The sequence below is a fragment of the Solanum tuberosum genome, unplaced genomic scaffold (assembly GCF_000226075.1).
Source record: "Solanum tuberosum cultivar DM 1-3 516 R44 unplaced genomic scaffold, SolTub_3.0 scf00201, whole genome shotgun sequence".
Classification (NCBI taxonomy): domain Eukaryota; kingdom Viridiplantae; phylum Streptophyta; class Magnoliopsida; order Solanales; family Solanaceae; genus Solanum; species Solanum tuberosum.
In genome coordinates, this window is record NW_006239126.1 from 764845 (window position 1) to 819883 (window position 55039).

The 55039-nt window shown below is 30.2% G+C and overlaps 2 protein-coding genes across 4 annotated transcripts; one reads left to right on the forward strand and one right to left on the reverse strand.

The window, feature by feature from the left end:
• Window positions 1-12660: 12660 nt before the first annotated feature.
• Window positions 12661-17212, forward strand: LOC102606337 (protein NRT1/ PTR FAMILY 6.3-like). Its single transcript, XM_006355418.2, has 5 exons — window positions 12661-12879; window positions 12957-13134; window positions 13212-13251; window positions 14004-14572; window positions 16100-17212. The coding sequence occupies exons 1-5, from the start codon at window positions 12762-12764 to the stop codon at window positions 16965-16967; spliced, it is 1773 nt and encodes a 590-aa protein (XP_006355480.1). The 5' UTR covers window positions 12661-12761; the 3' UTR covers window positions 16968-17212.
• A 4111-nt stretch (window positions 17213-21323) lies between these two features.
• Window positions 21324-31724, reverse strand: LOC102578345 (oxysterol-binding protein-related protein 2A). Of its 3 annotated transcripts, none has more exons than XM_015312394.1 (11): window positions 30818-31724; window positions 28885-29244; window positions 26972-27065; window positions 26100-26488; window positions 24456-24611; window positions 23555-23722; window positions 23311-23451; window positions 22967-23188; window positions 22743-22853; window positions 22233-22432; window positions 21324-21870 (listed from the first exon to the last, which is right to left on the reverse strand). In XM_015312394.1, the coding sequence occupies exons 1-10, from the start codon at window positions 31175-31177 to the stop codon at window positions 22253-22255; spliced, it is 2181 nt and encodes a 726-aa protein (XP_015167880.1). In that variant the 5' UTR covers window positions 31178-31724; the 3' UTR covers window positions 21324-21870; window positions 22233-22252. The 3 variants fall into 3 exon arrangements, with proteins under 3 accessions (XP_015167880.1, XP_006355481.1, XP_015167881.1); XM_006355419.2 differs by having other exon boundaries at window positions 22743-22856; window positions 30818-31721; XM_015312395.1 differs by lacking the exon at window positions 30818-31724 and adding an exon at window positions 29421-30114 and having other exon boundaries at window positions 22743-22856.
• Between the last annotated feature and the right edge of the window lie 23315 nt (window positions 31725-55039).

A 55039-nucleotide genomic window follows, 5' to 3' on the forward strand; every position in this document is an offset into this window, starting at 1 on the left:
TATATATATATATATATATATAATTATATTTGACTAGCAAACATTTTTTTGTACGATGAATTAAATTAGTTTGACTTACGCTTTTTTCATTTGTTTTCAAAAATTTGCATTTATTTTTTAACATTTTCATTTCAACTTTTATATTTTGCTTTGAATGCTACCATTGACTTTACGAAAGAAGTGTTTATTTGTTGTTGAATTATTTGATATGCAATAATGCATAATTATTTTATAAAGTTAGTACAAAAAATATCTTAATAAGTATGTTTGGGATGAGGAGTCATGCTTCAGATGGCCCATCATGAGTGTAGGCCCACTCCATTTAGGGCCCATGAACAGAAATTTGGTGCAACTTGGGCTTACACTAGGCTGGCTATCATTATACTGTAAAAATTGTGCAAGTTGCCACTTGTTAAATTGAAAAAGTTTCACGGGACATGAATCTGTTTTGATATCGTCATTTAACTCATACCTAAATTTTAAATATTTTTTACATATGATTGAATTCTTTTGCCTGATTCAGTCATTTGTGTCTGAAGTTCAAGTATATGAAACTTTAGGCATAATATCTGAAGTTGGAATTTGCTAAAACTAACTTCAAACACCATATATCGTCTGAAGTTATCACAAAATGAGTAGACATGCAAGGAAATAATCAATAAGCAAGCACAAGTTAAATGACAACGGTAAAATCGATATACATGGACTTTCCTCAATTAAATTTGAAATTTCAAGATTGACGTTATTTTTTAGTTATAAGAACTGAAAATTGGTTATTTGTGAATTTTTCCCATCACCAAGGTCTAACACATTTATTCAACAAAAAGTAACAAATACATATATGCTATCTTTTCATTCATTTAATTTTGACATAATTTAAACAAGGAAATATGCAAGATTCAACTATGTAGCAAGTAACCAATTAAGAGGGCATTGAAAAAAAAAAATGTGAAATCGCAGTTCGATTTTAATCTATTTTGTCACTTGGTTGTTTCCATTGGCCTTTTGGGACAAAATACAAATTTCTATTTATTGTTAATTTTGACAATAATTCCATTTGGCTGTTACAATAGATAGCTTAGCTATAGCTACTATAGTCGATAGGGATATATAAAGTGTGAACTAGTTGTTGATATCAAAAAGTCATGAGAATGACATCAAAATTTAAATATAAATAAACATGAAATTGAAACAAAGATCTCGAGGCACCACCATTATGGTGGAATGGATAGAATTTCTTCACTAGTCGGGGGACCTAGTGCATTAGCTATCATCATGAGTTCGTCCCAACATAATAATTATGACTATTAAATGAATACAAAAAATAGATTTCAAACTCAGTAAATCAAATGAATTGTGGTTGAATATCTTAGTGTATTTTCAAGCGAAAGAATTTGATTTTTGATAAGCCTAGAAATGGAGTAACCTCTAATAATAAACTCTATGGAATAGCGCCATACTGTAAAGATACAGAACCTGAGCCTAACTCAACCGCAAAAGTGAGCTCATGAGGTGAAGATTGTCCTAGTCCATATAAGAAGATCGACAGTCCATTTCCAGCCAATGTGGGACTTTGACCCACTCTAACACCCTCCTTCACGTCCAGGCCTAATTGGAGCGTGGACCCAAACATGAATGAACCCGACTCTGATACCATGTAAAAGATATGGCACAGAGGCCTAACTCAACCCCAAACCTAGCTCATGAGGAGAGGATTGCTCAAGTCCATATAAGCAAGCCATCAATTCATTCCCTAAACAATATAGAACTTTTACCCACTCTGTTAAATTAGGTCTTAGGCCTAACTCACACCCCAAAAGCTAGCTCAGAGGGAGGAGGATTGCCCAAGCCTTATAAGGAGCCTACCTATCTCATTAACCACCAATGTGAGACTTTTTGCTTTAACACCCCACCTCACGCCCAGTGCGTAGCATCTGGTGGGTGACCAATTTTGGGTAATTTTTTATTTTTTTTTGGGCCCCAACATTGGGTGAGATGGGCCCTGCTCTGATACCATGTTAAATTAGGTCTTAGGCCTAACTCACACCCCAAAAGCTAGCTTAAGGGGAGGAGGATTACCCAAGCCTTATAAGAAGTCCACTCATCTCATTAACCACCAGTGTGAGACTTTTTGCTTTAACACCCCACCTCACGCCCAGTGCGTAGCATCTGGTGGGTGACCAATTTTGGGTTAATTTTTTATTTTTTTTTGGGTCCCCAACATGGGTGAGATGGGCCCTGCTCTGATACCATGTTAAATTAGGTCTTAGGCCTAACTCACACCCCAGAAGCTAGCTCAGACGGAGGAGGATTGCCCAAGCCTTATAAGGAGCCTACCTATCTCATTAACCACCAATGTGAGACTTTTTGCTTTAACACACTCTAATACCTAGACAATGTGAATTTGCATTAGTCAAGTCAGTAAATTCAGAATAACACATGTATAGTTACAAGAAAAGAAAGGCCTCCATGCTTCTTCTTCTTTTTGTGAAGTTGAAAGAAAGTTGTCTTGTCATAGATCCACAGTGAGTAGAAGTAAACGTTGTAAGAAGCAAATTGACATAAATTGACAAATTTAGCATACGACATATTGTCTCGTGGCACAAAGTCTTTAAGAGTAAACACAAAGAGGTGGATGAAGAAATTATAGTTACAATGCAAGTTGTATACAATGAAGACGACTATGTCAATTTTGGAATCTGATTCTTTTAAAGTCACAATAATTCAAGCCAACCCAAAGGGCCACATTAGATTTTTTGCTATTAACTTATACAACGTCATCTTCCTAAGTAGGGGACTATTGTGATCGATCAGTATACTTGTTGTATACCAAAATTTCTGACATGTATATTTTTGGCATTACTGTTTAAAGAATAAAACTTTTCATGTGTATATGCTAGCTTCATATATCCAGAGACAAAATTAGTTCATAAAAATATGACTCTAACTAATTTACTTAAGTTTGAGCGGGTTAATGGTTAGTGCATTTATTAGCTCTATCCATTTTTTGACATGTTTAATTGAGCACATCTAAACATTGGGCTTATTTGGACAAAAAAGTTGAGATGTTATATATGTTATCTAACTTGTTTTATTTTGATAATTAAATAATATATAAGAAAATAAATAAAGGAAGTTAAAATTTTGGTAAGAGTCGGATCAGTTGGGATTATGATTCATTATTTTGTTCATCTTGATTCTATCCATTTCGACCGAAGTGATATATATTTGAATGAGTTAATGATTTGCCGACCATTTGTTAACTTAATCTATTTTAACCTGCTCAAATTCTATATATCCTATCCATTTCACATTGCTAGCTTACTCCAACACCCCATTACATTGTTGAATGAAATTTGTTTTTACTACTTAACTAAAATTTAATTACTTTGATGTTCCATAATATATAGCCGGACAAAAAGAATCCTAGAAAAGTAAGTATTTGCAACTCTTTTTTTTTTTAAAAAAAAATGATTCTTCTTTTACTCAGAATACTAATCTTACCACATTAATTAATTAAACTGATAATCAAAATTTTGCTATCTTTTATATAATTTATTATGTAAACACATAATTAAGTACGTAGTGTTGTAGCTAATTATATTTTTACGAAGAGCAAAAATTAACAATTGCCACTAATTAAGAAGAAAAAACTCGAACATGATCATCAATGACTATAAAAGGAAAGCAACAATTTTATTCTATTTTAAAAAAAAGGGAAGTAGACCTTTGGATCAAAATATTGAAATTAAAATTGAAAAGTGTGAAGAGGAAATTCGAACATGTTTCAATGAGGCATACATTGAATTACATTATAGATCATGATGAAAAAAAAAACACATTTTCGATTCTTTGATTACCTAAATAAACATAAAAAAGACTAATCATACATACAAAACTCTCAATCAGAAATGGTCAAAATAATAATTCATAACAGCAAGCTGTTAATTATTAGATTAAATAATGTTGCAAAAAAATTAATTAAATAAATGGAGAGACAAATTACAATATTTATGTGTTGCAGAATGAGATTAGAGGGAGACAAGATGCGTAGTGCAAGCCAATTATTCTACTAATGACCTGCCTAAGATGATACTTTCATATATACAGCAAAACATTTGCACTTACAAATCCAAAATTAATTAATACTTCATTATTATTTTTAATCAATTCTACACTTATTATTAAATAATACTCCAAAACATAATTAATAAAGTTAATTTAGTATGTAAATATCTAATAAATATTTTCGTAAGAGGTGTGCCTTTTCTATTTCTATCTGTTGTTTTTTTGTATTCCCATTATTTCTCGAGGGTCTATTAGAAACAATCTCTCTATGCATCTGTAAAGTAAACACATTTTATCCTGTTCCTCAAACCCTATTTTGTGAGACTATATTGAGTATATTGTTGTTGTGTGTCGAGTCAATATGAATCAAGTAAAATAAAACCTAGAGAGTATTAAAATATAATATTATGGTTGCCCTTTCAGCTTCTCAAATGGATAGAGTCTATTAATAATTGTTGGAGTTGATAATTAATTAATTACTTGTCATTTAATTAAGGTTAATGAATTATTCTCTATAATATAATTACCATCGAGCTAACTCACGTGAAAACAACTCTTCTCTCGAAATCTCACGTGCATTAGTTTGATAAACCAAAATCTTGATTATTGTGATATACATATAGTTAAATGGTGATTAAAACGTCCCAAAACCGACCATCAAGATCAACATTTATAATTAACGAGTTTAATCTTTAAAGTTCTTATAACCAAATATAAATATTCAGATTCGTGCAAAAAATACTGAATGTAGCTGAACCTGTATTTTATATGTCTAACTTTGACCATAAAATTAAATATAATAGTAACCTATTGTCATGGAGGTTAGAAAAAAAATGTGAATTATTTTGCCAACTCAACTAATATTATGACTTAGTTAACAACCAGGACACATATTAACAGTGACTTGAAGAATTTTGAACCAAAAAAAAAACAGTGACTTGAAGAGTAAGGTCGTCAGCAATTGACTTAAAGTAATCTAATATGACTTTATAACCACAAGATTTGGCTTCTTATTGGTCCTACAGAAACAAAACAAAAAATAGAGAAAATAAAATTTACTAACTAAAATTATAAATTAAAGTTCTTTTGTATGTTATTGACTTACGTGTGGTGAAATGCAAAGCGGCCTTAATTTAATTAAATATGATAAGCAACTCACTAATGATGACATCTTTAATATTTATCTTAACCAAATTTCATGATGGTGTCCTAATATACAATGTCGATTTTAAAATCCTGATAATTAAGCATTCTTTCATATTTAATCAAAAGTCTTGAGTTTGAATCGTAAAAATTGAATAATTTTTTATAGGAAAAACTGATTTTTTCTATATAAATCTGGACTAATTGAACCCAAAACAGTATCAAACGTTAGATGAAAAATATAACAAATATTGAGATTGTGATAACTCCAAAAGAGAAATGGTGTAACTAACATAACGACCCTTCACCAAGATAACTTGATTAAATAAACAATTTTCTTGAAAATGAAATATAGCTTACGCAATTTGGAAGCATTATGTATAGGCTATCAAATAAATAGAATTAATGAGATCATCCTTGAAAAAATTAACACATAAAACAAGTTTTGGCTCCTTATTTTTCTTTGTGCCTAACTCTGTTGATGTCATCAATGAACTAAGAGACATGCATGTATAATTACTAGTGGATAAAACATGAAAATATAAATAACAACAAGAAAATCTCAAAATAATAGTAATACTAATATATATATAACTATAGTCAGCTGGTCCATTGGGGAAAGTTCTCTACTCTCTCTTCTATAATACATTTAAATACTATTTATTTCTTTAATTAGTCTCCTATTACTCAGAGTGTTTGATGCATGTATTGGAGTCAGACTAATTTGAATTTGTGCCACATAAGTTTTATTCGAAAGAAACGTTCTTTACCAAAGACTTTTTTATATCTAAAAACTCAAAAAACTTAGCTATGTAATTAAGAAAGGAACAGTCTCATGGATTACACCATATCGTTGGAATATATGAAAATTAAGAAACTAGAATTATTGGTGTGGACGTCTATGATCAAGAATTTAATTTCAATTAATTGTTATGATTCGCCCATTTGGCACTTCCTGTCTGCAGGCTGGCTCTTGGAGCTCGTGAAAGAATATGCAAAGAATAATTTATTTTATTTCTCTATCTTTGATTCCCCTTTGAATCTATCTGCAATTAATTATTTTTATAATTCAATTTAGTTTAAATAAATAAATAAATATGACTTGTGGTGTTGATTCAGAGGAATTCCGAAATATGCACGTAATTCTCACTTATTATGATTCTTTTATGGGAATCGAGAAGAAGACAATGCTCATATAGTAAAATATGAATTTATGTTGATAGATGTAATGATTTCATTTAAAGTTTTGAGATAATATATTTAAAATATTTAATGATGTTTATACCATGATATTCATTTTCAAAAGCAAGCACATAAATGCTTCTTTTTTTAAAAAAATAAAAAATCATAATAAGTGATCGTAACTCGTAAGGTCCATCACAAAATCTAACTTTGTTTGTTCTAAAATCATATTATGTTTTTACATTTTTGATAAAAATAGAGTCATGCATAAGTATTTTGTAAGTGATATATTGAGAAAATAATTAACTAAAGTGTGTTTTCTATAAGAACTTAAATTTTTAGATACACTCTTCAACATGGTATCAGAACAGACGGATGTCTATGATCAAATCTCACTGTCATTCATATCAAAAAGAATTTCCACATACTTAGTCCATGAAAAATGATCAGGTTTACATATAAGGGGGTGTATTAAGGATGATTACATAGTTTAACATGATATAATTATATAAATATATATTTTTTGGTTTAAAAGGGCTTTTTATTATATAAATATTTTTTAATATTATGATCAAGAATTTACTAATTTATTTGGTTCTGATGATAGGTTTGATTGGTAAGAAAGAATATACTACTAGCAAAAAGGGTCGATGAATTCAAACATCGAAATGGGCCCACTTAAAACCGACCAATAAGGTCCTTTTTAGAACCTAATTTTATTTGTTTGTTTCTAAAATAATTTATACATTTATCGAAAACTTCATTAGTCAACTCCTAATATTTAAATCGATTATGAGTCAGATTTATGTGGATGTAAACTTGTAATATATCCCTACAATTTATGATGATCAAATCTTCACAATTACCGACATGGATGGTAGCAAATAGTTGAGATTCTTTCATTCTTAACTAGAAATTTTTTATTCAAGTCTCTGGAAATGAAAATAATGTTGCTAAAAGTGTTGCTTTATATCGCACTCAATACGAGTATCAAATACCGGATGAGAAATCAAAAAATAAAATATCTTCACAAAATATCGACGATTTATATTCAGCGAAAATAAATATAGAGTTATTTTTTATTACAAAGCTAATTTGTTGTGTTTTGTGTAGTGTAAAAATTCCAAATTTAAATTGGCTTTTCATTTATCATTTTTAATTGTTTTACTACTAATATCTATGAGTAGTATTTTTCTTAGTTAGATTAGATGTGTATATGAAAATTAAAGGACAATCAAAGCTTATAAACCCCACAAATAAATGCTAGAAAACATTTTAATTAAAAACTGGCCTAAATGTGGTGAATGTTAGTTCAATCCCTACCAAATGTTTCTACTAAAAAAAAAATTGACATAAAAGAGGAGTGGGGGGTTTAAGTCAAACCCATACAAAATGTTTCTTTTCCAATAAAAATAATAATTAATTGCACATCAGTTTGTCTATTTTGACTTTCTAGAGAATAAGTAACCTACTAAAATTCAGAAAATAATTTGTGCCATAAGTATTGATGATGAACCTTTTTTATTATTATTGGAAAGTGTCTCACTTAATTGAGTTGAATTATGTTCAAAGTTGGTATTTTTATATAATTAGTATCAAACTCATTTTACAAATTTTTAACACATCCCAAAACAAGTTTATCGTAAAACGAACAGGTTCAACAAAAAGTCAATAATTTCAGTTCATACACTATTTATTTATTACAAATAAAACACATTAAATAGGTATTAGCTAATATGTCTAATATCCAGAAAATCGAATAAACTGTGAATTCAATTTTTCTTTTCTTTTTTTAAAACAACGTTTAATTTGTTTATTACGCTATATTGTTCACGCTTCATATGTTTAATCATGATGCGTGAGATTCTTATGAGTTGGCTTTTGAAGATAATAGTGGAAATAAATAAACACGTGTTTTTTTAGTATGTACTGAACCAAAAATAGTAACGTCACTACAGAGTTGAAGGAATAAAGTTTGTCTAAGCGCCAGTTGTTGTTTCCCATTTATGTTTATATTTTTTACTTCTTATTATTGTTTTACCATAAGACAATTTTTCCATATGATAGGTCATAGGTGTACATGCCATAGGTTTGGGCTTTGACAAATATATTATTTGAGTAAATACTCTTTTTATATATTGTGATGGAAAAAAATTACGTTTAATCGGAACGGTAAATTTTGAAATAGTTAGTGTTGTTTTGGAAGTACAAGAGAGAATGAATAATTAAAATGAGGACAAGTTTGATGTGTAACGAGTTGTGTCACATGTCATGATGAATAGAGTGGTGCGATGGCTATCACGACCAAAGTTAATGTCAATGACTATCGCAACCATAGACATGATCATGGTGCATTCGATGTTTTGTTCGGTCTTATTTGTTAATATTTGAAAAAATACCCCGTTGAAAAAGGTTGAATTTGTTCTAAACAAAACCTCTAAAGGAACTATAAATATTGTACTTCTCCAAAAAAAAAATGACATATATATTTTTTTTACTTAGAAAGAAAGGATTTTTTTTTCTTAGAAATGAAATTAATACATACTGAACATTAATTTCTTCCCTTCATCTCAAAATACTCATCATATAAAACAATTTCGTTCTTGTAAAAAGTTTAAGTTATCGCTGAAACTTGAATATCTTAGACTTTGTAAAATTCTAGAGGAATTTTGTCATCATACCTATAACAATTATAGGGAGGCCTTACTACTCTATCAAAGTCAGATAATTCAATTTCTTATTTTCAAACCCTGTATTTCAGCATCACTAATAAGCCTATGAGCATATCACAAAGAAGGACTAATAGACTTTTAAATTGGTACGTGACAAACTTTTAACTAAAAGGTGTAAATGATATTCTTAGCTTGAAAACTGAAGAGCTATATAAGTCGTAGCAATTTATATACCTTATTCAATAGGGGGTGCTATGTCTCTAAGATTTTATTAAACTCCACGTCTTCGTTTTGACATTTTAAAAAAAATATCTAAAACACTACTTCTTGAGATCTTATCAAGAGCTGCCTAATATACAAGTTAGAATCAATATTAGACAGCTATAGCCTATATATCACTCACTTTTTTATTCGACTTACTCATAAACTAATTATTAATTTAACAGATGACACAGACTTGATTATGCTATTTCTTAATTATAATAATTAGTAGTTAATCTGCTCTTGAGAGCATTTAATCAATCATGCATTAAGGAGGTTAATTCATCGATAGTAATTAAATTAATTAGTTAAATTGCAAGCTTGATGGATACAAATTAAACAGAAGAAAAATAAGTTCCCATTTTATAATCTTGAGTATTTGTGAACCACAGATTTTAAACATTGAATTAATGATTTGTAATTTAGTCAACAAATTAAAGTTAAAGTCGCAAAACAAGAAAATTCTTAATAAAACTTTGCGTAGCCACCTTTGCTTGAAAGTATCCAAGTTAAACATTAATTCTATAATTAATCTTTGATTAAACCTTTGTGAAAATAATAATTAACATCCAGAAAAAGCAAGATTTAAGGATATTCTATCGAGAAATTAAAATTACTGTTCCTTTAATTATGCAATCCTAATAATTGATGCGTAGGATATAAAGACACAACATTATTTTGTTTGCATGAGTTGTTCTACACGTATGAAAAATTGTGTCCCTTTAAGTTTGCTTATCCTAAAATTGGCTACTTTTTTTTAATCAATTTTTAAGTAACAGTAATGAAAGAGATCGAACATGAAAAGTCATGTTATTTTGTATCCATATATATTATACTGTAACTTTGGACCTCGAAGGACATGGACATGGACCTCGTTACAATGAAAGGACGAGAACTTTTTTCTTATATCTACTGATGACAGAACGTGCAAATAATTTAATTTCTAATAGTATAATTACCCCGACAATAAACAAATTATTGGAGTAAAATTAGAAAGAACAATATGTGTGACATGCTAATTATTACATAATTTGCTAATGCAACTTTTTTTATAAGGTCAAAGCACTCAAAAAAGTACCCTCTTTTTGTATATTCTTCTTTTTTTTCTTGAGCTGTCCAAATCTGGAAATTTCACATTTTTCAATTTGTAAATTTTTCTTTAGTCCCTATTCAGTTCCTAAAGTTTGGCAAAGAGCTTTATAGTGATTATTTTCTATTTGCCAATGTGCCTTTTCTCCATTGGTAAACCGTAAATTATAGAAGTGGTGGTGGGTGGACATTTGAAAAATACTAATCAAAGAATGGTGGAGAAAAAAACGTGAGAATATCGGTCGGCTCTAATTTTTTGTGAATTTATATCTTGTCTAACCGTCTTTTATTAATAATAAAATAAAAATTCTCAATAAAAATTTAGTATAAGTAAGAGAGATTATACTTTATCTTACCATCCCTAATGAGGATGAACCTCAACTAGTTAACAAAGATTAGTAAAATAAAACTACGGAGAATTATGTATTATATTCTATGACCATCAAATCACTTATAATAAAGTATATGATGATATTACATATGAGAATACTTGAGTAATACAAAATTATAAAAGTCAAGAAGAAAGTTGAGTTATGAACCAAAAAACTTTCTTTTATATTTAGATGAGCTGAAAAAGATAGATTGTTCTTCACATTTGTCTAATAACTCGTAATAGATCATCACTTCTTCTTGAATACATTGAATCTTGTTAAAGTTATTAACACTGTAATATGATTTCTTTTTTACCAGTCGCATCGATAAAAAATTATCTATTTGTAAAAAAATAAATACAAAAGTTTTATATACACATGTTTTTTTCTTTTCAGATCGATAAATAAAAATCTCTTATTAATATATATTGTTTTAAATCAATTGATCAGAAAAAGAAAAAAAAAACTAGGTATACTTAGTATTAATATATTATTTAAATTTTAAAATGATTACTTTTCATTAGAAAAAGTAGAAACGTGATTTTCCATATTGTTTGGGTGCATTCTACCACTTTCCCTATGACCTCTCTTCACTTTTTGAATGTATGGCCACCACATAAAAGTTCTTAGGAGTTGAATTATCTTTTGACGTGCAATATTTATTTGAACACCAACAACTATAGACTTTTGAGTGAGTTTTTTTTTCAATTTTTGCCAATTATTAGCTGCTAAGAAACGAAATACCAAAAAAAGTTGTAAAATTCCTGGGCCAGACAAATGATTTGTTTGCTCTTTAGGTTAAATGTTATGGATACTGGAAATCCTTAAATTTTCATGTCAATCACCCATTTTGGTAAAGCTATATTTTACTCACAAGATACCCGGGAACTATACAACATCTTGTGATTATTGCACCAAATTGCATTGCCACTTTTATATTTACAAGAATCTAGAATTTTTACTATGCCATACTCAAGGTTAAAATTATTATGCTAAATTGAAGTGTGTACGTATTCATTCAAATAATTTAAACTTTTAAATAAAATGATCACATACTTCGATATTATATAAAATCATTCAAAGGTTGTCAATTTGAATTTCAGTGCCACTCACAGTAGTTGGTACGAGCCATAGATTTGTCAAAACTTAATAATTTTGGCTCAAATTCCATATTTATTTAACATTCATAAATAATCGATTCAAAACCCTACATTAAACAAGCGAATCCTAATTCAGAACCTATAAACTAAAAATTCTAATTCCGACTTCATCTTATCACAACTCATACTCTAATCACTTTCTTTATTGTCAATATCTAATACTCAAAAGGTTATCATCAAACACTACATTCTTACTCTATTCTTCACCAAGTACAATTATCATATATCGCTTACTTCGATACGGACAAAACTCACGTAAATGATCTTAGATTTGACCCAAGGTAAAACATTTTGTCATATATTTATTGGCTAATTTTAATTTAAGCGATATGAAGTACTCTTTTTAGTTTAATACGTATAAAAGGATATTTAAATGGTTAATTTAATTTCTTAAACTAAAGATGTAATCCTTTACTAGTTAGACACTTTTTTTATTTTTGCTTTTATGTTCATGGGTTCAAACATTTAACATTTCTTTTTTTTGCTGAAAAATATTTAACATTTCACTATCAATCATTTGAAACTAGCTAGGGACCACGAAATTTCCTCCCAAAAGAAATAAAAATAAAATAAAAAACAATCATGTGGACTTTACCATTCCCACTTATAATGGACCTCTAAGTAAAATAAACAAAATAAATTAAACTAAGGTATTAAAATAATAAAAAAGCAATATGAATTGCCTCAAATCCACGGCTATAAAAGGGTTATAGAATCAATTGAATCTTACCATAGTCTTGGATACCTTTCTATCTATCTCTTATAATCTTAATATCTCCAATTTCTTTAAACCTTTTGACACACACAAAAAAAAAATGTCACTTCCTGAGACACAACATGACACAAAAACTCTCCCAGATGCCTGGGATTACAAAGGTCGACCAGCTCTTCGTTCCTCCTCCGGCGGTTGGTCTAGCGCCGCCATGATATTAGGTAACTAACAGTTCAACTAAACTTATTATAATCATTTATTTGATATCGACTGACTCTTGATTCTGACGATTATGTAGGGATTGAGGCAGTGGAGAGGCTAACAACACTAGGTATAGCGGTAAACCTTGTGACATATTTGACTGGAACAATGCATTTAGGAAATGCAAACTCAGCCAACAACGTTACAAATTTTCTTGGGACTTCATTTATGTTAACTTTACTTGGTGGATTTGTAGCCGACACTTTTCTTGGACGGTTCGTAAATTTCTATAATTAAAATTTATAATATAATAATTATGTCATGACTAGCTAACATATTTTTTTTTTATCAGGTACCTTACAATTGGTATCTTTACTACTATTCAAGCTATGGTACGTATTTTCTTGAATCTTGATTGGTTGATAACTTAAATAGATAAATAGAAAAATCTTTCTTGTTATGAAGTGACTTTATTTACTTTTTAAGTGCCATCATGTTGGAATTGGACTTAACTTGGTCATCATCATCATCAAATCAACTTTTTTATTTTCTTCTTGCGTGAGATTGATGCATGGAAATTTATAAACTTTTTTAAGAATTTGTGATGAGGAGAATGGAAAGAGTAAGAATGACAAACATGAAGAAATTAAAGAATCAATAAATAAATTATGAAGTTTAGATTGCATATTGTAGATGTTGTGAAGAGGAAAATCGAATGAAAAAGGGAATTAAGATAAGGAAAAATTTAGTGACACTTGGTTTAAATTAACTTATTTTATAAAGAATGAAATGGAGCAAGTATGGATGTTGAATATGGTTGATTATGAAATAAGAAAGTGGAAAGAGAGAAGAAAGAAGAGGAGGAGGAAGAAAAATATAGAGTATATATTAACTCCCCTAGTTGAATCTTTCAAAAAGAAAAAAAAAGATTCTTTTTCATTTCTCTTTCTTCAAAAAGAGTTCAAGTATTAAAAAATAAATACATATATTGCATAGTTAACTTCAATAATATATATTTTATCATGAGAGTCTAATATGGTAACTTAATAGGAGGTTGGGGGCGGGGTATTAATTTTTTCTTTTATTTTCATATATCAGTAGATGTTGAATCTTCTGACTCTTTCATGTGTTTATTTCTTTATAGGGTGTTACTATCTTGACCATATCCACCATAATCCCGAGCCTCCGACCACCAAAGTGTGAGCCGGGTAGTTCAACATGCATCCCCGCAAGTGGCAAACAACTCATGGTCCTATACATCGCCCTATACATGACCGCACTCGGGACCGGGGGATTAAAATCCAGCGTGTCCGGGTTCGGGTCGGACCAATTTGATGAAACGGACAAAAAAGAAAGAGGGCAAATGATAAAATTCTTCAATTGGTTCTTTTTCTTTATCAACGTGGGATCACTAGGTGCAGTGACAATATTAGTGTATATTCAAGATAATTTGGGAAGAGAATGGGGTTATGGAATTTGTGCTTGTGCTATCGTTATCGGTTTGGTGATTTTTCTATCGGGAACTAGAAAATATCGGTTTAAGAAACTTGTAGGGAGTCCATTGACACAAATTGCTTCGGTTTTTGTGGCTGCTTTGAGGAAAAAACATTTGGAATTGCCTTCTGATCCTTCACTTCTTTTTAATATCGATGATATTCCTGGTGATGGAAATAAAAAAGCTAAACAAAGGTTGCCACACAGCAAAGAGTACCGGTGAGTTTTCGTCTCTTTTTTTTCCACGTAATATTGTTAGTATATATAACTTAATTTTTTTTGCCATTGTTATCATATTACTTTGTTGAATTAACCACCTATCTATAATAACTCTCCGTAAAAAATATCATTTTTAGTGATCAGTATACGTTTGACCCCTATTTAAATTAATCAGGCTCTAAAATTTATATCGAACGAGAAGTAGGAAATGATGAGTTCTATACATTTTTAGAAAGAAAAATGATGATTTTTAAAGTTTAAACCATGTGCAATGTCCTGACAATTCTCTAGATCAAGGGGAAAAAATATGCCAACAATTGGAATGAACTTGTTATGTGCAAGTTATCTTAATTTCTGATTGGCTTGCAATATTTGCATTAAAAAAAAATTCAAGTTCTTTGAACTTATCCCAATGGTAGGCCAAATCTTTGATAGGTAACCACCACCATCAAACAATAAATCAAAATATCTACAATCAAATCAACTCAAAAATTTCATTTTGTCGAAATGTTTTAGCATATATGGGCAAGATATTCAACATTTTAATAATATTTTTGCAAGTTGACTTATAGTATATGATTGAATATAAAGTAGCCTATCCCCCACCACCCCAAGGAATTTGGAGTGTACGAATTACTTACTTTTTTCTCTTTTTTCATATGTGTGGAAATTAAAGTATAGCCTTCCTCACTTATTGCCTATAGATTTGTGGTTGTTAGTATTAATTACTATTACTTTATATACTAACACGAGCGCACTTTTAATGACCAATATACTCCCTTTTTACTTTCTTTTTATGATATAATTTTTTTTCTTACAATTCAATTAAAAGGTAGTAATCATACACCTTTTAAATGATTAAAAACCAAAAAAAGGTGAATAGTTCTATCACTAACTTTTCCTTGATAGTGATTTGTCCTTGAAGCAAATTTTGAAACTTCTTCCTATAAATCATTTTTTTTCTTATATAGTTTTTACTTATCATAAGATTCCTTTAAGTTTGGGTATACTCTATCTTTTTAAAATTTACATTGAATATATTATTATAATTATTGTTCGGAGACGGTAGGGGTGGGGATGGGGGATAGATCAAGACAAACGGATAAACTTCGGAACTTAAAGGTTGTTTAAATATAGTATAGTTCTCGTACAAATACAACGTCATATGTCAGATAAAATTATACATAAATATAATATTTTCTCATCTGAAATAGAAAGAAATATTTTATTATTTTAATTTAGAGATTCCGTGAATACTTTGTCTTTAAGAACTAAAGAAAACCAATATCACGAGATACTCTCAGCCAGTCTGTCACCCAGACAACTTGTCAAGTTTTAAATCTAGCAACAAAACATAAATATATATATTTTTTATTTAAACAAAAAGAAGTGGACTACAATAATAATAAAAATATTAATTTTCTCCCTTTTTTTTTCTTATTTTAAACAATAATGTCCTCATTAAATTACAATTATATTGTGGACCAAGATTTTGACCATGAATTTTGTTTTTATTATTCTCTACAGTTTCTTGGACAAGGCTGCTATTAAGGTAAATGACCTTGAATCTGCTGGATTTACCGTGGTAAATAAATGGAATTTATCTACTTTAACTGATGTTGAAGAGGTAAAATTAGTAGTTCGAATGTTACCAACATGGGCTACGACAATTATGTTTTGGACTGTCTATGCCCAAATGACAACATTTTCCGTGTCACAAGCTACAACGATGGATCGTCACATCGGAAAATTTGAAATCCCTCCGGCGTCGTTAACGCTCTTTTTCGTTGGAAGCATCCTCGTAACATGTGTATTCTACGACCGTGTAGTTGTACCAATTGCTAAACGTGTCCTCAACAACCCTCAAGGGCTAAGCCCACTGCAACGTATTGCAGTAGGCTTAGTCCTATCGATTATAGCTATGATTGCGGCCGCTTTAACCGAGGTGAAAAGATTGAACGTGGCACATTTGCATGGATTGACTAATGATGCAAATGCTATGATACCTTTGAGTGTTTTTTGGTTAGTGCCACAATTTTTGCTAGTAGGGGCAGGTGAAGCATTTACATATATTGGACAACTTGATTTCTTCTTAAGGGAATGTCCAAAAGGGATGAAAACAATGAGTACAGGGTTGTTTTTGAGTACACTTTCACTTGGATTTTTCTTTAGTTCAATTTTGGTGACAATTGTGCACAAAGTAACGGGGAAAAAACCATGGTTAGCTGATAATTTGAACCAAGGAAAGTTATATGATTTCTATTGGCTATTGGCAATATTGAGTGTGTTCAATTTGATGATTTTCTTGTTTTTCTCGAGACGATACGTGTACAAGGAGAAGAGGCTAGCTGAGGTTGGAATTGAAATGGAGGATTCAGAACCAGCTTGTCACTAAGATCTTCATAAAAGTACATTAGTTTTTTTTTTTTATAACTTTTTTTTTTTTTTGCTTCTTTTAACTTTAATGGAAGGGTTACGTGTGTATGGTAACCTAGTTATAATATATGTACAAAGAATGGAAAAGAGCAATGAAAAGTTGTAGCTCATTCCAATCTTCTTTTTTTCTCTCATGCATGTATTTGTACAATAACCAAAATAATATAAATGAAATGCAATCGAAAGAGCAACTTCCCAAAGAAAGTACTATCTTTTTTTTTGTTTGTTTGTTAATAAAGAGCCTGTTATCATTGTCCTTTAGGTGTGATCACGTTTAAAACTCATCCTAAAATGGATAGATGATCGATGAAATATAATTCGATTTTTAAGTTTGGTGTCAAATTTCATAGTGCACTATAACTATTTAATGTCACTAAGAAAATAAGTTTGAACAATTATTTAGTTTTAAAGATCAAGATTTTTATTTTAAACTATTTAACTATAAATAATAAATCAGTAAAAACTATCAACTTAAGAGAATGGGTAATTGACTTCAAAATTAAAGAGGGCTAGAGTTATGATTTCTCCTGTTGTCGGATTTCTTCTCACTATGTTAGCTATAATCTTCCGAATTAATAATCTCTATCGATCATGAATCTTTTCTTACCACAAATATCTTTTGACAAAGTGTTATAATTTCCTAGAGTTATTCTCTCAAATGAACTCTAGTAAACCAAGTAATTTATTTCCTTAGCTAGCGTCAAAACTTTGTTACCTCTAACCTCCGCTTTTAAATCTCAGTCACTAATCTCTTAATGCTTCAAAGTGTCGTTGCTCAACTACAACATGTACACTCTTGCTCATTCTCGAATAATCCATGTCACCACCATAATTGATACAAACACTTGGGCCACTAACAACTCACATTCTTTTTATCATAATGCAAGGTATACATATCATTTATCAAAACCAAACAATAAACTTCAAACCAACTAATTAACTTTAGAGACGGATTCTAATTCATCAAATTTAAACTCGCTCACCTAACTACTCCATTAAAATTCAATATCATCACATATCTATCATGAAACAAGTATCCTCATAAGAAGAACTAGTCCGTACACTCAAATAAAAAAAAATATAATTTACGAACTTAATATCAAAATACAACTCATATTCAAATGAGTACAAAAACCCTAGTCATGTCCATGACGCGGACCTCATAGTGTGGTCACGCCACAGACGGCCAATTTTTCAGCGACTTAAGTCTCGTTTCTTTTCATTATATACAGTGTCCTTTTTTGTCTCCTCTGTCTCTTTTTAAATAATTTTTCATGTCATATAAAAAGTTTAAATTAAATAATTGTTCAAAAAAGAAACAAAGAAAAAAAAAGTAAGATAAATTAAATGAATTGATTATATTTTATCTCTTTGTTTTGTTATATGAATTTGAACATAACCACCTATCGCTTAAATCATTCAGAAGTAATAATAAGTAAATACGAAAAAATAAAAACAAGTACTAGTAATATGCAGGTATTATTCCAAATAGTGAAATAGTATACTTCAAATAAAAAATGTCCAATCAAAATAACTATCTTCACTAAAATAGTAAACTTTATATGTAGTGAGTTACATCAAACCTTGGCGTTTTTTAGGACATGCGTATGATAATTTTCTCTTTAAAAAAAAGGTGGACCAACGTCCTATCCATTTTGAACAATTAAATTAGGACCTTATACTAAAATAATTTTCTCTAAACTAAAAATCCAGATATTATGACAACACGATCACATGTTTAAAACTCATATTTGTCTTACAATCAGTAGCTGGCTGTTAACTGTTGTAATGGATCAGAAACTTCAATCAAACCACACAAAAAAAAAGGATTTTTTTTATAAAAGAAAGTCGGGTTGAAAATATCAGATTTGAGCCTTAAGAATGAAAAACTTGTAGCTAGAAGTATTATATATATATTTTGTTACTACACTCACCTAACACAAAGTCTTAAATTAATTATGATCGGTATAAATTCTGAACACCAAATACTTTCTTGTAAAAAAAAAGAACTAGATTGCAGAAAGTCTTGATGATCCCATCTAAGGTTATGGTGGATGATGAAATAAAACTTTTTCCATTCTTAATTAGCTAGAAAAGTCTCAAGTTTGAGTTCAAAAAAAGGAAAAGGTACAAGTACCCCCTAGACTATGACCCAAATCTCAGAGACACACCTTAACTAAACTAAGGTTCTATTATCTCCTTGAACTCATTTTTTTTGTAATTTTGTACACCTTTTTGGCTTACGTGGCATCCAAGTATCTCCCATGCGTCTCAATTCTGTGGAGTCACGGAGTGTGCCACATAGGCCAAAAGGTGCACAAAATTATATATAAAATGAGTTCAGGGGGTAATATGACCTTAATTTAGTTAAGATTTGTCTCTGTTATTTCGGTCATAGTCTGGAGGGTACTTATGCCTTCTCCCTTCAAAAAATTGAAAAGATACTAATAAAAAACACTTGTCTTTTTAATAAGTCTTATACATTATAAACTTAAATGAATCGAGACTTCAAAATAAATATCGATATGAATTAAAAATTCACTATGTACAGCAAAAATACAGCCAGGAACATGTTGTCGTGTTTGTAAAATTGCCAAAACTGTTTTGTGATATTTTATTTTACCAGTTTCCTATTCTGTGGGAAGCAAATCCTAGGGGCTCTAATCTGACACCATATATATTCCTCTTTTATTACTTGGCGGTCCCCTCACTCCCCAACATAATTTCTCTGTATTTTCTCTGAATTATCTCTTCTTCTTTTTTATAACATAAGATACAATATTTACATATATATACATATAATTTGTTTGAATAAATATTGATTCAGAAATCATTAAGAATTAAGTGTTGTCAGGTTATGTTGCAGAGTTATATATTGTCACAAGAGGGGAGATACCTATGTAACGAATCTAAAGGTATCCAACTTCCAGATTAGATACTTAAATTTGACGACTTCAATTTTTATATTATTTTTCAATACGTATATATTTTTTTATCTTTACCGGATAGAAAAATTGTTTTCCATGAAATATTATAAGTATAAATTGTTTCAGATACGTTGTGTCTAAATGGATTCGCATGTATATGACTCTTTCGCTCACATTTCTCTTATCTCGCTTGCCTCTCTTCCTGTGTATCTATATTACAAAATGAATTTGTAAAGTATCTAGTATCTCATATACATTTTATTTAGTGTGATTCATATGTAGACTATGTCGCTCGCCTCTGTCCTAACTCGCTTGCCTTTCTACTTCTCTCTATTTCAATGTATCTGTATATTCATCTCAACGTTAATTAAAGCAGCACAATAGGCATTCATTGGGCTTTTAACGATACCAGCCCATTATCCCTCCGCTGCATAGAGCGGGAGCAATTCATTGCTCTATGAAATCAGCCCATCTCGCTTTAGGAGCCCAGCAGCCCAACTCTGTACTTGGACACTTTTGGCTCAAAATTTAGAAAATGTTTGTGTTTGTTATCAATCGTCTGTTGCGTTACGAAATTAATCACATAAAGGGGAATTCTCACATACAGCCACTTAAAAATAGCTTAATTATGCTTCATAGCTATAAGTTGTTAATTACGATTCATAGCTACATGTTATAGAGAGGAAAGAGGCGAGAGAGAATGTAATTATAGTTAGAAGTAAGTTTCAAATTGTAATTAATGCAAACTATAGCTATATTAACTAATTAACTAGTATATGTTTGCTTAACCGCGTAATTTTCATTTCAAAAAAGTATTGTTTAAATGGGCCTGATAAAGGAAATACCAAAGATGAGCACATATAACCAAGTAGTTCACACTTCACACACATCATTCTGGTAAAGGAAATACCAAAAATTAACCTAAATAGTCGCCCCAATTTAAATTAAAAAATAAACCAAATTCATCAAAATTGTATAATCTACGTATACCCGCTAGAAAAGGCAAGTAAATATGAAAATGGGCACTCAAGTTAATTACAAGTATATTAACTAAAGCTTAAGTATGCTTCTCTAGGTTGTTGGTCCTACGTGTTAACTACTTATGAGTTCATCCAGTAAAACAATCAACGTGCTAAATATCGAACTCGAACTCCGTAATGTTCAAATCCTGGATCCGTCCAGTAAAACGATCTATGTTGTTCTAAAATACGGAACTTGACCCCAACAACGTTCGAATATTGGATTTGCCTCCATTAACACTTGAAATTCCCTTGGAGACTAGATGGCCCAATATCTAATCTTTTATTCACCATTGAATATCTAACAAATTTAAAAAGGAAAAATAACTAAAAGACATTAGAAAAACTCAGAATTTTTGGGTAAATGAGAATCCAGGAAGCTAGTTCTTTTGTGTATATCTCCACATGTGTAGCACTAATCTACATTAGGTTTTTACAAAAGCTATTTGAGCTCAGTTTACTTCTTTAATACATCCACATTTTTTTTTTTGCTATTTTTTTATTTTCAACATAAAGAGTACAAATAATAATAATAATAACCTAAACTAATCCCTAGCCAAAGAAAATGAAAGCATAATGAAAATGGGATCAATTTCAACACAAAATAGAAGCCTGATCAAAGCAGCTTGATGCATAGATCTAGTAAGGAACCTCCTCTAGTTTTTTGCTTCCATCGTTCGTCGATTCGTTGACTCTTTGCAAGATTGTCTCTATATGCTGAAAAAAGCCTTCAGGATTGACTTTTATCAACCTCTGAGAACAAACTTTAAACAACTAAAAAATTTGGGCAGTCGCGGACTGACCACATACTCCATCCGTCTATAGAATTTTCCGATAATACTCTGCTCAAGGTGTTGTCTTTAATCTACAAATCTTCAGGTCCATGAAAAATGTACCACATTGCCTTTTGATATCCCTGTACAAAGATTGAGAAAACATGCATGTAAAATATGTAAAGATTAGGTCTCCGGTTTAACTATAGTACTGAGACAGATAGGAAACTTTTGAAGGTGTGATTTGGTATTTAGCTAAATGTGTTCATAAGATGGGAACAAAGAAGAATGAGGTTACAGCAAACATGATATGAATCTGACAAGTATGTGTCGAGGGAGAAATTTGTCAAGATAACAGTGTTTAAAGTGGTAACGAATAACTAGAAGTGGAGCCTCCTTGATCACGTAGCCGTTGAGTTGTTTTCTAAAACGAATGTGAAAGTAATAGCTAGGAAATGGAAGTGTCAAAAGCACATAATTGACGTAGAAAAGTAGTTTCTCATACCTTATATGCCTTGTAAAACATCAGGATCCTTCAAAGGAGTTGAGGAGATCTTGATCAATCTCGCCAAAAATATTTGGGCAGCCATCCCAAGTAGCCGTCTCCCTTGCCTCCCAGTAGCCACCCATATACCGGAAAGTCCCATCTTCACCTTCTCTTTGAAACCATCGAGGTTTCCAGCCATTCTCTTGTAATTTCCTGGACTGTAAGTAAAGAGAAAGTTCTTTGTTTAGACCCAAAAAATAGAGATTCATAAATTCATAATGTTGGCTTAAAGTTTGCTATGTGACAATTTGAAGATTTTAGGAACTTGGGAGGATTACAGGGCCAGAGGATACAAATTTGTGATTCCACTCGTAGCAGTGACAAACCCAGCGAGATGACCAGACACACAAGAAGTTTGAGTTATCATATTGAAAACAATTTTACGGACTAAATAAGAACAATAAACAGTCAAAAAAAGAATGTGTACACAGGAAAAAATGAGGAAGGCTCGAGTGGAAGCAGACATACCATTCTCTGCCGTGTCTCTAACCGCAACTTCTCTGCATTTGCCTTGTCGTATTCCCCATTCTCCAGATGTCGCTGATCAGGTCTGAGTCTTGAATCTGTAGGTGGGAGCATCTCCTTTATTCAAGATTAAACACGCAGATTAGACAGGCTATAAACGACAATTAGCTGAACATAAAAGAGAAAATTGATCTTTCACATGAAGTTTCATTAACACGCTGTTGTACCTTAAGTCCTGGTGTCAACTCATTCAGTGTAATAGCAAAAGAAGATAAGTTGTATCGAGTGAGATTTGGGGGTGGATTATTCCTTGTCCACAATAAAGATAAAACAGATGAATCCTTAGGCTTGCTGGCCCATTCTCCATTGATATAGTACATGCTCTCGTTCCACTTTCCGAATAATGTAGTAACTTTCTTCCCAGAGACATCTTCAACAAATCCATGAACCTGTAGAGTTTAGTAGTAATTATCCGGCCAATAGTACAACAAAGTATAGATATATAAGTATGTAGAGGAGTAGGCAATAATAAGACATTATTAAACTAATTACAGGATTTCTCCTCATTTACCTGATGAGGATTACGCTCGATAATGGATGGCTCTTTGTACTTGAGCTTGCATGAGTACTGACGATTGCCACGTATATGCATTGTCCCATGATGATCACAATATATCTTACCAAGAATAAGGTTGTAGATACTTGTCGTGACCTGAGGATATTAAAGTCTCGAATTAAGCAAACAAAACAAGAACTTCAATAGGAACCAAACTATCTTGTAAACTGGTCAATGACCAGCATGATGTTCTGCCTACCTTGCTCCACTGGAAGATCTCCCCATCGTCGAATTCTAAGGTAAGTGTTCCAACAGGATCGACTTGAATTGATCTCCCCCAAAATTTTGACTTAAGATTACTGTCAGCCCAGAATTTCCATCCTCTACCTTCACAGTGACAGGCAATAAGTGTTGGGTGGTGACTAACCTGTTTCAAGAATTGGCTAATTACTATCATACATATCAACTCATTGCATTAGAGACTTAGGTAAGAAATTTCAGGTTCAACTTCCCGTGTTTCAAATTAAAAAAAATTCTTCGGTAAGTTAAACTACCAAGTGCGCTTACTGATTTTTCATAGTAAATCACTTTGGTTGCAAAAGCTAAGAAAATATAAGATGTTTTCTTTTGTTGTATTCTCCTATACAATGTTTGTCTCTTTTATCATAAAAAACTTTCCACAGAATAAGCTCCCTCGATTACTTAAGAAGAGAAGCTGAAAAAGGTAAATCCTCAAATTCATAAAAACTTAACACGGAAAACAAACTGCAATGGAGTGACGTGACCACCAAGCGTGTTTAAAATATGACATACCCTTCAATCTCACATCATGCTATGTCCAACCTTAAAGACACTACTACAAAAAATAAATAAATTCAGTTCTATGTTGCACAGACTCTTTTCTGGAAACATAACCATACAGGTGGTGTAAGATCTGATATGGGTACATCCAGTATTTGCTAATTCTTAATGTAATATGAAGAAGCCTACTATTTAGCCGTAGTCATATGACACGCTTTTGTGGGTACGAATTGTTTGACGTCAAAGTAAGTTTTGCTGACAAAATAATACTGCAAGGGAAAGTTGCATGCACAGATACAAATCAGTATTTCTAGAATCAATACAATATATAACAGCAAGATATATTCTCGATAAAATACCTTCTCCGAGAAAAAGCGGATTCCTTTTTCAGGAAAATCAGCTTCATAGGTTTCTCCCAGCAAAGGATTGAAAGGTTTACAATTCCGGCCTTCAGTTGAAGCATAACCAGACACAGCAAAAGCAGCAACGTTTAGAATTCTTAAAAGACTGTTCCCCTGGAAGAGCAAGACAATTCAAATGATGATCAACATAATGCTAAACATCTAACCAAGAATTGCTCTACATCATGTAAATATAATTGGAAAAAACTTGCTAATAAAGAAGCCTGCTCCAGGGGGGGGGGGGGGGGGGGGGGGGGGGGGGGGGGGGGGGGGGGGGGGGGGGGGGGGGGGGGGGGGGGGGGGGGGGGGGGGGGGGGGGGGGGGGGGGGGGGGGGGGGGGGGGGGGGGGGGGGGGGGGGGGGGGGGGGGGGGGGGGGGGGGGGGGGGGGGGGGGGGGGGGGGGGGGGGGGGGGGGGGGGGGGGGGGGGGGGGGGGGGGGGGGGGGGGGGGGGGGGGGGGGGGGGGGGGGGGGGGGGGGGGGGGGGGGGGGGGGGGGGGGGGGGGGGGGGGGGGGGGGGGGGGGGGGGGGGGGGGGGGGGGGGGGGGGGGGGGGGGGGGGGGGGGGGGGGGGGGGGGGGGGGGGGGGGGGGGGGGGGGGGGGGGGGGGGGGGGGGGGGGGGGGGGGGGGGGGGGGGGGGGGGGGGGGGGGGGGGGGGGGGGGGGGGGGGGGGGGGGGGGGGGGGGGGGGGGGGGGGGGGGGGGGGGGGGGGGGGGGGGGGGGGGGGGGGGGGGGGGGGGGGGGGGGGGGGGGGGGGGGGGGGGGGGGGGGGGGGGGGGGGGGGGGGGGGGGGGGGGGGGGGGGGGGGGGGGGGGGGGGGGGGGGGGGGGGGGGGGGGGGGGGGGGGGGGGGGGGGGGGGGGGGGGGGGGGGGGGGGGGGGGGGGGGGGGGGGGGGGGGGGGGGGGGGGGGGGGGGGGGGGGGGGGGGGGGGGGGGGGGGGGGGGGGGGGGGGGGGGGTGTTGGGGGGGGGGGGGGGGGGGGGGGGGGGGGTAAGCAAGAAAGCAATAAAAGCAACAGTTATGCTTTAGCACAACGTACAAAGTTATAAATTCGGCTCATACACGCAATATCAAGTTTTGAACCATAGCTGCCATGCGAGGCCTATTATATTATATAAATAAGATTATAACTTGTGTTGTTCATCAAAACAAAAGATTATAATTTGTGTTCTGAAACAATTACTCCAAAAAAAGGTGTGTTCTGATAAACAAATTTATACCTAGCAATTAATAGTTGGCATCTTTGCAGGCCAGAAGTATACAACCAGTACTGCCCCAACAAAAGAAGATTCACTAATTACATTTCCTTCTTTTTTTTCTGATAGAATGATAAAAAGGGAGATAGTAGATAGACCTTTTCTTTGCCTCCCAATACCTAAACATTTATCTAATAGAAAAACTCAAATGTACTTGTTTTACTACTTAAATGAAAGATGTGGCAAGTAACAAATTATCTGAATAGTATTCAAGCAATATCAACTTCATGTAATCATTAATTTAGAAGAGCCTGATAAGCACCTTCTAGAGTAGAAAGCAAGAACGTAAACACAAACGCCTAGTCATGTTCTAGTAGTAACAAGAGGTGAAAGTATTAAAGATCGTACCGATTTTCCATGTTCATATGCTCTATCTAAAAGATATGAGTACTCTAAATCTTCAAAGCACTTTTGTAGGGAGGAAATTGGCTCGTTGAAATACACTGGCAGGCAAACTCGTGTTAGATCTTTCCCGACATTGTCTTTGATCATAGCCCAAAGACTAACCCCTTTCTCTTTTTCAACTGGATCTGGAAGCTTCGTTCTGCGTACAACCTGTGCTTGAGCAGATGCATCAATGGTATTGTTTTCCATGTTGTCCCCAACTACTGACCCACCAGATGTATGATATTCAGAAAAGCATTCATTTGCGTCAATATAGTTGGCTTCCTCTTCATCTGACGCTTCATCAAGCTCTTGTTTCTCAATATCATCAGACGATTCAGTTGTACTATATTCTGATATGAAATGTATGAGGTCAAATGATATTCCAGTTCTATTAATATACAAAAGTTCAGCATCTTGAACATATGATGTGAGGTACAGCAACTGAAACTATTTTAGTGACGTGTAGCAGAACTCCAGTACATCATAAGCAAGAGAAATTGTAAAAGCCAGGAGCAAACAATTTGCTGCATCCCTATCTCTTTACAACTACTACGAAGTCGGCATAATGAAGTGAAATAGAGCTGATAATGAGGCCGTAAATCAAAAATATTAGCAGAACTAGTATTTCTGCTGCAATATGCTTCGGGGAAGGAAAATTAGTGGAAGATAACCTCAAAAACTTTGCACTCATACAAATTATTTCATCTGATAACATAATGTGCAATGACTTGTCAAAAGTTGAAGAAACTTTTGAGGGAAAGATTATTTTGTTTGTGTGTTTTGCTTACTTAACTGTACTTGTACAGGTAGAAGTAGATGAAAGTATAACATACCACTATACTTGCCACGTCCTAAACTGGAGAATTGCTTCATCAGTTGGAATTCACCATCATGAACCCCGGAAGCTTCACCTTCGATATTAGCTGCCTGCAGAAGCAAAACTTATGCAATTTAGAGATAGTGAAGCTCATTTTTACAAAAATATGCAAATCATCGAAACAAAGTTAGTTAACTCATGTAACATGACTGCATCAAAATTTATATGGATCAGAGGTCCAGAAACAATTCTTCATGTATTCAACTTAAATAAAAGTTCGGGGAGACAAACAAATTCAGTAATATGACCAACCCAACTAATTCATCCTGCAATGCGAACTCACTGAAATCTTTCATAAGTTTTAAACTAAAGAATTGCATAACTGACGAAGTTTTATGGATATATGTGCAGAAAGCTCATGAAAATACAGAGAGGCTATGAAAAAGGTAGAGAGCACCTGTTTAGAAAATACATCTGCATGGTGCCTAAAATAAGTCATACAACCAGACTCTTTTAGTTTTAGATGACTGTGTGTTGAACTTATATATGATTGACATAACATTGGGAAACTACCAGTCAATTTTCTTCTCTTTCATTTTTTCCCCCCCAAACAAAGAACACTGGTTGTCAATTATTAAAAGAGGATCTGCAACAGTCTTTCAAATTTATTCCAAAGCAGTGAGCAGATCACTATAGATTAAGATGTTTTATGTTAACAGAAAATCGAAATATGATGGCTTAAATGGAGAATTGCTACAAGATGTTATGTAATAAAGGGACCGTTTAAAAGGCAAGTTCTGCAAAACGGTTACTCCGTGTAAGACCAGCAATGTTATATGGAAGTGAATTTGGGTTGTTTAAGTCCACCACATCCAAAATATGAGTGTGGTGGAGATGTAGATGCTAAGATAGATGTGAAGTCATACAAGACTAGACAGGATTAAAAATGTTCAGCAAAAGGTGCAAGTAGCACGCTTCAATGAAAAAATAAGAGAAAATCCCTTAAATGATTTTCCAGATGCACCTGTATGTAGGAGTTAAGCCTAGGTGAATGAATGTATTAAAAGGTAACAAGGTAGACCTAACACCAAATGGAAAAAAGTTATCTCAAAAGATCCACAATTTCTTTGATGTACCTAGCGAAAAATAGGATACAATGGAAGAACAGAAGATTATATTTCTATAGGCAATACCAATCATTTGGGAATATATTTTAGTCATATCAGTACGTTTAGTCGATTACTTTAGGTCTCATGTTTTCTAGAAGTTCTCTAATCCTATCAGAATTTTATATACTAGTGGATAATATAAATAATTTCTAGTACTTGCTGTTCATATTTAGTAATATAGTTATTGAGCTAAAGTAAAAATAAATTCAACAACATGGTCAGTGAGAATTCATATAGCCAACCCAACTTGATTGGGATTGAAGCATAATTGTTATTGTTATTTGCAATGAGTCAGAGCAAACCGTTAGGTGCAATCGGCAATTCATCTTGAGAAGACACAAACCTTTATAAGGGCCATAGAGGAAACACAATGTATCACAACTGTAGTTAAAAGTCACAACAACGACGTGTTTTGAAACCTTTGTTTCCAATATGACCAGAGAATTCTAAAAATTATAATCTAACTCACTATGGATCTTATTCTCAGATGATCCCGAAAGCATATTACCAAGATAATGCACAATGGACTTTCTCATGACATTAACTTAGCTTTAGCCAAAATCACTGGAAAATCAAACTTCTATGTTACTTCAGATAGTTTCAGAACGTTTGGTCGCAGTTTCAAATCCAATGGTCTTTAGAGAAATGGATAGTCCCAATAAAATCGAATCAAATGCATTAAGCTATACTCCTTATTGATTTGCATGCCTGGTTCCATTCACTTCCACGTGTAAATTATGAGGAAATAAAATAAAGTTACCTCCAACTGTCTCAACGTGTCCAGCAAATTGGAGCGCTCCTCACAAAGATTTTTAAGTTGTCCTTTTATTTCTGAAAACTCCGATAGCATGATCTTCTCACAGTCCTGGACAAGTCCCTCACCAATGCCCTCTTCAAGCAACCGGTTTTTCAATCTTTCTGTAGATATAGATACATCATTTTGCAAAAGGTTGAGATTATCATTCAATGGTCTCAACTGAAAAAGATTTCTTGTTGATATCAATGCTTCTATCCATGCAACCCGTTCTTTCTTTGAATGTGTCCTCAAATGAAGAGACTTGGTAGCTGTAAATATGTAGAATCGCCTATTATCAGACCTGCTCTCACGGAATGATGACACCTGTAAGGAATCCACACAATCATCTCAAGGTTAAAGGAAAAAGCAATTTTTACATTGAATGTGTTTGGAACGACTGAAATCATTTTCCATGAAAACAAAAACTTGGAAATGTTTGGTCGTTGAGTGAAAAACAATTTTGGAAAAAAAAGGATTGCCATTGAAAATAATGTTATTACCAAATCAAAGAGTGCTTTGGTGAAACTATTTTGTGTTAACATTAATAACTGTGGTTAGAGCAAGTGCAACAAAGATAAAAATCAAGTAAGTTATATGGAAAATGACTTATGTCAACAAGTGGAGGTAGTCATTTTCCTCAATTCATAGGAAGTGTTTTCCCTAGAAAATATCTTCAGTCAACAACAACAACATACATGGTGTAACCCCACAAGTAGGGTTTGAGGAGGGTAAAGGGTATGCAGACCTTACCCTACCTTGGGAGGTAGAGAAGTTGTTTCCGACAAACTCTCGGTTCAAGAAAGGAAAATCAAGGTAGAACAGAAAAAGAAATAAAGGAATTGAAGAAATCATGACAAAATACTATAAAAAGCATGACAAAACATTCTAGAGGGAAAACACGATAACTACGAACTGAAAGGTCGAAGAAATGACTTGTGTCGTAGCAAACCAAACGACAAACTCATTGTACTATCAATTTCTCCAGCTCCAAATATAGGTCAAAATATCTAGGCAATGAAAGGAAAGAGGCCACTGCTAGTCTAGTAGACAACTGGCAATGTCATTTTAGCAAAACATATTGATATAAGATAAAGATATATCAAGACACCAAAGAAGCCAGATATCATGAGAGCTGACAGATCAACACATCAAAGAAGCCAAGTTCTACAACATAGAATAAAAGTGAGGTCATAATTTAACCAGCAATTGTAGAAGAAGAATATCCTTCCCCAGTTTTCCTTATTCTCTCTTTAAAATAATGAAGTTTTCAATGAACTCTCAAGTCATGATAACTACAAGTAGTACACAAGAGAAAATAAGTTATTAGAGATAGAAAGAGAATTCACTATTCTTTTGGTTGTTTGCTACTATTACAACTAATATTTTTAATGAAGAAAATAACATAACTTTCAACCCCACTTTCCCACAACCATTCATGTAGTAACAGCAAAGAAAAGGAAAGAAAGAAACTCATTAAGGAAGATGACAAATGGATCACTTCCAAGTTAATTCTATGACAAACATGAAGAAAAAAGTTCTGATTTTTCAAGGAAGAAACAACAAAAAACCCCTCAAAAAGTGACCATGTTTGTCATAGTTTTTTACCACAAACGTAGGCCTACTAGAAAAAGAATAGTCTTTTAGCCTTATCTTGGCCTATTACTCTCTCCCATTATCTTTCACCTGCTGATGTGACCCACTATGGATTAACAACCAGTCAAATTGCACTGTAAAAACTTCCAACTATGACTAAACCCCAATTCATTAACCATCGGACAATTGAAGAAAAAAAAATCGATCAAATTGGCTCAGATATCTAAAATTCAAGATTTTGCCCATTGAAGAAAGTTTTAATCTTTACACTAAAATCCCAAAACACCATTTTTCCCCTTTGTACCTTAAGATGAACAATGCCGACGGATTTCCCATGTTTCCGGCGACTGGGGTTACTGTCGGGAAGTTTCCCGATTAGCCTGATGTCATCTCCGGTTAGATGGTCTGGCCGGCGATTCTTCGAATAAGAAAGTATCCCGTTCCGGAGAGTAAACCACCGGGATCTCCACCCTTTATGATAATTAGTCCACTTGTACAAGATTCCGGCGACTCCGCCAACATCGGATCCTCCAGCATTGATGTCAGATCCAGAGTAAACAACAGCAGAGCCAGTCCGTAACAACGTCGGCTCCGGCGACTGGTCTCCGATCTCCGGTGTCTCTAATGTTATACAACAGAGTGGATGCATTTCCCTTACACGCATTTTGATCCACTCCCCAATTTTTCCAATTGAACTAAAGATCAATCCACATTTGAAAATTCAAACAAAATTCACAACACCCAGATTGTATTTTACATGTATCTATACAGAGGATGTGTTGTATAAACACAAAAAAAAAAATGGATGTGGGGTTTTGAAGAAAGACCTGAAAATAGCTTTAAAAATGAAACCAAAAGAATATTCTTGAAGTTAGAGAAAAAAAAAGTTTTGGTAAGTAATAAAAATTGAGTCTTTATGGTAAATATAAAATAAATAGAGTTTTGGGGAAAGTAGGAAACTTTATAATATGCTGAAAACAAGGAGATTAAGGAAATGGCAAAATGGTCATTTTCCCATTAACACCATTGCTGCAGAAAAGAGAGAAAATAAAAAAAGAGGTGGTTTTTGACTAGTGGCGGCGGCGTTAGACGGCGGCGGGGTGAACGGAGAAGGGGGAAGATCAATGTGAAAGATGGAGAAATGAAGAAGTTTAATAAGGGGTTTTTAAATGCCACTTTGTAATCATCTGTCTTGTCTAAAATATTTTCCAGTGCTGGATTTTTCCTATTTTTTCATACCATTTATTATATTTTTTCTTTTTTGCCATTTCTTCACAAATTTATAATGACACTATTAAAGGGAATTTTTACCTAACCAATAATATACAAAATTGCTTTAATAATTGTACTGTGCTTCTACTCGGGTTTGGACGGTTATTATGTATTATTTCATAGTATATTATATTGTGTTGTATTATTATATATAATATTGTTTTTAATAAATATAACTTTTAGATAAAATGTATCATTCTCTATTGTTATTTGAATGATAAACTTACGAGAAAAGTAGAACACATGATAGGGCTACTATGAAAAAGTATGATAAAGATGAAAGAGTAAATAAAGACAAAGTAAGAAAACACACGATCACGTCAAATTAATCGTCACACAAAATTAAACTTTCCGACGTTATCCAACAAAAAAACTTAATGATACAATACAATAAAATTTAGAATAATAATCAAAATTAATAATTTTAACAAACATCCAAACAAGTTGTTAACATTATGAATCGTAATAGTTATGGAATACCAATTAATTGAATGAAAATTGAAAAAAGAAGAAAAGAAAGAGAAGTGTGCAAATTTGTGACTATCACGTATTCATTATATTATAATATATAATATAATAAAGAATATATTACAATTTGTAATATTGAGCATCATTTTTTTTCCTGTTTTTGGAAAAAAGATAAATGGAGTGGTTTGAATTTAAAATAGAAATAAAAATCTCCTTCAAGAATAGACTTTCCAAAATATAGAACAAATTTGAGTACACGTCTACCTAATTTTGCCGACTCAACAATCATATATTAACAAATTAATGGGATTGGTGGTAGTTAGAGTTATGTAAATATTATTAGTAATGAGATTAGTTATGTGAAAATTTATGTATTATTTTATATAAAAAAAATATTATATGGATTTCTAAATTATAAATTAAATATTATACTTATTTTATATGGATATAATTTACCTACAATAACTTACTTCCAAATGATTTACTCAAACTATTACGTCTAGGATGATTTTTTTTTATATAATTGGTGTTTTTAGATTATTTCTATTGTAAAACAAGAAATCACTATCAGTTAATTTATTGTAGTAACAATTCAACAAAAGCATACTAATAATAACACGCTTTATTTGTACTAGCTGATATGATTTCCATAATATTTTAGCAATTAAGCATGACTATTTAGGAACCTGAAAATAATGACCCTTAAACTTATTATAATGTTGGTTCAAAGAAAGCATACTACTAATAAGAAAAGGCTTAACTTATCAGATTAATATTAAAATCATGCTTAAATATAATGACTTAATTAGGACAAAACAGCCAACGAACAACTTTCTATAATATGGTTTTAATTACACCCGTTACAATTTGTATACATCCAAAATTCGTTTTGTCAAGACACCCATTATGCATCGTGATGAAAGAATTAATTATTAATTCCAATAATAATAGATAGTACACGTTTCACAACATAAAAATAGATATAAAATATTATATATGATATAAAATATTATATATATTTATATATATATATATATATATATAGCTATAAATGCATTTGAAAATGTACAACGTCCGTTTTAAAGCACTTAAAAAAATTGTTGAGTTTAAAATCTAAAAAAGCATGGCAAAATACAAAATGCATCTTTTTTAGTAGATAGGAAGAGAAAGATAGTAGTCTTTTTTGTCTGACGGAAATTTATTTAAATTAATTGACTTATTATTAAAAAAAAGTCAATCATTATTTATTAAAATGTACCTTTACTGTTTTAATTTGTAAAGTGTTAATTAAGCAAGATGTTTAAGAAAAAATAAAGTAAAATGATTTAGATAAACACACTTACGATTACGTTGTTAAATGTATTTTTTTTTCAATGTGTGAAAAATTCAAAAGATAAATAGTAGGGAATGGTTGAAATCCAATGGAAAATTTAAATATAAATATTATATTTAATAAGTTTTTTTTTTCATCCGATATTTGATATTTGTATGAAAATCAGACTATAATCGTCGAAGTGTGGTGTTGCATGGCCTATTTTGAGGTCAGTGCTTCAAACTTATTTTTTTCCATATCAGCACTCGAACTCGAGACCCATCGTTAATTAACTATTAGTATTAGTACTTTTTTTTCTTCTTTTTCTACTTGGTTAGATTAACACGCAAGTTGAATTTTACACTTTGAATGGTTCTCGCTTCAAAGGCTAGGAAGGACTATAAGAGTAAATTTTCTTCGAACCTTGCTCATTTCTTTTTGGGTTTTCTTGGTGTTATTCGTTGAGGTCTGACTAATTTGAATTTGTGTTGAAAATTTTTATTTTGCGGAATGAAATATTTCCATATCAAAGTGACTTTATATTTATGATTCAAATTTGAGATTTTGAATTAATAATGAAAAAATACTTATCAGTCTATTAATTTTGTTTTTTCCCTCTGTTTGTACTTACATAACACTTTTCTCTCATCAAGAGCTAATTATATTTGACTAATTTTTAAAGAATTAAATTAATTTAATATTTTAAAATTAAATACTTGAAAATAATTCCAAAAAAAAAATACCATGCAATTCTTCTCATGTTTGAGAAAAATACATTTCAAAAAATTATTCAATATTACATACTTTTAATTTGGAGGGAAATGAAAAATCTCATATAAATTAGGATAAAAAGAATATTAATTTTGATTAAAAAGATCCTTTCAATTTAACCACATGATAATATCAATTCTACTAACTCTCGACTAATTTAAATTCACATCATATAAAAACTTTGTAATAAGGTCAGTACTTACTAATTACCATAAGATTCTTGATGCAAAAGTTTTAATTAAGAATTGATAAATCTCAACATATTACTTATACTAGTATACGTGCCCGCGCGTTGCGCGGATTTTAAAATTAAAAAAAAACTAATAAAATCTACTATTCACTTTGTAATGTATATTTTAAAAAATAATTATACAAATCAATTAACTTATTTATTTGTGCATATTACAGTATCATTTTTATTAATACACAATTTAATATTATGTTTATAGTTATAATTAGCTACATTTATTGTTTTTAATATATTTTTTGAAATTTTAATAAAGATAATATTACTTTCTTTTTGTTTATTTTAGTTTGATTAAAAAAACAAAAACTTTAATGCGTTTTACATGTTTGGTCTACTATTTTTTATTATGTTAATTGAAATAATATTATATTCTTGTTAGTAACTTTTTAAATATAATTTTCACATGAAATGATTAAATATTTTATTGTAGGCATGATATTCAAATTTTTTAAATTGTGTCTTTCTATTTTTTTAGAACTCATATATTGATTACATGATTTATTTTTTTTAAAATCATCTAATTATAGTAATATTTTATTACTAAATAATTTTAATTTCCAAATACAATTTGGAAAAAACGCATTGAATCGAAAATGAATATAAAAAGGTTAATCCTATAAGATTTAGTTGTTATTGCAAGAAAAAGTCATTAAAAAGAGTTGCAAAATCAGCGAGGAAAAAAAGTTGTTGTATATGTATTTTCACAATTTGCATTCAAATATAATTTGTAGTTACATTGACAGTTATATTTTTCAAATGTATTAATTTTATTGTCTAACAAATATTTTAACAATTGACATATTTTCATTAATAAAGTATAAAATAACATGAATTTTTTTAATATACTTTAAATAAAAATTATGTAGTAAAAAAATATTCATAAGTTTTTGTTCTTTCATATTCTATGAATTTTTCAATCAAGAAATCATAAATTAAAATTGAAATACATAACTAAAGAAAAATAATAAATTTCATTATCCCATGACCAACAAAAACATTCATCGTGTTTCTCTCCACACAATTCATATTATTTGTCTCATCCCATGAACAATAAAAACATTCATCGTGTTTCTCTCTACACAATCCAACTATTTTTACAATAAATCTCCTACACTAATGAAGGAGTAACATATCTTATTTTTGATACTAAAAAAATAAAATGTCATAAATCATGCTTTAAAAGAATTAAAATCACAACTATAACATAAATAAAAAATTAAATAAGGCCAAACAGGATTTAAAAAATAAATAAATATGTATTGCTAAATTTAATAGTAACTATTGTAAAAAAAAAAAAAAAGAAGATAAATACGAATGGAAGACTCCATCATGCATGGAGCATTGTATTGATTAAATGTTTTTTTTTTTTTTATAATAGTAAAAAAAAAAGTTTATTACTTCAATATCAGATAGAAAAAACTCAAAGTACAGAAGCATAAAATATCTAATATATCTTGTGATGAATATAAATACCTTAACATATTTTGTGATGACTATAAAAATTTGGTGCTTTATCTTGTATATACGTATATAGTAGTAAAAGTAAAGTAATAGTAATTATGTATTAACAATAAAACTAACAAAAGACAAAAGATTTACAACATAATCATCCAATATAAATTAGAATATCTTTTGACAATTCAATTAGCATCCCACAATTGCAATGCAGTTTAAGGGAAACAATAATACTGTTTTGAAGAAATAACAAAACATGTCATTGATATGCATTTTTTAAGTCTGAAAATGGTCAAATATCATCGGAGAATAAGAGAAAACCCAATAAACATGAAATTCAATGTCTTTAATCTCATTTATACAGAAATTTATATAAACCACAGATGAAATTATTAACCACATCATTCTTCTTAATCCTTTCTCTAACTTCTTCCGTGCGTCGAGACTGTTGATGTCCTCCCATGGATCCTCTTTCTTAAGATCTTGTTATGAACTTGGTTGTTAACTTCAACACCAATAGCGTGTTTGTTAACATTTCAAACACTACTGGTACATTCATGGTAGAACTTGTGAGTCATTATATAATTTATTTTGTGAAATATTTCTCTAATGAAATTTTCCATTTCAGAGAAAACTAAGAAGTGGGCAAGAAAAATGGGAAGTTAGATAAATGTGGGTTTTGTTAGCTTTATATGTTTTAGTTTTTAAAAAACTGTCACGTTAATTTTTGAAACCGTTTTAAATTTCTATCTTGTTTTTCAAATTGTAATTGTATTATTATTTAATATAATTAAAGATAATTATTAATTAATAATTAACTACTTGATATTTTAAAATTTTAAAAACACTATCACCTATAGATGTTTTAAAAAATTAATTTTAATTAAAAAAATTTTATCATATATTAATCAGTTACAAATCCACAGTTATCCAAATTTTTTTTTAATTATTATTTATTATTATTATTATTATTGAACAATTTACACTTTTATTTTTAAATTATATTTTAAAATTCAAATAGAAAAAACAATTTTCGTGGAAACTAACCAATATGCAATTCAAATTCATTCTTATCCAAATTATAATTTACCTTTTATTTTTAAGTTGTATCTTAAAGTAGGAAATTTCAAAATTCAAATTTAAAACAATTTTCGTGGAAACTTTGAAAAGAATTAAAAATTAAAAACATGTACCCATGAATTCAATTCAAAATAGTAAGGAAGTTTCGGTTAATTTAAAAGAATTTTAAATTAGAATTTTAAAATAGTAAGGAAGTTTCAATTCGGTTGAATAGGTAGTTTTTATTTTTTAAATGTATTTCAAAAATAGATAATTGAGTTGCTTAAAATTTAAAACTTAAAATAAATTGCTTATTAGTTAATCAAATCCTATTCTTTAGCAACGTGTAAATGTGGATAGAATTTGCTGACATGTGTTTTTTTTTTTTTTTTTTTTTAATAAAAAAAGTCATATTTATTTTTAAAATTTAATTTTTAAATACTTAAATTTCAAGATTAATTGTGGCGCTGACACGTATGCTATTTTTCTTCTCCTTTTATATATAGATAGATATTATATCGATTGCTCAAAGATATCATATTTGATAACATTTTCAATCTATTATAATATATATCTATATTGCTTTCTGAAATTCAAAGATTATTGTATAGGTGTATTAATATAACTATCAAAATGGACCAAAATATTACGTGAGATTGAAGTCATTATTTTATAATACCTTAAGTGTTTTTTTCGAATTTTTTTAAAAATAAGATGGGGGCGGTGAAGGAAAATTGGGGAGGGTTTTACAAGACGAATCCTTATTACTTATCAGTATGGTGAAAATTTAAATAATTAAATAATTGAACTATTATATTTAAAGTGAGACGGTAAAAATTAAATAGAAGGATCCAAAAAAATCTTTTTCCTCTTATTTTAATAGTAAATGTTTTTTTTTCTTTCATTCCTTCCACTCTGTTGTGTCCCCTATGAAACTATTATCGTGCAAAATGGGCAAAACATTAATTTAGTGAAAAAAATTATTTGCATTTGTCTCACAGTCACAATTAGCAAGATGATTACTAATTCTAGAAACTAGTAATAATATAATAATTTATTATACTAAGAAAAATGAAACATCAAAAATTTGATATCATTGGATACCATACAAAAAAGATTAAATTTCGACATAGTATTTATCGTACAATAACTCGTTCATGTGAAGAATCATAATACATAATTCGATTTGATAGTCTGCTTAAAAAGAAAATCATTTTTTTTACTTTTTTCATAATTCGTCAGTCGAAATAATTTGAAAAAAAACTATTAAGTGTGGCAAAAGATCTCACAATATATAGTTAAAGAAATTGTTATGATCTTAACTTATTTTTTGAACAATACTTAACTTATGAAGAAATATACGTTGCTGATCAAATGCATAATTACTTTGTATATACGTTGCTGATCAAATGCTAATAAAGTAACGATGAATGGTATTTTTGAGCTAAGAGGATTCATTGTTATGATAGTGATTGATTTGGAAAGACGATAACTAAAAATTAATGATTAAATTTGAATTATTCATAAAATTTAAACTTAAACATAGATACTCTACATAGCTTAAGATAAATCCGACTCCTTTATGTTTTAATCAATCAGAGCAATTTAACTATTTTAATAACGACAAGGATAGATTTTATCATTATTATTAATGAATGGATAAAACTGAATTATTTTGGGAAGTACAAATATAAACTTAAATATTTTCCTTTTTAAAAAAAATATAAAACCAGATATAGAAATAAATGGAAATAATAAAATGAAAAGCATAACTTGAAAGCAGGGCATCATAGGGAGGATAAGAATCCGACACGTGCACATGTGGCCCGAAAATCTAGTACCCATGCTCCTTCACTTTTCCTTTTCTATAATTGTTTATATAGTTACTCTATTATTTAATTTTTAGTTTGAGTGTCCGATACTCACGTTAGACTCGATTATATCAAATTTACATTAAAAACAAAATATTTCATATCAAAAACTAATTTTAACTCTAATTTTGTTTTTAAAAAAAAAAAATTAGAAATAAGAAATTACAATATGAAGAATTGAACCCTCACCAATAACATGAAGTCCAGATAGTCAACTAACTGAGCTACTAAAGACTTTCCTCTCTCCAATTTTCTTTGTTCCTTTGTTTTCACATCTTTTTCTATCTCCGAACTTGATACAAAACTATTTTTTTATATTTCTCATCCGATGATTGATATCTGTATTAAAATTTAATTAATTCGAATTATATTTTATTAATTTATTTCTTTTTCATTTCCAATATTACCTTGTATATTCTTAAATCAAATTTGACATAATTATTTATTTTAAGTTTTTTTGTTTGTTTGTTTGATTGATAGCCGTCCTAGGAGTGTTCGTGGTTCGGTTTGGATCGGTTATTGGTTAAAACCAAAATCAAACCAATCTAATTGGTTTTTTTAATTTCTAAAACCAAACCAAACGAAAAAAATAACCGTCGATTTGGTTCAGTTTTTCTGATTTTTTCAGTTTGAAAGTAATAATTTTTTGAGGACATACCTATCTTGATAGACACAAACACCTAATACATGAACAATCCACTGGAAAGCTATTGTTAGTTCAATTAAGCAATTAAACAATACTAAAGTTATCATTACACGAATAAAGTAATTCAATTAAGAGAATGTGTAACTATCTTATTAAATGTATTGTAGGTAAAGACTAAACTAATGAATTTTGATGGACTTGGACTTATGATTGTAATAGATGGGCTAAAATTTACATGTTGGGCTTGAGAAACTGGTAAAGTTAAAGACTTAAGTTACTTAAAATTTAACAAAATATTTATATTTTATTTATGAATAATATATAAATAATTATAAAATTAATATATCTAATTTATCAGTTCGATTTGGTTATTTTTTAGTAAAATCAAAACCAAACTAAATAGTATCGATTTTTCAAAATGTAAAACCAAAGCAAATCAAATCAAATCAAATATCGGTTTTTTTAATCGGTTTGATTCGAATTGCGATTTAATTTGATTTTTTAACCATAACCATGAACAATCCTAGTCCAAATCAACTTAGGTACGTCCCTGTTTTCCACTTTAATTTACATTATAGTGTTTTTTTCAGTATATAATATTTAAGATTAAATCGTTTTTTTTTATATTATATGAGTTGTAGAAGCAGACAATACTAATGCAGTTCCTAAAAAAACTGAATGACACTATAAAGTTAAATTTAAGTTTTAAAATAAATTTTGTATCAAAGTTATCGAAGTATCAAATATAATATTATTAATGAAATGTTATCGAGTATTTTTTTTAAAAAATATTTTAAATAAAAGATAATACTCCGTATATTATACCATGCACCTTGGTGTAGTTTATATTTTTTCAATTTTCGAATTTCACCACCTTGGATATTCGTGCCATATGATGAGGTAAATAGCGGTAGCTTCAAGTTTACACAGGTGCTTTTGAAGATCCCTATTTTCTGTCTCCTCACAGATTTTTTATTAAAATCAATAAAGTCTTAAAAAGAAAAATAAAAAGATCCCTTCCATGGACCCAACTCTCCTAGTCTTTTTTATTACTATTATTTATATTTTTGGCAAATTTATAGTATCATTTTTGTCTATTGATTTCTTATTAATAATAACATAAAGATTCTTTAACGTGAATAAGTACAAGTAGGAGGCGTTACAAATATAGTGATTAAAGCTTTACATGCGATTCAAAAAGTTTATTGATAGTTGGAGGAAAATTTATTTTCATGAATTCAATTTTTTTTATCCCGATTATATACAATTCAACTTCTATTTACTTAATTTTACTTTTAACGTTAGTTTGCAAGTGCTTATAATTAATTTCAAGCGTAAAAGTATCCTCAATTACCTCATTATCAATCTTTGCAAATTTGACATAATTCCGTAATTAAGAGTTAAGACCTTCCTATACTTCTTAATTAAAAAGAATTTAGAATTTCAAAAAGGAGGGAGAAAGAAGATTATTGTATACAAATTTAAGGGTCGTTAAACCATGATTTGAAGTTGAAATTTTATATAGACCTACAATTTGAATCTCAAAAGTTTTTATTCTTTTCATAAACATGAAAACACTATCATCTGTGAAAAATATCAAAAAAAATTCAAGTATTATAATCTTATCAAATGAAAAAAATTTAGATCATAGACGAAGTGTCATAATATTCTAAAGTATTGCATTAATAATGAATCACATATCTCCATATTTTTCTATAAATAAGAATATTACATGCAATTACATACTTAAATACAAATAATTTCTTCACATCGAGCATTAGTATTTTTTGTTGAAGTAAAACTTAATATTATGAGTCTTTTTTTTGCAAATTATAAATATATGCATAAATTTTTAATTTTTTTTTTAAAAATCAAATCAAATTTTGAATTAAAATCCCACCTTTTAATCAAATTTAAAATTTGACTATAATTTTAAATGTTGTTCAAATATTATAGCAAACACAAATCTTAAATTAGAATTTGAAATTACATGTCGAAACACCGATACGAAAATTGGGACCATTTGAAGCAAAGACAAAATTGCAACGTAGCAGCACCTGCTCGGAAATTAAGGCATAGACCATAGTTTATGAGTATGAGCTTTCGGAACTGCACCTTTGGCAGACACATGATTTTTTGTTGACCACAAGACCAATATTACTGAGGGATATTTTTAGTACGAGAAAAAAATATTTTTAAGAAATTTGTTTTTCTAATTAAAATAAGTAAAAAAATATATATATAGTTTCCTCCATACCTAACACATCCTAAACTTTTAATTTCATATAAAATATAATAATGCATGGATATGTCATTTTAATTTGATATCAATATTGGTTAATATCGTCAATCAAACATCACATTAATTATGTAACAATTATTTTTATATGATCAATAGATACTATATTTTTTGTATGGAGATTTTATGATGAAATTATTCATAAGTATTCTTATACGGTCAACCAAACGAATCGATAGTACAACATATAAGATAGGACATGTGATTTTGAATAGGTTTGCAGAGGTGGGGAAATGTTGAATTAATTACAAGTCCCCCACCCTACCATGACTCGTGACCAAACAAGGTTATATTTATATTTTCTTTATTTTTTTTCTTTTCTTTGATAATTTGATGAGTGTATATATATATATATATGCTATAAGCAGAGAATACATAACACGTTAGACGTTATACTATATATGGCCGACCAGTGGCAGATCCAGGATTTTTGCTCAGGGGGTTCGAAGTATAAAGAAGAAGTTCAGGTGGTAATGCAAGTGCGCGGTGAGCGTAGTAGCCCCTCGGCATGCTCTTTGTACAAGAACCATAGATATTTCATTGGTTCATAAAAGTAAAGACTAAGCTAATCAAAGATATCGAGAACAAAGTTGCATTGATAAGAATTTTAGTGGATCGACTGTATTACATAAGTTAATTCCTAAAACACATGAAAATTAAATGATGAAAAAGGGAGCGAGACGGGGAAGAAAAATATTTACCTTATCATGCTAAATTTAACTCACTTTATCATACCGTATTAAACATTTCTTTTTACTTTTATCATGCTCCATTGCTTTTTTTACTTTTATTTTGTAATGTTTTACTTTATATTTCACTTTTTAAAAATTTTAAATTAATATCCATTCAATCAAATATTACTATGAAAATCGTCAAGATTCTCTAAAAGTGTGTAAGAATAGAGTTACTAATATTATAATGCATATTATTAATATAAATAAATATCATCGTCAATTTTTTTAGTTCATATAGTTCAATTTACTAGGTTAGTCATAATTTGTAAATAAATAAATAAATAACGAATAAATCAAATAAGTTCAGTTTCATCCCACTAAAATAGAATTAAAAATATAAAAGAAAATTCATGAATTCTATTAATTTAATATTTTTAAAAGGACGTTGACTATATTTAAGTTTCTTCATTCAATTACATCTAATTTACATTTTTTTTAAAAATAAACTATATTTCTATCTCAATTTCAAGTTAAATATAATTCATCATTTTTAAAAAAAGTTATTCAAACATATATGAAAAAAGAGTTACGTTGAAACTAAATGAATAATAGATATAAAAAGAATAAAATATAAAAATAAAATAAAAAATGTGTCTAATAAATTTAAACAAAAATAAATTAAAAAGAAGAAATGGAATAAAAAGAAAAAATAATGAAAAAGAAGAAGGTCTAAGCCCAAAAGTTCCATTTTCCAAAGCTAATATTAAAAAAGGGAAAAAATGTTGAACCCATGACATAGGGGCAGAACCACTTATCCATTGAGCTAAGTCTGTCATTTGTTCTCAGGGGGTTCATTTTAATATATATACACATAAAATCAGAATTTGACGTTATATATACAGTGTAATTTTTTGACGAGGGGGTTCGGGTGAACCCCCTGGGCTCTACCTAGGTCTGCCCCTGTGGCCGACTATTTAAAATTTGTAGCATTTTCTTTTCTCTAATCTAATAATCCATGATATAAGTATTTTGAAGATTAAATTTAAAAAATCTAATTAATTAAGGAAGGATAAGGTATTATTTACCTATAATAGATTTTATAGGTTTTTAAGGAAGATTATATATTGAGTAGAGAAGAGAAGATCTTTCGTTAAAATTGACTTAAAAGCACCAATTTTATTGAGTTATTTCTGCTTCATTCCACACGTCATAATGAGAAAGAGGAAAATTTTAGGTTTATCTAAAAAGTTTATATTGTACTTGGTCATATAATATAAATAAAGTAACGTGATATTTGGGAAATGGATTTTTGTATAAAAAAGAAACTGTTTACAAGTTGTTTTCATATTTTCATACCTCCCTGTTTTAAATTATCAATGTGCGTTTACTGCTTGTACTACTTAGTTACTTCTTGATATATATATATATATATACTCTGATAATATCAAAGACGAGGAAGAGTGGTTCAGTGAATAGAACAAGGGAGCAGTCAAGTAAATAATTTGAAGTGAATCTAATCAGAATAAATATATTGGGTTGAAATCTAATTTGAGTAAATATTTACGTAGTGAGTCCTGTGTAGTTTTTCCTTATTTTTAGTTACTTAATGAAGTGCATTTAACAACAATAACCTTCTAATGCAATAAAGGAAAAAAGATAACATTCGTACTATGTAATCATTAAAGGAAAAAAAAGTTAGGTAACTTATCAAGGCTTCACAATTGCTTCCTTTATCTTTTTTCAGTTGCTTCCTTTCGTTCTACTCACGTTGAGTAATTTAAATTCCTTGAAAAATAATAGCATACACATAACTTTTTATAAGCGATAATAATATTTACACAATTAACTAGAGCAAGTAAACAAACCATTATCATATCATATTATTAAACATAATTCAAATGTGTATGTATATATATATACACACAGAGAGATAGCTGATTAGATTCGGTACAAATTTTATTTATTGGCGAATAATTAACTAACGAGACATCTAAAAAATATAAATCACTTTTTTAGGAAGATTCATAGTCTGTTTGATCAAGCTTTTGGAATGTCAAATATTTATTTATTTTTCTTTCAAAAAGTGTTTATTTTGTAAAAAAATTGAGGTGTTTGATTAACTTTTAAGAAGAAAATAAGTGCTTTTGGAGAATATTAGAAGCTAAAAAATATAAGTAGTTTTTTTCAAAAGTACTTTTTTGAAAAACACTATGAGAAAAATACACTAAGAAACACTTTAAAAAAGTTTGATCAAACACTAATTGTTGTTCAAAAAAAATTTAAAAAATTTATTGACCAAATACAAATTATTCTCATCCAATGTACTTTTTTGAAAAATATTTTTCAAAATAGGTTGATTTTAGAAATTTGACAAAATTAATTAAAACAACAATGTGCCCAACAAGTAAGCTATAGCAATTGTTGATGGTCACATTTCAACCTTTCATATTATTTATCATATAATTTTATTTGTACATTATGTATTAATATATACACAATGAAATTTTTCGACAAAGCCTAATTTCATCACACCATTTCCCTTAAAGGTGTCTGCTTCACACCTGTTACAAAGAATAAAAATTATTTAATAATATCTCAACGAATTCATGTGAACACTTTTCACGATCAATACCATATCTCTAAATAGTTTACATGTTGATGTTGAGGTTGTTGATCCCCGTTTAGGATATATAGATTCATTAAGTCCCAAGACTAGTAATGCCAAAAAATTTCAATCTCAATATTTATATATGTACAAATAAGATTTAAAAAAGTGAAGATATATACGTGGTGATGTAAGTTGCCATAGAGGGCAAATCAAATAATAAAAACAAAGAGATATATTATATAGTCCATCTTAATAAACAATAGTACTAATTGTTATCGCTTTGTGAGACCAAAGTTGCTGTGTTATCTCCAATCCCATGTGTCTAACTATTAATGAAAAAATGTGTTAATCCCCTAGCAATAAGGGGTCCATAAAATTAACTTAGTCAACATCTCAAATGTCTCTTCCAACGAATAATTATCTTCACAAAAAAAAAATAGATTGTATAACAACAAACAAAATCTCACTTCATAACCACATGCATTATAAAAATAATAAAAAACACGAAATTAACGATAGATAAATTTTCATATTGATTTCATTACAGACTAGCGATAAATTATAAGAATAGTTAATTAGCTAGAAATTTTTTAGCGATGAATGAGCTAGCTAGAGATTATAGATAAATTTCGTAGATAATTCTATATTTTTAAGTAGGGATATATATATAATAATAAAACCAAAAAAACTTTTTATCATTATTTTTTTCTTTATCCAAACCCTACTCCATTTCAATTTCAATCTACATGTACTGAATGAGATGGGCATAAAATAATGTTTATTATCTTGTCAATTTGACACCATTTATTTTTTCGTACTTATTATTATATGTCAAATATTATTTTGTGAAATGACATAACGAAGAGTAAAAAGAACTTTTTAGAGACACATAATTATTTCCCTCAAAAAAATTACTTTTGATATTCATGGAAACTATAGTACACGTTCCCGTTTTCAATAATTTCTGCAATTATTTTGAGGGTTTCCACATAGCCATGTGTTAAAAGGAGGTATGGAGTCTTTTCAGATAATTAAATGAGGAGTTTAATTATATACATCGTTCATATAAAATTATATCTTTCATATTATTAAAATACATCGTAAATAATAGCTACGAGTAAGTTTTCTTGAATTGTGAAATTTATAAGGTAAATATGATTTGATCGTGCAATTATTTTTATATTGATCGTGCATTTACTTATAAATAAAAGAAAAAAAGAAATAGGGATGAATTAATGTTTTTACTTTTCCTGTTTTTTTAAAATTATATTTGAAATCCTTAATTGCTTACTAATAATTTTAGCATTAAAAAATGTTGATAATATGGTTAGTATGGTTAGGATTGGGAAGACAAAAATCTGCCAAAGAAACGTGAAGGGGGCAGGCCACTGTTTCAGAATTGTTTAAATAATAACATCTTGCATTTATAGCCTCCCAAAAAAATAAAATAATAATAAGACAATATATATACTATGTCATGTTTAATTAATTAATTAAGCATGGTTACGTTTTCAAAATTGAGCCTTCTTTTATTTATTTTTGGGTTTATTTGGCTCAATTAAAAGTTCGATATACTAAGTATTCTGTGTTTATAATTGAGAGAATGCCATGTCCGATATGGATATAATGTTCTTAGATGATTTTATATAAATTAAAAATCACGGGCATGATATTCTTGAAAACTAAAAAAAATGAAAAAATAAAAATAAAAAAATTCTTGAAAACTATAGATATTATCCAAAAAAAATAAAAAATCTATAGATATGCCAACTTAATTATGCTATTTGTTTGATTATTATGGTCAATCCGAATATTTCTACAGTGACATTTTTTTATTTAGATTTGCTTTTTCTTGTTTTTTTTTTCAATGATAAGATATTTAAATTACTTTAATCAAAGTTTAAAATTTTCCGTTTATTATAAACTTACAATATTTTAAAACGTATAGATAAAATGATTGTTTTAAAAAGAACAAATATAGCTGCATATTAAATAAGATCAAAATTGGTGAACAAAATATCTTTAAAATCATTCAGAAGAAAAATTAGTCTAAAATATTGATGATAGGAGAATAAATTCATCGTTTTGATATTGGTAAAATACCATCAAAGCAAAAAAAAAAACAAAAAACTCCTAGAATCCCAACAAACATGAGAAAAAAACATGGAACTATAATTGCAACTGTTTGGTATGAAATGAAAATGTCTTTACTACAAAATATTTTCTTGGAAAAACAAGTAAATTTCTTACTTATTTTCTAGTGTTTGGTAAGTAAGTAAGTAAGAATATATTATTTGAAAATATTTATATGTAATCTAGCAACACACTATGAGAGTGAGGTGTGGAGGTTCAGGAATATATGGCTGGGGGGCTAGGTCGAAAAAACAACAAATTTGAAACGTCACTTATGAAACTTGTTTCTCTGATTATTTTTCTCATTTTTACCGAACTCATTTTCTAAATAATTTTTTTAATCAAATATTTACCAATCAAACATGAATTTTTTTTTAAAAATATATTCTAAAATAGGATAGAAACTATTTGTTCCATTTAAGTGGGCAACTAATCTAGGAGATAACTAATGATTAATTAAGACCAGCCTAATGATGATGAGACAGATAAGTAAGTTTGACTAGTCTAACTACACTTCTAGATCTCTTAACTAATTAACAAACATTAATTTATTTTCTCCTTTTTTCTTCTTCTCCTCTTTTAAGTAATTTGTATAAATAAAATTCCATCATCCTTAAGCTAGAAAAATAAACATCAAAATCAGAAGACAAATAAAGAAATAAAAAAGTAAAACATTTTTGGAATGAGCTCTCTTGATAATTAATTTGATTTGGAATATTAATGATTATTAAAAGACAAATTTGGAAAAGATAAATAAAAAAGTAAACAGATAATGGAAACAACTAATTTGATCCTCATATTTTTTATTTTATTTTTGTTCTTCTTATGGCATACACTTTTGGAGAACAGCTTAGAGGAATTTATTCTTAGGGTAGTTGAGTTGTAAGATCATGACTTTTTTTAAAAGGTCGATTTACACAGCAAATGTACTATTATATGAATGACCATTTTATTATATTAGTAGTATTATTTTACTATAAACTATATATTATATAATTAAAAAGTGCAATAGACATTATTTTAGCAAAAAGAAACCGTTTTTTGTCGTAATTATGAGAACAAGGGGTAATGGACCTAGTTGCTAAAATCATTTCCAAGATTTTAGGGCTGTATAAACTTGGATTATTCACAAGTTATGAAGCCCATTTTTGTTCTCTTTTAATTGGTGGGGTTTTCATATCTCTTTATTTTTTTATATAAAAAATAGAGATAGAGTGGAAAGAATCATGCTCTACTAAAAATATACGAATTTCTAATAAATATCCAATCAGAAATTACTCGTCATTATGAGAAAAAATCTATCAGAAATGTTGCCTATGAGCCAATTTTTGATGAGACGCCCAAGTTTCGCCTTTTTTTAATATGAAGAAATAACAAATGATGAATGTTTATGAATTTGCTTAATGCATGATGCATGTCACTACTTGCTTAGAGTTTTACACACAAATATGTGTAGGGTGGCCTCAAGACACAAATAACTTTTTATGTGCAAGCACGTTCACTTCTCCTATAATAAGAATAATAGTAATAAAAGATTCATATATTATAAACTCATTTTTAGTGCAGAAATAATGATACATAACAACGTGCCAGCAACCAAAACAAAGTACAGGTGAAACCAAGAAGAACATTAACCCAAGTTAGACTATTATAGTATAATATATGCATCGTAATCTCATGAGTAAAATATGGGAAGAATTAGATATACGCAGACTTTACTATATCTTTATGGAATAGACATATTGTTTTCGATACTCAAGAAAAATCATATTATTATATATTATACAACTAAAACTATTATTATTTTTTTAAAAAAAAAAAACACATATAGACTTGTTACACCAAACTTCCAGTTGGGAAACAACTCAGTGAAGCACTAAGAATAGGCCCCCACTGCACCATATGTCCTCTATCTATGAACCATTTTCCATCTAATTTCAGTTCTATATTTATACACACCTACCTAAAAAATAAATTAAAAAAATAATAATTTTAAAAATATGAAAAAATAAAAATGCACGCACCCCACATAAATTTCAAAATTCATATCAATTCAAGATTTATATCATTTCAAGAAAATGTGTCCCTTCCAGCATAACATGTGCTTAGCCATTCCATCAATCCATTAAAAGTTCAGTAGATAGAACCTTTTGTTGTTGTTGTTGTTCCACGAATAATCTTCCAAATTATCACATATTTCTTTCTTCTAATTAAAAAAAATATTCTTCACGAAAGCCAAAAATTCAATAAAATTTTAAGACAATTTTTGGTAAGTTATAAGGTAGGGGCTACTATACACACACACATATATATATTAGGTGTACCCACTAATAATTGGGACTTTTTAAGGGTAAGACTAATAAGTGATCAATGAATCGTTTCCTCATATATCACAATGAAAATTATGTCTCAATCTCAAATAAATTAGAGTAACAAGCTATATGATTGATTCTTACCGATCATGTCGGTCATATTCTATATATTGTGGGGAATTCATTGTAATTGATCGACTAGTTTTATGTTAGACATTGTTTGCCTACCACAACTTTCATGATCTTTGTATCCAAATTTAAGATCGAGAATATTAACGAGCTCATACATGCAGGATCCCCAGGCCCCCACCCTACCCCTTCCTTCATGATAATTACCTGTAATTATCACACCTCAATCACAAGGCGCAAGTTATGTTTGACTCTATGAAATTAGTTCTCACTGATTATGTCGTTCATATTCTATATTATGAAGACTCGTCATAAAACAAGTTTTATACTAGTTGTTAGTCTACCTTAACTCTCTTCTTTTATTCAAATTTGAGATCGACAATATAAACAAGCTCACACAAACGATACTTTTTAAATTTCCTCTCCTTAATGATATTTTCTTCAAAATATCAACAAAAGGATAATCAAATTAAATAGTTCCTTCTCCTTTTGTTTTATTAATCAAACTTTCTAGTGATTGTGATTGGAAAAGTTAAAAAGACATCGACCATGTGGACAAGACTAGAAATCATATCTAAAATGTAATGGTCCTATATATATGTTGTGTGAATTCTATAAAAAGTATGATTTCATGTGTTTAATTTTACATGTAATAAAACACTGAATTTAGGTGACATGACCTTTTGCCAACTCCGTTCAAACCTTGTACTTTAACTATGAATATTAAAATGTCTCTTCAATTCACACCAAAGAATCTAACAACCAATTAATTAAATTTATGAGACTCCTACGTTTCGTGCTTCAATTATTATTGCATTATCATATATATATTACTTTTGGTCTTCTAATTATTAAAGAAATTCGATTTTAGTTCATGTGATATTTGATCGTGCATATTTGATTTTCAGTTCAGTTCATTGAAATGTATATGTAATATTTGATTATTTTAGAATTATATATATTATTATCAAATATCAATTAATTGTATAAATTTAATATATCACATGCATAATAAAATGGTGGACCATTGAACTTAATAATGATGTTAATTTTTTGAATTAAAAGTAAACCATTCAATTGATTAAGGATTTAATATGCTATATCATATATCAAAGAGACTAAAAGAAAAAATAAATAGTGATGAATGAATTGCTATTAACCAATAATAATAAAAAGACCATTGGAATAATTAATCTAGCATTTCTTCATAAATTTAAAAAAATCATCTTCTAATATTTATTTGACCATGAAATTTAATCAAATTTTCAATATGTGATCTTCAAATATTTTCAACTCAGATCGAATTTTAGCTTAAATATTTAAATTTCAACCTCAAAATTAATGATAGTAGTGACTAGCAATTACTCAAAGTATAATGCAAATAGTTAAAAGTGTGACAGATGACTATAGTATTTGGGATTTGAGAAAGTGGTGTACATTTTTCTTAATCTTGAAGCAATATACGTATTTGCATATACTTCTACAACAAGAAAATATACGTATTTCATCATACCATAAGTCAGCATTTTTATTAAAAGAAAGAATGGATCCATTCTTGAAATTAGAGGAAATTGTCAAGAACCGTACATTATTTTTTCTTGAACAAATGAAAAATATTGCATTTTTCTTGTGTGTTGTTGAATAGGTCCTTTTTTTTCTTTTTCTTTTTTTGGGTTAAGAGCATCTTTAATATATAACGTTTGGACTTTGGTATTACTCTAGACCCTTTTTGATTATATAGCAGCAACGATACATATTCCACACTTATAAGACTATACTTCATATGTTATTATTATTGATATAGTAATAAGTTGTTTATTATATTTGCACCATATGAACAAATGCAATTTACATCTCATGAATCGAACCTGAGATGATTGGTTTCATTGATCACTAGGCTCCATAGACAAATACATGTTATGCAAAACGGTGTCGTGTGAGTCATTTCTTCCGAAAAATTTAATAAAATATGTATATAGAATACGTAAAAACATATAAAAATAAAATAAAATAATGATACTACTTGACATTAAATGTTTCCTAGATGGTCAAGCTTCTGGATATCATTTGAAAAATAAAATTTTTAGAACCAAACCAGTGGGCCAGGACCAAAACCCGTTCCAACAAATTAAAAGAAAATTATTCATGTTTTATTAGTTTTTTCTTTTTTGGACAAATTACAGAAATACACACCTTTTGTTTCACTTATTTCCATTATCCTCTATTACTTTTAAAAATCTCCAAAATCCCTTATTTCTTTAATGTATCCGAGCCAGTAATTAATGTATTCAAGGTACATATTATGTATTCGAGCTAGTTTTTAATCTATCCGAGCTACATATTAATGTATCTGAGACAGTATTTAATGTATCCGAGCTTCAATAATTGTATCCGATTTTTTTAATTTTTAAGGGATTAATGTAATTAGAAACTTATTAGGGATAAATTGTAATTTCATATTAAAACTATGGGATTTATGTAATTTACACTTTTTTCTTTATTTCCCGGACACCTGTCCGATACACACATTGGAGCCCAACTAAATTTGAATTCGCGCCGGAAAGTCCCAGGGGGGTAAAATGCTCTCTAATAAAGGTGACTCCGTACCCAAGGGAACTCGAACCCCACGACCTCTTGGCTAAGAGATGAAGGAGTACCTACCACGCCACCACAATCCTTTTTGGTTCATATTATATTAGTTATGTAAACATTGCACCGTTGGAAAATACTATCAAGAGTGATTCGCCGTCCTAAATTACTTGTCATGTTTTATTTTTAAAGTTAAATTAGCTAATTTAAAAATTATACAATAAGTGTGAAGTAATTGATTATAGCTACCGTAGGATATAAGAGAGTGATTTTTTAAAAAAATTTCTCTTTCTTAATATTATGGTTCTAGTGTTTAATTTACGTGTTGCCAAAAGAGATAGGGGACGAAAAATCTATGGACAACGGTTCTTTAAGTTCAATTATTAGTTTTCCAAAGTTTAAATTTTGTCGGTGGAAGTCGTTTATTAACTATTGAAAATGAAAACTTATACATATACCTCATGGCTCATGCAAAATGAAGTAATATTTTTATAAATCTATTACCAGAATATACAACAAATAAAAAAGGAAGAAAATAGAAAAATAAAAGAGGATGTTAATCTAGATATTCATTACCTACTTTTTTTTTGGTTAAAGAAAATGCTTGGAACATATATATATTGAGTAATCCTCCAGCAAAAGAAGATTCAAATGAACCCCTAGCTCTGCCCCTACTGGCACCGTTCGTTAAACTCTCACATCTTCAAAGTGCTAAAAATCATTAACGAATTTTGATTATTTGTTTTAAAAAATATTAATTACCCAAAGTATCTCTACATCATGTTATATTAGCAAAAAAAAAAGAGTATAACAAGGCTAGGTCGACCTTAATACAACACAAAACCCACAGGTGAAACAATCACCAAAAGTCTTACAAACATGCGTGGACCTAGCTTGACTATTTACGTACTATAGATATCTCCTATTAATACAAGTAGTGAAAATAACCATACATACCAAAGTCTAAACAAGTAGAAAGAAAGCACATAGTAGCATTTTATTTGAATATTGCTTCACTTTTATTTCAAATAATGAATATACTACTTTCTCTATCCTAATTTATGTAGCAATCCTTTTTTTTTTTAGTCTCTCCTAGAAATAATATTGAAATATCCCTCATGAATCATGATGAAGTGATTTATAAATTTATTTTAGACAACAAATTTCAGTGTCATATAAATTGAAACGGAGCAAGTTCTAATGACATAAATGTTGTGTCAAAGAGATAAAAGTTTTCACCTGCCAGAGGGATTTCATTGATTGAAAAAGCAGTGTCTGTATCACCGCTGAGTTTGTACGTATTGCCTAAATTTCCCTGCATATATGTCAGTCCCAATTTTGGTTCTTTTAGAAGCTTTCTTCTCAGTCTATCCACACTTACTACTAGGGTGTTCACGATTTGGATAAAAACCGATCCAAATCAAAAAATCGAATTAAACCAATAAAATAAAATCGATTTTAGTTGGATTTGGTTTTAGATTTTTGAAAACCAATAGTATTTGGTTTGGTTATGGTTTTATTCGAAAAAATTGAAGAAATAACTGAATCGAACCGATGAATTATATACATATATTTTATTAATATATATACTTAATATATTGTTTTTATAAACAACTTTAAAGATCTTATATATATTTTCATTAAAATTTCTTTATAATTTACTTATTGAAAGCAAAAATGTCCAAGATGAAAATATTTATCTTATTGATTTCATTTATATGAGTGTCTATGACAATTCTTTGTGGGACTGAAAATGTTATAATCTCTTCCTTCTAGACCAATATAGTTAATTTTAAAGGTTATTGATGGTAAATTTAGTGATCGAAAGTTCAGTAATTTAAGTCATTCTAACTATTTTTCGTTTTGAATGGATTGTTGTCACTTTTTCACATTTTGAATGAATTGTTCTTTTATTTTTGTGTATGGTTAATAACCGAATAATCGAACCAAACCAAACAGAAACCGATAACCACCAAACCGATAAATGTATATTATATTTGGTTTGGTTGGTTTTGATAATTTTAAAACCGATTAAGTTGATTTGATTTTGATTTTGACCAATAACCGATCCAAACCGACCCGTGAACACCCCTACTTACTACTATTCCATAAATACCTTCTCTTTCTTCTTTTTTTTCTGAAAAATAAAATATCTTTCTTCCTATTTTATGTACATACAAAAAAAATGTTGTTTGAACAAAAACAAAGTTTATATTTATTAGTACTAGACTAGAAGCAATTAAGCTTATATAAATGTTTGCGACTAACATAATTTTCTCTGCATTTTATGCAGTCACCTCTGGGTAAATGTATAAGAAATTCATCACCATTTTCAAAGGTATGTTTACATTGATGTTAAAATCATATTTGGTACTCCTGGTAACACTTTGGAATAGAGAGGGGAAGTAATAATAGGAAAGAAAAGTAAAAGAGGCTGGCATATAACAAAGAAAACAGGAAACAAAAGTAGAGTCCCATAATAACAAAGAAAATAAGTGTAGATGGGGTCAACACTGCAAAAGCCCCTCGTGTGTGTGTGTGTGTCATTGCTTTGTGGGGTAAAAAACTTTAAAAAGTGTGACAGTGGTGGATCTACTCTTTCTTTTCCTTCTAACTACAGACACATCCTTCTCATCCATGTCAGTCTCTACCTATTTCTGCACTAAAATTTATCCCCCCCC

Bases quoted from the DNA above. Each gene is read 5' to 3' on its own strand.
- LOC102606337 (XM_006355418.2), top strand. From the start codon at position 12,762: ATGTCACTTCCTGAGACACAACATGACACAAAAACTCTCCCAGATGCC. The intron at 12,880-12,956 runs GTAACTAACAGT...ACGATTATGTAG, and splicing joins TAGCGCCGCCATGATATTAG to GGATTGAGGCAGTGGAGAGG. The intron at 13,252-14,003 runs GTACGTATTTTC...ATTTCTTTATAG, and splicing joins TTACTACTATTCAAGCTATG to GGTGTTACTATCTTGACCAT.
- LOC102578345 (XM_006355419.2), bottom strand. From the start codon at position 31,177: ATGCGTGTAAGGGAAATGCATCCACTCTGTTGTATAACATTAGAGACA. The intron at 24,612-26,099 runs GTACGATCTTTA...TTGCTCTTCCAG, and splicing joins CATATGAACATGGAAAATCG to GGGAACAGTCTTTTAAGAAT. The intron at 23,189-23,310 runs GTAAATGAGGAG...TAAACTCTACAG, and splicing joins TCGAGCGTAATCCTCATCAG to GTTCATGGATTTGTTGAAGA.